At 39.7% G+C, this 71,738-nt stretch overlaps 4 protein-coding genes across 5 annotated transcripts; 2 read left to right on the forward strand and 2 right to left on the reverse strand.

The window, feature by feature from the left end:
* Window positions 1-18,005: 18,005 nt before the first annotated feature.
* On the forward strand, window positions 18,006-21,453 carry mrps18a (mitochondrial ribosomal protein S18A). Its single transcript, XM_040124707.1, has 6 exons — window positions 18,006-18,212; window positions 19,204-19,235; window positions 19,693-19,797; window positions 19,899-20,022; window positions 20,661-20,733; window positions 20,857-21,453. The coding sequence occupies exons 1-6, from the start codon at window positions 18,065-18,067 to the stop codon at window positions 20,999-21,001; spliced, it is 627 nt and encodes a 208-aa protein (XP_039980641.1). The 5' UTR covers window positions 18,006-18,064; the 3' UTR covers window positions 21,002-21,453.
* A 78-nt stretch (window positions 21,454-21,531) lies between these two features.
* On the reverse strand, window positions 21,532-25,354 carry rsph9 (radial spoke head component 9). The gene is made up of 5 exons (XM_040124706.1): window positions 25,028-25,354; window positions 24,758-24,926; window positions 24,093-24,222; window positions 23,703-23,849; window positions 21,532-21,780 (listed from the first exon to the last, which is right to left on the reverse strand). Exons 1-5 carry the CDS (start codon window positions 25,252-25,254, stop codon window positions 21,620-21,622), a joined length of 834 nt encoding a protein of 277 aa, XP_039980640.1. The 5' UTR covers window positions 25,255-25,354; the 3' UTR covers window positions 21,532-21,619.
* A 5,524-nt stretch (window positions 25,355-30,878) lies between these two features.
* On the reverse strand, window positions 30,879-44,480 carry tmem63a (transmembrane protein 63A). Of its 2 annotated transcripts, none has more exons than XM_040124703.1 (23): window positions 44,298-44,480; window positions 41,891-42,071; window positions 41,613-41,692; window positions 41,352-41,430; window positions 40,979-41,016; window positions 40,637-40,779; window positions 40,184-40,235; window positions 39,946-40,054; window positions 39,586-39,656; window positions 39,368-39,448; window positions 38,802-38,919; window positions 38,399-38,532; window positions 37,755-37,898; window positions 36,892-37,045; window positions 36,699-36,805; window positions 36,507-36,593; window positions 36,120-36,185; window positions 35,510-35,672; window positions 34,889-34,994; window positions 34,512-34,679; window positions 33,874-33,989; window positions 33,736-33,786; window positions 30,879-33,203 (listed from the first exon to the last, which is right to left on the reverse strand). In XM_040124703.1, the coding sequence occupies exons 2-23, from the start codon at window positions 42,044-42,046 to the stop codon at window positions 33,063-33,065; spliced, it is 2,364 nt and encodes a 787-aa protein (XP_039980637.1). In that variant the 5' UTR covers window positions 42,047-42,071; window positions 44,298-44,480; the 3' UTR covers window positions 30,879-33,062. The 2 variants fall into 2 exon arrangements, with proteins under 2 accessions (XP_039980637.1, XP_039980638.1); XM_040124704.1 differs by lacking the exon at window positions 44,298-44,480 and adding an exon at window positions 44,072-44,280.
* LOC120789330 (G-protein coupled receptor family C group 6 member A-like) lies at window positions 44,423-54,234 on the forward strand. Its single transcript, XM_040125995.1, has 9 exons — window positions 44,423-44,526; window positions 45,768-45,812; window positions 48,062-48,184; window positions 48,279-48,445; window positions 48,891-48,988; window positions 49,650-50,510; window positions 50,751-50,969; window positions 51,444-51,570; window positions 51,759-54,234. The coding sequence occupies exons 1-9, from the start codon at window positions 44,423-44,425 to the stop codon at window positions 52,916-52,918; spliced, it is 2,904 nt and encodes a 967-aa protein (XP_039981929.1). The 3' UTR covers window positions 52,919-54,234.
* Window positions 54,235-71,738: the final 17,504 nt, after the last annotated feature.

The raw sequence follows: 71,738 nt of genomic DNA on the forward strand, positions 1-71,738 counted from the left end.
AGAGGCCATTGTATGAGCTATATAAACATATTACAAGGGTTTTGGCTATTGTAAAACTTCATACTGATAAAGTAAGCTGTTCTGTTTCATGGTGTAGGAAGACAATGTATTTGAATATAACACAAACACGGCTAACAAACACTCCTTCCAAAAAGCAGACCCCTAGGATCTTTGGTTTGATTGGCAGACAGTATGATTGCAATCTGGCCGACATCCCGGGGAGGTGTTCAGAGACCAGTTTCATATACTGTATATGGTCAGGTTAGAGGTTGTCTGTGGCTTGTTCGACAGACTTAGCGCCTGGATAGACAGCCTTCTTTTGAATTCTCTGCAGAGTTGTGTAGAAACACATTAGGACATCGGATACAGCCTGTCAAATATTGTAGTGGGACTAGAATGTGACCAAAAACAGAGCAACCAAGGCAGATGGTTTACATCTGGGCTCATATTCATTAACACTGCTCAAACTAGGAGGAAAAGTCAGGTTATCTCAAGGGTTATTAATCTTTGGACCAACATGACAATGTGTAATTCACAGGGTTTCATAAGATAAAAGAGATTTAACATATTCTTCGGAGAGTACAAACAAAACCAATAAAAACTACAGTCAATTCAATCTATTTGAAATTATAGCCAGTCTTTTATTAAAAATTTAAAATATGAAAAAATATGACATACATGCTTGAGGAGTTACTTCTCTCCAGATCATTTCAGTTTTCTAATTATGAAATACAAGTTCAACAGGATAAAAAATATTGATGCAATGACGGCTTTTAATGTCAAAGAAAAAAGTCACATGTACTTCAAATATACTCTACTATATACTATACTTTAGCAGCTTTTCTCTTTTAATTGGGAAGTTTTGGAATAATACCCTACCAAATATACTGTAGAGCCTTCACTTACTTGTAATAGAGTTCCACATATCTTGACAGTGCATGAGGTTAATGATGTTGGACTACCTTTTTACTAGTGGAGTGCAAACTCTATACCGCCTGTCAGTGAATGCTCTGTTGCCTCGGGCTAAGCAGATATTACTTCAGGGAAAAGAATCTCCTTCAACAGGCAGGTAATACTGTCTGTGTCCTCAGAGACTGTTGTCTGCTATCTGGATTTGAACAGCGGTGCTTACAGCCCAGAGCGCATGAATTTAACATGATTTTCTGGATGATGACAAAGGTATGTCTTCCTTGTAAGTGTGGCCTATTATGTTAAAGATATAGTATATATGTTTCACATTATACTGTGCCTCCCAAGGTTTAACCTGCAACTCGTTCAACATACAGCTCCAATAATCAGAGCCACATTTCTGCTGCAGGGAGCTTTTTGGACTGGGATATATGAGGTCTAGGTAGTGATCATACCATCAAATTGCAGTGGACATTTATTCTGTGTTGGTCTCCTGGACTAAGCATATGCAATAAGAGCAAAGCAGGGTTACAATATTAAATGATCTACAGTTGTCTGTCAGTTTTAAAATGAATAGTTTGACATTTTGGGAAATGTGCTTATTTGAGTTTTTGCTAAAAAGAATTAGATAAGAAGATTAATTATAAATATATCAAATTGTTGAATCCGTACAATAACCAAAAGGTAAAAGCGACAATTTGGGATGTTAATCAATTTTACAAGGGTTTTATGTGCTGAGGTATTTTTCTTGGCTGGGACCTGTAACTTTATATAATGTCTTAATTAGTATACTTTAGAGGTGCTGGTAGGTGGATTTTTAGAAAACCTTTTCTAGTCTTTCTGCTAAGAAAAACTACTTGGCTGAAGGCTGGAGCTTCATATTTAGTGAGCAGACATGAGAGTGGTATCAATATTCTCATCGAACTCTCAAGAATGCAAGAAAGTGAACAAGTGTAATTCCCAAACTATTCCTTTAAGTTTCACACATTCTCTTTTTGTCATTTCAAAGATTAGATTGGTAAATCAATTTGAATCGTTTAACTAACTTATTCTGATATTTTTGAGAAGAAATCAATGCATTTATGTACATACAAAAGTACATGCAAGTGCCTAGTTACTGTCTCTAGTAGCTATTAGTGGCATGGATTTTGTCCAGCTTTCATTTAATTTTAGGCTCTGCATGGAGCAGAGACACAACTGCTTTTTGAACTTACAAAGAGATCTTCCTCAGATCAAATATCTGCAGATTTCCTGGGGATCAGTTGTAGATGAGCTCCAGAAGTGATTGAATCACACAGAATACTTACACAAACAACAGATAGATCTCCTTAACATCTAACAGGTGGAGTGGTCAATGCAAAAAGACTTCCTCAATCAGTATCATGGAAAATGTACTGTACATACATGTGCACTAAGGCACATAAACCAATGGCATGTGCTCCAGGAGGATGGAAACAAGCTGTACAGGAATGGTAAATCATTATTCACTGCTAAAAAGTATCTATGATTAAACATTTTTTTCAAATAATACACTTTCGGTTGAGATATATGAAATATGTCAAAATAAAATTCTTTCTGAAGATGAGTATGAGATGCTTCAAAGAGCTATGTCTATTTAAAAATGGAAACACTTCTCACTGTTCCTGTGGGGAGTGAAGTACTGACATGATCCAGACAGAACCAAAGAGCAATTTTTAAGAGAAGCCTTCCTAAACACAGAACATGAAGTCAGACTCAGATTAAACACAGACACAATGATTCAGTGCAAAATCTGCATTTATATTTGTTTATTTATTTATATTTATTTAGTCATCTCTTTTTACTCTGAGGTGTTGTTCCACCACTTCGGTTAAGACTCAAATAACAATTATTGGATGGATTTCCATTTCATTTTGTAAATACATTCATGGCTCCCAGAGGATGAATCCTGCTGACTTTGTTGATCCTCTGACTCTTTCTCTAGTGCCACCATGAGGTTGACTCTTTGTGGTTTTGAGTGAAATGTCTTGACAATGAATTGATGGATTGAAATTTGGTGTACACATTTATGTTCCCCATAGGTTAAACTGACTTTTCATCCGGCACGATCCTCAAGTCAGAATTTCCATTTGTCTGATACGTTGTACCTAACTAATGACATTCCCATCAGCCTCAGCCATACTTTGTGTTTAGTGCTAAGTACCAAATGCTAAACCAAGGTGGTAAACATTACACCAGGGGCCTCTGCCACAGAGTGAGATTAGTGGATTATCCAGCTCTCTTTGGTATTAACTCAGGTTTTCCAGTATCACCAAGCTGGCTCACTTTTAACTGAGGTAGATCACCATTGTAACCTATGCTACACAGCTAACCTGCTTCGGAGAAGTCCTTTTAACTTCAGAGGATCAGATCAAAACCTGTCATTAGCCTGACTACTGACCAATCAGATCACTAGAAAAACTGAGCCTTCACTCCTACAGGATCGTGAGTGGAAAAAAGAGTATACAATAATATGACAAATAATGACAATCAATAGATATTGTATTTTTACAGATCAGTCGAATCGTAAAACAGTACTTCTAACAAGAAAACCGAGGGAGACTTTACCACACTAATTAACTACTTAATAACGATTACATCTAAATTTTAATTGTCAGCTCAGAATAACATGAGGTGACTTTGTGATAATAATTACAAATAAGAATTATACCCAGGGGTGTCTTTTATTAGAAAAATAATCAACACATCATTAATATTACCCGTGTGTTCGTTTGTGTGTGTCATCATCAGAAGCAGTTTTGAGTACTTCAGCAAGTGTTTTTATGTCTCTCTGTCTGTCTGTCTGACTGTGGACAGATTTTGTCACCACAACCGATAGCATCACAACCGTGCAAGATCCAGTCACAACACTTTAAAGGTGTGTAGTTGAGATCAAAATGAAGGCCGAGTTCAAAGATGGGTGTGCTCCAAGCAAGGGCGTCGGAAGTAGGGGGGTTAGAAGTGGGGAAGGGGCCATTGCCCCCCCCAACTTTACGCCTCTGGCCAACATTCGTTTTAAGGCATGAAACCCTGTATTCCATCTTCAATCATTCCCGTTCACTCTGAGACATTAGGTAAAACTACAGACCATCTTGTGATGGGATCATATCAGCTGTGATGCCTGTCAATAATGTAGTAATGACTACTGAGTACTCATCGGTCTTAACGTCAACATGTTGACATGGGTCTCGGCTGTTGTAAACCGATCGCAAGATGGTCTCTACTTATAAATGGTAACATTTCAGTAAGATAGACCTTCAGGCATTAACTGCTTTACTCCTCCTTTTTAAGATCTCCTTTGGCAACAGAAACAATCTGACATTACTTTTAACTTTAATAGCTTGTTCATCAACAGAAAAAAACCCCACTCTATACCATATATGTATATAATTCCAACACTTATTTATAACCTTAGCGTTTAGTGTTTGGAAATTATTTCTATTGTTTCTAAAGCTTCTTAATCTGTCCTAGTTATGTGATTATATTCTTTACATTTCACCTGGTTGAATATCAGTTTCTACTGTCACTATAACCTAACCTACCTGCATGTATCACTGTTTCATTTCATATCATATTAAGTACTTCGTTCATGGTTCTGATGATGGTGTTTGTAATCAACAACTCCGCCTGTTTCACGTGAACGCGCTCATATGCGGATAGTTAAACCCAGAGTTAACAGAGCCTGCTGATAACCAGCCTCGTGATACAGGTTATCCAGGACAACCAATGATAGGCTGATACCTTTTAACACCAAAATTATTACGTATATGCAGGTTTTTTAAACGCGGGTAAACCTGCTAAAAAAGGCTATTGACTCCTTTCTCATTGCCAATAGACGAGTTTGCCTTTCTGTTTCTTTTTCTGGTGTGCCACGTTCGATGTTACAAATGCGCCGGAAAACAGGGTTCGTAAAGAGTAGAAAGCAGCATGGAGGCCAGTAATTATGTTATGACGGTTACTCGCTTACGTTACCTCGTTTCCTTGCCAGTGTTGCATCTTGCAGTGTTGCATACAAAGAACAAAATTGCTGTAGTCACAGCATTGCACCAGAAAAAGGGCAAAAATTAGCATGTCCACAGGGGTGTCATGTTTCCATCACTGTTGATTGGAGCTGGAGCTGATAAATACCTGTGACTGCTGCAGAGACATTTGAATGAATGCCGATTGTACCCTTTCCTATTGAAGACAAAAGCCAGACGTTAGTGGGATTTTTTGTCCAGTGTGAAAGGGGCTTAATTGAAGCCAGGTAAGAGCCAGACTAGGTAATCTCCCTTTGTGATAAAGGCCCCTGCTTTTCAGCAAGATAGCATCACAGGTGGGAATGTGTTAGCATTCTGATGTTAGCATTTAGCTCAAAGCACTGCTGTGCCTAAGTACAGCCTCAAAGAGCCACTAGCATGGCTGTAGACTTTTAGTCTTCCAGTAGTTTCCTGTATGTGTGATAAAGTCCAAGTTTTCCTGAGGTAACATTACTCATGCTTTCCCAAGAATCTAATTTTACTATCCACGACTCTATGTGGATATTCTTAGAAATAGTGAAAACCCTGATCCCCAAGAAATACAGGTCAGAAACATGAAAGAGCAGTGATCAAATGTATTAGGCATAAGGGACCAGAGTCTTTGATGCTTTTGTGGTTATTTTTTTTCCCAGTATGAGCATATGGGGAAACTCTTACAAAAAGGGTATTTATCAGACATAAATAGACTTAACTCAGCTGAGAGGACTTTGTGTTTGTTCTTCGCAGTACTTAACTGTGTTTCTGTGTTTCCTTGCTGTTCACTCCCCTCTTTAATCCTTTTCTTTCTTTCCACCATCACATCCCATGAAGGCCCCCTTGTGAGCTCCTGGTGCTTGGGATCACTGTGCTTACCACAACAAAGAGAAACATCCCACATTTGTAAATGGGCTCTTGCCAGTTGGCCAGTGTTTTTTTAAACAAGCATTTTAGTGGGGCAAAGGAAGTCTGCTTCTCTGAATCTCAGCAGCCAACAGTGTAGGTTGAGGGCAAAATGTGTGATCTAATCAGATTTAATTAGATTTCAAAATGTTTTACACTGTTGCCTCTTTCCTCTAAGCTCTCTGATACAAGTCCTCTGTGCCTATTTACAGATCTTGAGCACGAGTGAGATCCCGAAGATTTAGTATATCATCACTGCGATTCTTGTGAGCATTAGGGGATTTTTTCATAATAACAGTGACTTGTTTCTTTTCCCTTGGATTGTATATCTTGCTCGTCTTTCTTTAATGAGAATTAATCTATTATTTCTACGTAAGCCAGTAAGCCACTGAGTTTTTTTCTAAGGCCATATAAAACCAACCACCACAAAAAATTAAAAGGTGAGAAAGAAGGAAATGTGTTGATCTCCTTGAGTTTGACTTTTGCTTCTTCATTGCCAGCAAGAGGATATAGCAGTTTATCAATTAAAAGATACTATATGAAAAAGTTCTGAAATAACTCGAAACTATAGCAGAACCATCTTTGACATCTTTGGTATGTCTCAAATTGATTTGCGTTGGATTAAACTTGTAACAGAAAAACCAAAGTGAAAATAGTGGCAATACGCCAAAGTATCAAGGACAATTTGGTCTGCAGAACTGGCTGCAGTAGAAAAACACAGAGAATAATGCAACACTAATAAGAAATATACAGCAAACGTTAAAATAGCCAGATTTGGAACAATTCGGAAACTTCTGATTTAAAAACGGCTCCACCGAAAGCCATAATGCTCATCACTTCAAGACTGTCCAAGGTATGCAAACTTTGTCTCAGATTGTGGTCTGAATATGGTCCAATATCAGTTTCTTGCATACAGAGCAGATAACAAATATGGTGACACACGCAGACTTTGTCTAGACAGTGTAAATGTGTTCATCTGAGTGCAGCAATATTTAATCAAAGCAGGCAATTGTACAACTTTCACAAATGAAAAGAGTAATTCATAGGTTACATAACAACCCCTTGCTCAATTCAATACACTCAGGGGTTTTGAGGCTACAGCCTTACTTGGTCTTGTATGACAAGTAGCTCATTATGGCTAATGTTGGCTTATGTTAGCAAACTTAAGCTAGATATTGCTGTGTAACTGGCCTTACTGAGTCACTTCACTGACTTTATGACTCTTTTCTACTTGTACTATTGTTACTCTGCATTTAAGCTTTGTATCAAAATAACCAGAATGACAAATTGATAATAGAAATTGGACCTAGTTATGAGTTTCTTTTGGAATTAAAGGCACCCTATGGAGTTTTTGACCACTAGTAGCGCTATGGAACAATGTTTTTACGAGTGAGGCCCTGTTTTGTTTGTACGTATCATGCCCAGGCAAGAGGATTCACATACATGATCATGAGCACACAAACAACTTGAGCTATGTGATACACATTCCTGCCAAAGGTTTCGTGTTATTCTACTGATTGACAATATGCAACAAACAAAGGTAAGGAAGTAGGAGACTGCTAGCTAATAAACATGGATGTAAAGATCAAAAATCTGCAAATGTTTTATTAGGGGGGAAATGCATTCAACATGTTTGTTCAAAGATGCACACAATGCACTTTTCATTTCTTTACAAGAAAACTCAACTCAACTGAGTCACTTCACTGACTTTATGGCTCTTTTCTACCTGTGCTATTGTTACTCTGCGTTTAAGCTTGTCACAGATAAACATTTTAATGGTTTTATCACATATTTGCAGGCCTGTTCCACTCGGGAGACTCTCAACGGATCACTAGGACCTGCGAGGTGAAGGTTATGTGACCAAAGGAGACAGCCATAGGTGCCAGTATGCTAATTTTTGCCTATTGCTTTGCTAGCTTCTCTACTTGACCTCTGGAAGAACATAAATGTTGAAGAACAAAACACAAGTGCCATTTAAAAATTAATAAAATGCTGTTCAGCAAAGGGGAAATGCAGTAAGGGTTATTTTTCAAACATTTATTTAGTTTTGATAATATGTGATTTGACTTGCTAATATTTTTCAAATGCTGAAATTATTACAAGAGAAAATTAAGACTTGTAGCAAGTAAACCTCCCTCCAGACCATGACATTGTATCTATCATGAATATCCATGCAGACTGCCTTTGAAAACAACATTTAAGGATCCCTGTTGATTATAAATTACTTGATCTTTGTCAACTCTGTTCAGAATGTCTGGGGAACATAGCTCGATTCCATTTTTAAAAAATACTAATTTTCAATAATTATTTCTAATAAAGTAGCTTTTTCAAAATAAAAAGATCCTAAAAACGACTTATCTCTCTAGATATCTCTTTTTAAAAACTGGCTAGCAGATTAGGTCACTAGTGGTATTGCTATCTTAGAAACATGACAAGATGTAGCGAGATGTAGCCAGACGTAGCGAGACGTAGCGAGACGTAGCGGTCCCTCAAGAGTCTCCCTGTTCCAGCTGTTTTCAGTCAGGGTGCTTGATGATGATGATGTCTTTAAAGCAACTGATTTAAGAGAATTTTGGGAAATGTGGGAAAATTCAATGTGCAGTGCAGTTACCCCTTTAACTGCCACTTGTCGCCCCAATGGCCTCAAAAGTTACATAGTTCCACTTAAAAGCAAGTCTCAATCTTCACGTCCTGAATTCTGAAACATGGTACCTGTTAACTTGTAACACTGGACCAAAAAATACAGTTGGTGACAACAAATAGTTTTTATCACTTGGTGTAAATGGAAAGAATTAAAAATGTGAGTCAGTCCCACTCTATGAAGAAGCAGGTTCCTTGGAAAAAGTAGCTCTTCTTTTATCGCTTTTCTTAGTCCTGTGTTTTCCAGTGATGGAATTTTACTGGAGAGTTTGCCTTGTGTTTGACTGCCCAGTCCTTATACATACCAGTGAATGGGAGATGGAAGGACTTCAGGTTTGCTTCTTTTCAGCGTCCACTCTTTTGTTGCATCATGTCTCTTTGTGCAACTGAATGTCTCCTAATTAAGCCTGATGCATAAAGACTGGAGAAACTCTTGACCAATTGCCGTTGACTGTATGACTTCTTCTCACCAGGGCAAAGCAGACACACACACACACACACACACACAAACACAGAAAGAAGAGGTTTTACATTCTCATTCAGGGTATAAGATGTATTGGAAATGGCGTTAAATGTACAACAAAAAAGACGGTAGTAAAAATAAGAAAAAAACACGGTCTCAAGTTGTTTTCTTGAATGACCCCCAACTGGGAAATGGAGAGAACACGGGACAAATGTTATGTTCCCCATCAGGTAGCCCACATAACTTATTCCTGGTAGAGGAAAAGAGGTTTCTTAGGCATGAAAACACATCAAAGGAAAAGTTATTAAATGTAGAAGTGTTTTTACTTCAATTGTAAACAGTACACTGTTTATTCTATCATCCTACCAATTTAACATTCTTTTTACATTTGTAAAACAGTTTATCAAAAGGTTTATATGCTAGATATGACTAGTGCCTGAGATGTTGCAATAATGGAAACCTACTCGGCCTTGAAAATTGCGAAATCTGTTTAGTATCCTTGATCAAGTCCAGTTGAATGTGTCTTATTATTTAATCATCAAGGTCTTATAGACTGACTGGCTACTGCAGAGTGACAGTCTATTGAAGGTGGGAGGCAGTCAAACAGCTTCACCTGACAATCACCACTGCCCCCTGCTGGGCTCCACCTGTCTGTAATCCTCTCTATTCTATACTATCCAATACATTCACCCAGTTTCAGTCACTGTTAGAGACAGAGGAAAGAAAGCGGACAAATAAGGGTAAAAAAAAATGCTGTACTGACCTGGTGTGACATCAGGTTTCCCAGAAGCAGGTGTGGTTCCCATAAAGGGGGGAACCAAACCTGGTTCTGTAGACCAAATTGTCCTTGACACTTCAGCGTATTGCCACTATTGCTACTTTGGTTCTTCTGTGCCGGACACCAGGAGGGCTATAGAGCAGCCAGATATCTGCTATTCCAATGCTCTGTAAAAAATACTACTAACCCCATTGTGTATTGTAGTTTATAAAGACTGTAGGCAGTACAGGTAAATCAGTTCACATTATGCTGAATAAGTAGCATTGAAATGAGTGACATACTGTAGATAAGCAAAGCAACATTAAAGTGACAGATTTCACAACGAAAACTGATGTGAATTTCTCATATACAAAGAGTGAAAAATGGCACGTTTTAAGGCTACCTCAAGATAAGCATTATTGTGACAAAAAATGTGCAGTGGTGAAATTAGTGTGAGACCCAGGACCTTAGTGACGTGTGATTGAACAATCAACAACTAATTTTCCACGAAGGTAAATGAACAAAAATATGAAGAAGTAGCATTACATCAACATTAGCCAAGGATTGTTTTTTTTAAGCTACAAATAGTTCACTCAAAAGCCCGATGGCAATGCATCTCACAAATAAAAATGGTTTAAAGGAAGAACAAAGCAGTTGAATTAGATCATCATATGTTCTGATCAAACAGTCATGTCAGAACAGAACAATTTGTTTAAGATATTACTGTCTTAAAGCTGCTCTAATCAATAATCAATTAAATCGATTAATTATACACGTCATCAAAAGACTAAGTGTGATGTTAAAGAGTTACTGTTAGTGATGAACCAACAGATTATTGTCACCCGATTTTGCAGTTTCCCTCAGCTCAACAGAGTATTTTAGCATCTTTAAGCCCATTGTTTTGGTTTTTTTGACCAACAACGTTAATGTTTTGATCCCCTCTCACAGCACTTATCAGTACAGTTTTCATTCACACAAGGCACCTTTTTTTCAGAAAAAAAAAAAAAACTGCAATACACCTGCTGTGCCTTTCCCACCCAGCAGCATACAACAGATAGACAAAGTTAGAATTTAGCTGGTAAACATAACTGAGCATTTCACTGCTAAAGAGTCAGATATTTCCTGCAGGAGTTGGTAGAGACCAAAACGGAGAAAAAAGGGGAGTGAACATTTGACTTAAAATGATCAGTTGGACACAAACACAACTGCAAATGAATGCTAATGTTGCTCAATGTCTGCGTGATAAAGCCAACAACTTTAGGCCACATCGACCGTATAAGGTGATAAAATGTCAATGTTGTGTTTACAGCTTGTTGTGCTGCCCCAAAGTGGCCATAAAAACAATCAATACAACCTGAGGAGTAAAACTCATGCATACATTGTCAGCCAGATACTAAGCAGGATGAACAGTTAATAATTCCAGCTCCTTTATTTTTTTTCCCCTTTTTTTCACCAATGGTGTTTATTGTTATTTTGTTTTATGTACAGCTCTTTGAGACATATTTTGTGATATTGGGCTGTAATAAACTTTGACTTGACCTAATATAAATGGTCATCTCATAAGTCACATGACCACCTGTAGAGAGCCTTTTAGTAATGAGGATGGCAGCTGACTGGAAACCATCTGGTCTAGGTGAGAATGCTGCTGCAGGCGTCATGGCAACATACACAAGGAGGAAGTTAAGAGCAGGGGCAGCCATGGTGGGAAACTAATCTGGGCAGTGTTGCACAAATCAGCACAGCATGAGACATCCCTGTATCACATTAAAGCATCCTTCTGAGTTTATATTAATCACTTGGGTACATTTTTTTTTGTTGGTCCTACAGGTGAAACAAGATTCTTTAATTTAAAACAGATGAAGAGGAGAATTCCTGGTCAGATGCACTGATCATGATGAAAACAAGTTAGCTGTCTCTTTATACTCTTCAGATGTTATTCCTTCTCTTCTTTAATTGACTTCCTTTTAGCTAGCCATTGGGGGTGAACCTTTAAAAGGTCAGACAAACACAACTCCGCCGAAGGAGACAGGACCTCAGGAGGTGCAGCACCAGTTCCAAACTAAAACAAAAACTACAATCTCAGCAGGAAGAAAAATGCAAAGGGAGAGTACAAAATGTTTTCAAACATCTGAAGAGGTTTGTGTTTGATTGTGTGTGTATGTGTACTTACAGGCAGGCTGAGTGCGTATGTGTGTGAGAAAGAGGATAGAAGCTGGGGCCAAGCGGAGGAAAAATGGGGATAAGAGCCTCTTCAAAGAGCAGTGAATTTGTTGGAGAAGCCAGTGCCATTTAGCACGTACACCCAAGTAAGTAGGGTAAGGGTAGAGAGTGAGAGGGTTGAGAAACAGAAGGAGGGGGGGGCTCGCTGACACTTGGATGGATAAAGATTCATGTCACTTGCACGAAAGCTTTACCCAACTTCAAAAAAAAAAAAAGGAAAAAAAAAGAAGAGGAATAATGAACATACATTGAATGTCACTCTGGACCACTCCCTGGTCGATGAAAGCTGCATCTTGATTTCCAGTTGTCTGGTTCAGCGAGCCACTTTCTTCACAACTCATCTTAGAAGCTGTGGGGGACTTTAAACTAAACTCATTCCCTCGAAATAGGCTAATTGTGTTCAGTTGACTTCCTTGGATGCAACAGCCCTTACAAGTTAATCACCCAGGAAAGCCTCTTAGTGACAGCTATGCCTTAATTGCATACCAGACTGTGCCCATCAATTTGATGGCAGCAAATCCACACATTCCATCTGCATGGGAATGAGATATTCTGTCGAAAACCTTTGGTTCTCACTGAGAGAAATCTTAGTCTGAAGAAACATACAGCAGAAAGATGTATTAGAAAGCTATGCCATAACAGTCAGATTGTGTAATTCAGTGATTTTTATTAAAGGTACCACCCAAAATTCAATTACAGTTTTTGCTATTATGACCCTCTTGCAGGTCTTTTTGTGTTTAGACTCTTCAGCAACAGCTATCACCAGGGGCCCTTCAGTCTACACTAAAACATTAAAGGCTAAACAAACTGACCAGTGTGACAATAAAAGAGGAATGCAGAAAGGTGGGTTGGATTTGTTTTTGTGCCCACTCATCTTCACTCCAGTCTCAGCTCATCTACTTGTTCCCTGCTGCGTTTTAGCAGTTTATCCAGGGAGGCAGGGGTGAAAACGCTAACCTTTTCCACATAGCAATAAGTTCCCACCATGACATCGAACCAACATTGCTTCAGTGTCCCTCAGTGCTCGCTGTGAAACTGTCAGACGAGCTCTTTTCATCTGAGGGAAATCCTATCTGATTTACTCTCCTCCTGCTTCCTCAGCTGAGGCGCCTGTTTGCACAGGGCCATGTTTCATTTGAATATCAAAGCCTGTGAGGAGGTGTCCAGACACTTTAAATGCCATTTTTTGGGCTTCTCTCGAGGAATGTGACTGCTTAAGTGTCCTTGACGAAGGAACCTAATCACTGAGACAATGCCTCCTTTGTGGTTGCAGGGTGATGGTAATCTCTATCTACTCTCTGCTCTGTAGACAAGACGGTCACAGGAGAAGTCCATTTGCATCTCAGTGTGCAGCTCTTTTAGGCTCCACAGTTTAGGTGGCATCTGAGAAATTGTTCAAATTTTTGGCCATAAACCCTAGGAACCGTGACGGTGAACATCTTGACGTGTCCTACTTGTATTTACCATGCTGCATTTACAATTACCTATGCTGAACCAACAGTTGAAGACACATTGAAGACGGTCCCGGAAGTTGCCATGTGGAGTTCTCTCCACAAAGAAAGGTTAAGTTGAAATTCAGAGTAACTCATCAACACACTTTATGTGTATCCTAGGGGTCCAACAAATAAATTGAAAAGAACTGCCTCCTCATAAAACATTTGCAAAGTTGAGTTTTGGATGTTTTGAAACCTGCATTGTTTACATCTAAGTTTACTTGGTTGCAGTCTTCTTCTTCACTGCCTTTGTTGGTTTATTGCTCCATTTCTTGGTGCATTCTTGCACAATTGTACCTGTTAACAATTTGCGAAAAGAAAAGGAGGTGAATTTAAAATTTATTGTACATAGTCATTGTTATATCGTGTGCGCCATTAAAGTTGTTCTGTACAATAGCCCAATTGTTGTTGGAATTCCTACTTTATCCGGGCATCAATGATAGATCTGAGAAATTGTAACTTATTAATCCATAAATGACTGAAATGTCCAGTATCTGCAACGTGTAGACAAAAATACCAGATTCCAAAAACTTAAAAGATAAACCTTACTGCATTTCCCCTTTGCTGAACAGTGTTTTATTAATTTTTCAATGGCACTTGTGTTTGGTCTTCAACATTTATGTTCCTCTAGAGTTCAAGTAGAGAAGCTAGCAAAGCAGTAGGCAAAAATTAGCATACTGGCACCTACAGCTGTCTCCTTTGCTTGCATAACCTTCACCTTGCAGGTCCTAGTGATCCGTTGAGAGTCTCCCGAGTGGAACAGGCCTGCAAATATGTGATAAAACCATTAAAATGTTTATCTGTGACAAGCTTAAACGCAGAGTAACAACGGCACAGGTAGAAAAGAGTCATAAAGTCAGTGAAGTGACTCAGTTGAGTTGAGTTTTCTTGTAAAGAAATGAAAAGTGCATTGTGTGCATCTTTGAACAAACATGTTGAATGCATTTCCCCCCTCATAAAACATTTGCAGATTTTTGATCTTTACATCCATGTTTATTAGCTAGCAGTCTCCTATTTCCTTACCTTTGTTTGCATGTTCCCGCCAGTAACTGTCTATCAGTAGAATAACATGAAAAACATTGGCAGGAATGTGTATCGCATGGCTCAAGTTGCCTGTATGCTCATGATCCTGTATGTGAATCCTCTTGCCTGGGCATGATACGTACAAACAAAACAGGGCCTCACTCGTAAAAATATTGTTCCATAGCGCTACTAATGGTCAAAAACTCCACAGGGTGCCTTTCATTCCAAAAGAACCTCATAACTAGGTCCAATTTCTATCATCAATTTGTCATTCTGGTTATTTTGTTACCTCTAATAGGAGGAACCCATCATTGAGGAAAAACTATATATTAATAGAGAGAATCTTGCATGCACATTGAAGCTCAAGGCCAAGTGAAAGTTTCTAATTGCTATTATTATTATTTTGTTTGGAAAATTGACACTAAATGGACTAAAAGGAATCTTGTTTTCACAAAGATTATCATTTAAGGTACGAAACCAAACAAGGGGGAATAATGTCCACCATAAATTTGTACAATTGTAGGAGACTGTAAAAGCAGGTTATGTTTAGTTATGGCTGTGTTTCAGTTTGTCATACAGCTCTAATTTTCATAAGAATAAGTTCTATAAATGTATTTTCCTGCATCTACAAAAGGACTTCTGTAAGCAGATCTATTGTTGCAGCCTGCATTGGTTTTCTTAGTGCTTTCTTTATGCAAACAGATGAAGCCATGAGATAAATCCTGAAAAACAGCAAACAAATACATGACAGCTGGACAATGACGTAGTGTTCTCACACTATCAAACATCAGGCTCTTTATCTTCTCTGAGCCTCCTTATCTGCACATAAAGAATCTACCTGTATCTTTTGCTTTCTGCAACAAAAGTTTGGCATGTTCCTACACTGCTCCTCTAGGTGCCTCTCATACTTTCATCTGATGAGCTTGGTATGAATAGAGGTATGAACAGTGACCCTATCTTTGTTTGCAACTAAAAAAAAGCAGCATGAGGAAAAAAGCTTCTCCTATTATCTCTAGGATCCAAAGATACTGTACACCCTGCAGTTTATTGTATAGAGTGCAGCATTTATTTTCATCTGCACTGGCACGTTATGTTTAAATCTTATTTGAAGACAAATATATGTAAAAGTCTTCCTCATCTTTTTTCTGGGCTCCTCTAGCTTTATCTGTCTGTCACTTTCACAAAGTATTCCCTTTGTCTTAAATAGGTTAGATAGTTTTAATGTCTTTTCAACATCTCTTGTTGAAAAGACATTCTTGTACATTATTCTTCCTCGTGTTTAATTTTGTTTGATACCGTGATACAGTGTGTTTTGTGGTTAACTGAAGATTAAATGCATTTAGATCTTGGCTCATAATATGTTGTCCTTTGAGGCAAAGCTTTTGATAGATTGTAATAAAGCCTGGCCATGAATATATTTATCTGGACTTTGAAAGAAATTTGATCTTGACCATGCATCTTTTCATTAAGCCAGCTCATAAAGGACAAACAAATTTCATACACGGACATGGTTGCAACTTAAATTGAATTGTGTGTTTGTATAACCTACCTAACATAACCTTACACCATGGATGTAAGCAAAAACACATACAAGATAAACTGCAAAGTTTAGAGTCAACCATAAAAGACTATCAAAAACTGTGAGACTACCCAATTACACCAAAAGACCTACAGAACAAACTAAAATAACTTGAAACCAACATGGTCCTTAGCTCTGGGACCTTCCCCAATATATGGAAGCAAGGTCTCATAACGCCGCTCCACAAAAGTGGAGACGAAATTTGACCCAAATAACTACCATGGTATCCAGCAGCCTTCGGAAAATCCTCTGTATGATCACCACAGAATCCTCCAACTCTTTACTGAAAGTAATGTCCTGAGCAAATCCAAAATTGTTTTTTTTTACCAATTTATTGCACAACATAACATATCTTCACCTTCGGCACCCTTATCGACAACCAAATAAACAAAAACAAAAGAAAATTATTCTCCTGCCTTGTTGACTTCACAAAAAACTTCCATTCAATTTGGCACAAGGCTCTGCTGTATAAACAGCTAGAAAGTGGTGTTGGGGGAAAAACCTTTGACATCATTAACTCAGTGCACACAAACAAAAAGTGCGCTTTCAAGATTGGCAAAAAACACACAGGCGTCTTTCTCATAAGCTCGAGGGGTCAGACAAGGAAACAGCTTGAGTTTGACCCTCAACATGATATACATCAAAGAACTGGGGAGGGCATTAGAACGGTCTGCAGCACCTAGTGTCAGCCTAGCAGACACACAAGTCAAATGCCTACTGTTTGCAGATGATCTGGTGCTTCTGTCTCCAACCAAAGAAGGGCTACAACAGCAACTTGATCTTCTGCACCATTCATTCTCCCTGACCTGGGCCTTGAAAGTGAATATAACTAAGACAAAAATTATGATATTCCGAAAAAGACTCAATGCCACAGGTTCCTTCCCCCAGGCTTTGAATGACCGGCGAGACAACGCAATAAAGGCTTTTTAGGCCATCAAAAGGAACATGAAGTTGGACATCCCAGTTCAAATCTGGCTCAAAATATTGGACTCTGTTATAGAACCTATTTTCTTTTATGGTTGCGAGGTTTGAGTTCAACCCGCCAACCAAGATTTTACAAAATTGGACAAATACCAAATTGAGACTCTGCATATAGAATTCTGCAAATCCATTCTCCACAGTTTTGGAAAACTCCAAATAAAGCATGCAGAGCAGAATTAGGGTGATACCCAATAATTATAAATTAAAAAAAAGAAAGGATTTAAATGTTATAATCACCTAAAAGACAGGGTCCATGATATGCTCTACAACAAAGCCCTCGCCTTCAGAGAGAGCCTGGAGAGAAGCCCCCTCAGCCAGCTGGTTCAGGTACTCTGCTCACAAAAACAGGCAAAATCCCCAAATAGAAAACCCATTAGACTAAACCAAATTCTAAGAAAACAAAAAGAAAACTATTTCACACATTGGAACGAATAAACCAAAAACCAGAGCCAAGTGGAATGCTATTTGGCCCTAAACAGACTCAGTGGCCGATTACCTCACCACATTGACCGATCCAAAACTAAGGAAGTCCTTGACCATGTACAGACTCAGTGAGCAAAGCCTCGCCAACTGTACCAAGATATCAGACACAAATACTACTACATTACAACCGCCCAAAAGGACTCTGAAAACATGTTTAATAACAACAAATCTCCTGGGCGAAATGCAGCAATGTGCACAGGCGCAAGATTTGTGAGCTCTTGTGACCAGAAAAAGGCATCCAGTTGCCCTGTGTTGATCTCTGTACATAGACAGAGTTTCTGTACATAGACATAGTTACTGTACACACACACACAAGCACACACACACACACACACACACACACACATATATATATATATATATATATATATATATATATATATATTTTTTTTTTTTTTTTTTTTTTTTCTTTCCTAACTGAGTATTAGTAGTTGTTTTTAAGTCACACTTGCTCCGGCAATGTAAACGTCTGTTTCCCATGCTAATAAAGCCACTTTGAATTGAATTGAATTGAATGAGAATTCTTCGCCGGTGTCACTGTTTTCATTCTCGCGAGACTATCAAGCAGGAAGAGACGAAGGCGAAGGTCAAGAATTAAACATGGCGGCCCGCAGTGTGTTAGGGTCTGTTTGGACCTCATTTGCAGGCTTAAAATTAGGGGCTACAAGCACCAACGTGACCGCCCTTCAAAGGATTAATGTTCCTCAGCTGTCTGCTTTAAGCATCCAGAGCAGAGGGATCCGCCAAGGTGGGACTTTTTTTGCAAACGTTACGGTTTTAGCCTGTCAGTGTTCTAGCTAGCATGTTAATGTAAATGTAATACCAGGCACCTCACCTCAGCTTTTTCATCGCAAAAAGACTCCCGAGAAAACTTTACCCATGCAACACAATAATTACCAGATTTATTGACATATATATGAAATTCACCTTTTGTGACTTTGAGTCAGTCATACGTTTATTTTGTCCCTGCACCTCCTCATCTTTGGTTTGGAGAGACATGGAGAAGTTCCTTTCTTCCCGGACACTCTATTATTAGAGTATAAAGATATTATTACACAATTTGAATGTAATAATACACCTTTGAGTTACATGACAAATCTTATAATTGTAGATACACAACCCTTATGACAAAAAAAAATTGAACGCACACTGTTACATTTTAAATAATTATTTTCACTGGTCCCGTATTAAGGTATATTGACTTATGTTGAAGTTATTGATCATTTATATGTAGATACTACATTCTTTACTACTACTACTTTTCTTTTAAATTTACACATTCACACATTTGATTGTGCAAATATATAAGAATGATCATTTCATATTATAATTTATATTATATATAATAATCCGCTTAATGTCTGTAAGATCTTCCTCGTCTCAGCCTTATTGCAAGTGCAACAGAATAGCTCAAAAAAGTGTTTTGTATACGTAAACATAATACATATACTGCATTTGAAATTTGCACTAGATTGAACTTAAGCATTTATTAACATTTGCACTACATTTATATATACACATGACTTTTAAGAAGATATTAACTGTATGTAAATGTCAAGTTTGAGTTGAAGAAGTTAAAGTACATATACTTGCTGTCAAACTAATTAATGGTTTTATCACCCTGCACCATAATTGCTAAAAATGTCTTTCAGAGTTTAGGAAGGCAGTATATAAATATAGTAATTGCAATATTTGTTTCTATGATTAATGACTAATGTTATACAATGAATTTTTTACAGTGGTGGAGAAACAAGATGGTAAAACAACAACGGTGGGTACAAGCATGCTGTGATATGAAACTGACAGTAACACTGTACATGCGTTCTATCTTCCGTAGTGCTATGGTTGCCTTTTCTTCAGCTTTATTTTTATGATATGCACCCAGTGTTTTGATGTGTTTTGTTGCATCATGACAACAGCAATAAAAGAACATCAATAGGTATTCATTGTAATGAGAGCAATACAGAGCTTAGATACGTAAGCTTCACCTTGTTTTCCAAAGGAGAGGCTCCCTTTGACCTGCAGTGGCACGCCTCTGTAAACAACAGTTAGCTTTTATAATAGGGGTGAGGGAGTCTGGATTTGAAAAGAAATGCTTTCAGTCACTGCACTCGTAATTTTTTATATTAGCAGTGAATCACAGTACTCTGACTAAAAAGATGAATCTGACAAAGAAGCTACCATGGCTTATTATTAGAATAACTGTAGTAATGTTCATCTTTTGTCAGATTGAGGGACAAATCGTGGACATTCCTGCAGGACCACAACCTCCAAACCCCACAGCCAAGTGTCCTATCTACAAATGGAACCTGCAGCACAAATACAACTACACGGTAAATGCGTTCACAGGCATGCAGTACCCAAATAATTACAGATAGTACTCCAAGTGTATCAGCTCTTTAAAGTGCCTGATATTCTTGCCCCCCCCCCCCAGGATGTCTTGTTGCTCAGTCAGTTTATCAGGTCAGATGGAGGGATGTTGCCCAGGAGAATCACTGGTCTCTGTCCAGAGGAACATCGCAAGATTGCCATCTGTGTTCAGATGGCTCACAGAGCAGGTCTGTGTTACTGCCGGTCCCTTGTTGGTGTAGTTGCACTGAAATCTTTGTCCACTCCAATCTCAAGATATCCTCACTTTGTTTCTCTATTTTGACACTGGGTATGTCAGTGTACTGTAGAAGGCTTGAGGCAAAAATTTAAAATACGGTTTATTAGTGGAGACAAATAATCATATGAAGGTATTGATTTTGACACTGCCGAATGGCAAGAAGTTATGCAAACTGGGCCAAGACATGATACCGGGATAGATTTAGGGCTAACCCTAACCCCTAATATATTAATATCCTAATATATTAAGATTGTATTCTTACTGTTTGCTTGTAAATTGCCTCTAAGCTGTTCATTCATTACAGAACCAACCACTGAAGCTGAATTTTGTCTGCTTGTCACGATGCTGGTTCACATTGATTTTAAACTGTCACCTGTCGGGCTGCGCGAAGTCTGGTGACAGGGATAATGAAGTAATTGTTCGGTGTTAATTGGGTGGAAAGTGTGAATCTAAATATGTGGCCTGAGTAGAACCCACCTGAAATGTATCATTATTTTGTATCTTTTTACCCCATACATACTGATGTGTAGTCGTTTTCTCTGGCACGTTTAAGTTAAACTTGTCTGAATTTTCTCCTCTGTGTCCAAGGTCTACTCCCCGACCACACACCCAAACTTCCAGAGGGCCATGTACCAAAGAGGCCCAAGCCACAACTTAACAGGTTAAGTGTGCATATGTGTCTGCACATGTGTTTCTCGGCATTATCTACCAATTCCCAACATGGATGTACAGGGCAGTTAAAATGATTAATAATTATATATTTTCAACTCTTTTTTTTGTACAGATACCTGACTCGTTGGTCCATTAACTCAGTGAAACCCATTTATAAAAAAGGACTGAAGTGGTGTAAGAAGCGCATGCCTGTTGGCCACCCAGCACTCAAGGACAATGTGTGCTACAGTGTCAAGCCTGTTTACATAAAACACTGAAGGACAGAAAGCCTGACAGATCAATACAGCAGCTCTAGGAGAGTAGGAGGGCCTATTATGCAAGGATGCAGTGGATTTCCAAGTCTTTCAACTACATCTGTAGTTTACCCAGACTTTCGTCATACTTCCCTGGGAAAAGGCTTAAAAGCTTCATCCATCTGTATTTATTCTACCTTTTGTTTATTAAGCTGCATCATGCTTTTAATGAATCATGCTGAGCCCCTCCCAGAACCATCAATTTTGTTTCTGTGGGTTTTCAAAAAGCCCTTGAAGTGAACTCAGTGACAACTCAATGTGAGCAACAACTAGGTCAGTGTTACATTTTCAAAGTAGGTGGTATGTTGACTGTGTATACTCAATGCAACACAGATGTGCAAATAAAATCTGCCTGTTTATTCTGCCTCTCAACGTGCGTACTGTGCAGGAATACCTTTTATGCATAAGAACTAAATGGAACAAAAAGCTTGCAGACACAAACTGCATGACTGAACCCCTTTATTTGTTTTAAGAAGAAACAAAGAGTCCTGTAATAAGTTGTATAAAATACATTTTTGTTTTGAGGATTGATATGAACAACAGAGAAACAAGAGAAATTTGTATAAGTATTAAGAAGTCTCTTTATAGCATGAAAGGAAGGTCCAAGTTCTTGGTCCCATCGCCAATGTAGAGGTATCCGTGCTGTGGCGTCATTGGCACATGGTAGAAGGTTAGGCCAAGCCACATCAGGCTGCGAAGCAAGCACACTTTGCTGGCACATTCAAACTGGTGACTCCATGACCCTGCACACGAACACGGGAGACTGGTAAACAGTTGATGTTAAGTGCAAGAGACTACATCATGTTGTTCTCTGACCGCAAAGTAGATGGGTAGAGTAATCTTTGGAAATTATTCCAAGACGATAATAATATTCACATGCTAGGGGTAGTCAAGGGATACACCCTTTGTGCTGTGGATATCTACAGTCAAACTTATTTCTCAATATGTTTGGGTGTGACCATGAACAAAGACCCAGGGAACGGAGAATTAGAACTGAATCATCTGTTATGTAAACATAAAAACCATTGAATGGATTCCTTTATAGAAAAGAGATGATTCCGAATGAGAAAGTTGCTTCACTACTTCTCTATTTGAAATATGAAATATTTATGATTCAGTTAATAGTATAAAAGAAAGCAAATGTCCAGGTTATAACTGGGCTGCTGCTGCAGGAGGGGAAACTTAAAGCTGTAAATCTGGAGCTGGAAACAGCGGTTGTGGAAAAGGGGGAGTCAGGCCTGGGGTCTCAGAGGAAAGCACCTGTATTTTGGTGGAGATACATCAAACCACATTTTCCCCAGAGTCCCATTTGAAAAATGTTAACTCTTCCTCCTTTTGAGTGAACACGTGATCTGTTAAGATGGCTGCAGCGAGGGTGTGCCATCAAGACAGCTGTGTAGCGTCTGCTGCAGTGATGGTACTGCTGACGTCCGTATCAACACAAAGAACACACACAAACATGTGGAAGCTCTCAAATCAGACATCTGTTTAATTTTTTCTGTCTTTTTTCTGTCTTTTTCTGTCTTTCACACTCATATACTTTATCTGCATCTGCATCCAGCCAAGCAACCAACCTCACAAATTTGCTAGCACCAAACTAATCTTGACTAAATGCACACTATTCTTTTTAAAGTATTCATTTTGTTTGCCTCGAGAGTTAGAATTTTCAAACATAGAGTACTGCTCAACAGCTCCAATGTCTGAGTTTCCCACCACTATTTGAGCACACAAACCTGAAAGACTCAACATCATCATGTCATGCTTTCAACAACATTCCCAAACAATGCTCAGAAGAACATTCAAGAGTCTACAAAACTTGTATGCACTGGATAGTAACTGGCGGTAGTAATTTGTCAGAAATGAGCTAAAACTTGCTAAAATACTATATTAATCATTGAATTGTATTAGTCAGATCTACAGATGTGTGCAGTGCCATTTATCTAATCTATCTATTTAAAATCTGTTTGGTTTCTGGCGGTCGTCTTCACATGTACTGTTACCATAGTACACGGGCCCTGAATCCAGGACTAAGAGCCAAAATATTTCTATTCAGACTAAACAGTAGTAGTCAGGTTATCAGACCCCTACAACACAAACTTCATGAGAAAAGTTACAAGTTTCCAACATTCCCGGTTAAGCTTTTCCATCTGGCAGGTGGGTTGACATCAGAAAGTTTAATGAGTGTAGCCTTGCTTAATCTATCATTTTACGGTTAAAACAATTCAGTTTTTCTACTTTGAAGAAACCTCTCCTTACTTTCAGTCAGCTGAATCATTATAATGATTAGAGTTAAGATCACACCTCATTAGTTGTAATGTAGCATGGCAGTTGGAACACACAGAAAGAGGGTAACCTCAAGCTTTATCACTGGCATTGTAAAGGCCTCATTAACATGTTACTTGAGGATTTCTTATGCATAGCTGTGGTAATTGTTCCAGGTTATATGATGAGCATTTTCTTGACTGGTTTGATATACTGTAGTTTTCTTTACAAGAACTCCTGGAGCTCACTAATCTTTAAATAAAAAAGTGGTAGCTGAGAGAGGTGTCCAAGTACTGGAATACTTGCAACAAGTCCTGTAAGATGTGATGTTTTTTTAGTTGTACATGACGAAACAGCAAGTGACACGTGTTAGTGTAGGGTAGACCGAGCTCTGTGGCTTCACCTTTAGGAATGTCTTCACTAAGTACATCCAGGAAGTCAATAGCTGGGTTCAATTCACCCATTTCCAGGATGGATTTCTTCTTCAGAATCTTTGGTTTGCTGAAGTGAAGGAAATTGTCAAGCTTCCCTGCCTCTGAGAGAGACAGACCTGAGGAACAATGCACACAGACAAGAAGTTCAAACTTTCACACTGATTTCCCAAAATGCTGTTTCACATTTGGTATTTATTTTAATTGGAGCAATATGTAACATTTTGGTCCAATTAAAATAAATACCACATTTTGAACAAACTTTATCAAACATGTCATGATCACATGCAGCTACAAATGTCAGCGCTTCACAATGAGACACAGGGGCACACACATCATGTGAAACAGTAGTATGTATTTACCCCCAAAGCTGCGGTTGATCTGGACAAGGCCATTTGGACTCTTGATGAAGGCGCCACGTGGTACTACAGACACTTCCTCATCAATCTGATGGATTGTTACTGCCAGCCTGCTCTCCTCATTGACTTTGGCCTGAAACCAAGAACAGTCTATCACACAGCTGGAATTTCATGACTGTACAGACACTGTCGATATCAGCTAGAAAAACAAATCACTGAAATACCTCAGCTTTGAGACTAATCTGAAATTATCTTTTGAACTAATTCTTCCTGAATAAAAACATTTCTTTCTAGCAGATAGCTGACCTGAGACACTGAGCCTAAATATATTTGTTGGCAAAAATAGGACACTGTCTTCTCCTGCAGTTTCCTCTTCTTTTTTTATCGTATGTTTAATTTTGGTCCCACATTCATCTTTGTTTTGGCTTTATTTATAGTTCTACTGCATAATGCTGTGCTAAAATATTTTTCTTTGGATAAAAGTAGATGGATATCCATTTATAATCTACCTAGAGGAGAATTTAACACTTGGTATGTCTTGCTATGGTGTGTTACTCCTCTACACTTTAATAATGCTTGTCTATGTGACTTGGAAGTACTTGGTCTTGAGTTTTATCTGACAGCCTTCTATGTTCAGTCTAAAACTACTTAGTATTGATCATACTTACCGCTACCACCTCCTCTTCAGCCTCATCTCCTTCTCCTCGCCTGCGGATCTCAAGCCGCTCATACACATATGAGGGGTCTCCTATGAAGCGACTCTTGGCAGCCCTGGACACTTTATCGATCATAGAGTCTGTGGCATCGGGCAGCAGGAACCAGTCCATGCAGTTGAAGCTGGAGATAACGGCCAAAAGATATGCAGACAGGTTATTTGATTAGTCAAGGCCAGACATACAGTAGGATATGAAATGAAAACACAGTTGGGGCTATCCTACCTATACAGATTCTTTTTATCCTTCATCTCATCTTCTCCTCTCCCCTGAGCAATAAAATAATCCTCCTTTAATCCCAATATTTTGCCCCAAAACAAGACTCGATGGAATTTGTAGTTTTTCTTCAGAATCGTCAAGGAGGTCTGCAGGGCGGTTCTTTGCTCAACGCTTAGAGTATGCCCGCTACCGGCAACGAGTTCCAAGGAATAGTATAACGAGTTTGAGTCCATTCTTTATCTAATAACCGCCTTTAAAGTCTAAATATTACTTACCGTAATGTTATACGGTGTTATTAACTACTTGCTAGCCAACATAACAGCTAACAAAAGCTCTCGGCTCCGAATTTGGTTTCTACTGACAACAAACCTTGTTGATGTGGTTGCCATAGCAGCGCTCAAGGTTGTTTTTTTTTCTTTTTTTTTTCTTTTTTCTTCCTTGCTTTTTTATTTTCTTTTTCAAGTAACTTTTTTGAGTGTGTCGTGCTGCCACTAAGTATCAGAGAAACACAACTAAATCGTTAACATATAATCTGGTGTGTGTTTCATTGACGTCATGGCACAACATACTTTCCTGAGCTGTCCTTGCACACACTGTACGTGGTTATTAAAATATCTGATGTAGTGGTGGAATAACTGTGATTTTCCTAATTCTAACAGTAAAATCTCTCATATTTGAGCTTTTGCTAACCTCTCCCGAGTGCTGATAATGGGCTCTGTGTGTTGGCTTCAAGCTTTCTCCCTCTTTCACCCATGACCCTCATGGCAGACAGCAAGCAGAGGAAGGGAAACACCAAAGACTGGGAGTTTTGTCTCTGGTAGTGTTAAGCCCTTTGCACAGCTGGCAGGATACATGCTCAGATCCATCAAACATTACTTCATGGCGCATGGGAGTAGGAGTGAATAGCTCTATGAATTAATCTCTGGATGCATTTCCTATGTACACACAATCACTGGGACTGTTTGTCTGCATATTAGGGAATAGAAAAACATAAGGGAACTGTTGGAGTGTACTTTAAATTAGCAATGAGGTATTGCGTAGGTAAATTTGTTATGTCCATGGCCGTAATTCAAGGGAATTTACCGGCTTATGACATAAACTGATAACACATGGCAGGTTGTCTTCTTCTGGACTTACTGCAATTTTCAGATTTAGGGCCAGAAAATGAGACAGTTTGTGTGTACGTTATAGGGCTGAGGCTATGGAAGTGCTTTGGCCACAATTGAAAACATGATCTAGCATGGGAAAAGAGGATGTATGAAATAGGTGTCAGTGTGTGATTTTGTTATTGAATTGAATATTTGCAATTGGCTGCTTTGTATTTCACCGTCAGATCTGTTTGCTTTTCAAGGGTGATGTAGCAAAGGGTTTTATTTTGATATTTTGATTGTAAGCCTCAATATGTTAAGACCTGCTCAGCTGGTAAGCTTTTGCAAAGGAAAAGTTTTATTGGGCAAAAAGGAAAATCTTTTCCTTCTCTCTCTTCTTAGGTCTTTCTGCTCAAATTTTCTTCCATAAATTTCCAGCATTTCATTCATTTTCTCTTTGCCGTTGCTGTCAGCTGTCTACCAATCTTTAAATATTTTCTGGGTTTTGGGCAAACGTCCACCATTCTGTCGCCATCGTGATCATCTGACTATCTTGCAACATTTAACCAAAGATTTGTCATCTTCCACCCGCTCTAGTGTCTTGAATCCAAAGGTGAAGACTGAGTAGTGCTGAGATGCTGCTCTGAGCAGCATATGATACAAATCCTCTTTAAAAGGCATTAAAAGGACATTGGTTTTTTTTGTTTTGTTTTATCCTGGCTCAGACCCAGCACACTTAGTCAATGTAAGCAGTGTGAAGTTGGCTTAAGTTACACTCAGAAAAACATGATCCGCTACTGTCCAAAAAAGATTTTGGACTGTTTGCCAGTGTTCTTTTTTGCCAAAGGAAATACAGTATATGACCCTGAAATCCAAGGATGTGAGGGTTTCTGAATTGGGAACTTAATTTACGCGCAAGAAAACAGAACAAACAATACATCCAAAAAACAGTTCTCATTCAGGCTGGAAGACTGTTGTATTACCCCTGTCTTCATTCTTACCATCTTGTCCTCACCATTTAAAGTTATAACCGCTAAGATTTTTATGAATTGAAACCCAATTTTGAATACTATTTATAGCTGCCATTGTTTCTGTAATAGCCATACAGTGTATATATATTTTGTAATTTCTTCTCGGTATAGTCGTCTTCAGTGATGGCGGCGGGGTCCGCCATTCCCACACTGGATTCAGATTGTCTTCACATGCACAGGAGATTCATATGAAACGAGGAATTTGTGTTTTGTACCGTTACCGTTAACTTTATCTCACTGATGTCATTCTCTCTGATTACTGTCACAACTGTATCCGAGCTGTGTTAAGTTACTGCTAATGCTAACTGAGCATTTCCTGCTGCTGCTGCTTTCAGCTAATTCAATGTGAAACAGCAGCATGTAGGACATGCGGATTTCCTGCATGCATCACTTCCTGTGAATCCCTTGTGTGTGTGAAAGCAATCTGAATTCAGTGGTGAAAAGGCAGACCCCGACACTAACAGTGAAAACAACTATATAGAGGGGAGAATGTAAATACACTGAATGGCTACTGCAAAAAAAAGGTCGACCATAAATTGTATCATAAATGATTTTCATGAAAATCTGAGGGTTATAACTTAAAAAAATTAATTACAGGCAATTTCTCTTAAGAACAGCAATCTGAAAAACTCACAAGCAGGTTTTAATAATTCCTAATGTCGATTCATTCCCATGCCTATTCATATGCTGCACTGCATTTCCAGGGCTCTGTTTGCTGGCTGTAATTGTCCGAACAAAAGGGCTTGGTCTGGAGTCACATGCTCGATCGGCAGCGGTGATTTCAGCTGCCTGGCCTGTTGCCCTTCTGGCTAATGTAGTCCACCAACAGAAAAGGGATGGAGAGTGGGGTGACTTCTCTGCAGAGTACCCCACACAGAAGAGAATACCCAAGGACAGCCCCTCACCAACCCTCCCACTCGCTCACACAGACAAACACACTTTGAGCTTGTTGCTCAGGGTGGCACCTCATTAGAGCTGGCAGTCTAGGTGGAAGTTTTGGAGTTGCAAGCCACAGAGTGACACACATACACACCACTTCATTTGTCCTGCCCAATTGGCTGGGAAGGAAGTAATACTTGGAATGAGGCGGTCTGTTTCTGTCCTGGTCCCGCTGCTCTGGGAAACTCACCTCCCAGGCAACCAGCGTTGCCACGGCACTAATCCTGACGGACAAAAGATGGGAGTGCCACAGAGCACGATGCTGCCAGACACTCTTATTGGTTGGCACGATCCCACGCGATGCCCTGATTGGCCAGTGCCGTGTTTATATACAAATTGGAGCAGTCAGAGGTCACATCCATCGATCTTGGTGGTGACATGAAGGAAACCTGACCCCAAAACCTCAGGACTCTAAATGGGTTTAATTCCTGTTTGATACGCACACATACAAGCACACACACACACAAACGCAGCGGCTCTTTCTTAAGTCCAGTGGCCTGGGAGTGCAGAATTAAGTGAATACTGAGAGAGAGGGAGTGAAGTGACTAAATAATAGTGTCTGTGGTGTACAAAAGCACAGACCACAACAATACCAAGAATGCACTGAGAGCACTGAGTTCAGCGGGTTGTACACCTAAAGAAAAACACCAAACAGGTTTTGGATTAATACTGGATAAATATTTTGATCCGGAGGAGGGTGTGTCGTGTAAACTAGTCATACTTTACAGGATAAATCACTGCTGTTTCATTTGACCTGGGGTGCTAACAACCTGCTCAAAAACAGTAATTATCATAATCAATAGGTTTTATGGTTTCAGATTTCAAAGCTTATTATTTTACTCGCCTCATTTACTTCTCTTGATTACCTAAATCTATTAGTATCAACACTTTCTCCCTTTCAGTTTAGATTTCATTAGAAATAGACTGATGAATTGACTAGGCTAATATTAGCTTATTGCTGATATATCCATATATCAGTGTATATATATATATATATATATATATATATAATATATATATATATATATATATATATATATATAAATGTATATATATATATGTAATCCAACAAGAAATTCTAGTACCGAAATACAAAAGATATATTTGAGATCATTTATAAACAGTGTCTCATTACATATTTTGTCCACCAGAGAGCACTGACACTTTATTTATACTGTAAAATTTCCTCCTTACATACAGTATCACGACTCTTTAAAGGAATAACTCTACATTATGGGAACTACTCTTATTCGCTTTCTTGCCAAAAATTAGATTGATGCCACTCTCACGTCTGTGCTATAAACATTAATCTACAGCCAGCTTCTTTTTTTTTTTTTTTTTTAGCTTAGTTTAGCACAAAGACTTAAATTAGGGGGAAACAGCTAGCCTGGCTTTGTCTGAAGGTAGTAAAATCTGCCTACCAGCACCTCTAAAGCTCACTGATGAACATATTATGTCTTGCTTGTTCAATCTGTACTAAAAAGTGTAAAAATGACAGGTTGTGATTTTGGTTCATTTGCTAGACTAAGCTAAAATAACCAATTTTTCTCATCTAACTCTTGGCAAAAAAAAGCAAATAATATTACCTTAAAGAAACAAATGGGAACGCTTATCTAACAGGTCTCTAAGTCCTGAATGTTATCCTTATAATTACCTTGACATTTTACTCAAAGGAACTCAGTCATTTGGATTATAGAGAATTACAGGCAAAATACAGACATTGTTCAGTTGTTTCAGATTAATTAATTCAAATTAGGTGCTAGCGTAACCCTGAGAGCCATGTAGTTGTTGCAGAGCAGCTCTGCTAAACACACAGGAATGGGAACTTTGTCCACAGGCAAGCATACACCAAGCATTCAACATACAGTGGGACCCAGAAGTCTGAGACCACTTTCCCATTCACTTGGGGAAGAGGTCTCAGACCTTTGGACCCCACTCTATATGGAGAACAAGTTTTAGAAAATAAAGTAATGATGATGGAGCTTTTCTCTTAAGGACTTAATGACTACTTTCCCTATAATTTTCACCGAATCACATAATCCATCTCCAGGCCACTTCTTGGAAATTGTTAGGAAATGATTAGGAAATTTTAGACCGATTACATAAAGCATTACTAAACAACTTGAAGGGATCCATGTTTTGTAGTGAGAATGAGAGAGGTAGTTTGCATGTCAAGTGTGGAGCACTGCACCTTTGTGTAAAACCAGACATAAACAATGGCACAAACTGCTCCCAGTTTGCATGTAAATTGGATCAAACTTCAGATCAGGCTCTGACACGCCCATTTCCAGAGGCCAAGAACCATGTGTGCTGAAACTGAGCCAGTGATTTTGTGGGGTGTTTAACATCAGGTCAAAGTTCGATGTGTGGTTTTGGAAAGTTGCAGCTTCTTCTGATGTTGAGACTGAGCTGCTTCCCAGGCTCCCGCAGCCGTAACATCCACATTACTCCTGCGCCACTGAGCTAGCAGAAGGCAATCTCCTTCAAACGCACATTAAATAGACTCAACTCACGGGCTGTATATCAGGTGTCTAATATCAAACTCCCAACTCTTTCCCAGCTCATCCTCAGAGCCATGACAATATCTGCAAGTTATTAGTGGCCCCATATCCTGACCCTGCACAGCCTTCTCATGTGAATTTGTTGAGGTATCTTTTCAAATCTGTCTCCCAAGTCTTGGAGTCCAGCAGTGTATGTTTATGTGATTTTCATCAAGAAAGCATGCTATATTGTGAGTTTAACTATCACTTCCAGCATACTGGAGATCATTTAACACTGAGAAGTGTTTTTATTGCTTAATCACACACATACACACAAACCCAAAATGACATACTTGAGTAAGATTAAACATGTGAAATTTATTTTTTAATTTATTTTTTCTTATCTTTATTCAACAGTAGCAGTAAAGCACAGTCTGTAACCTTTGTGAAACCAGATCTTAAAAAATGTATATGGCTCTAAAAAAAAAAAGCTAAAATAAGTGCTTTTTCTTTGCAAACAATCTTTAAACTTTGTGTGTGACTACTGTCTAAATTATTAGCAGTGAAGGGAGAGACTGGGTTTCAAGATTTCTTTACTATGTTGTCACTTTTATGTGTGTAGGTAGTCTGTGTGTAAACCCTGTGAGTGAATGGGTGCACATTAATTCGGCAAATAATGAAACCTAAGAGAAAAGTGTGTCAGATGCTTGAGCCAGGAAGTACTCATTTGTTGTTAAGCTATTAGGAACCACTCCAGTAGCTGCTGCTCCTGATTTTTGTTGTTCAGTTAAAGAACTATTGTGAGGCTCCATTTGAGTACACTGATCCTCGTCCAACAGCCAAAACCCCTCTTTTCACCACAGCTAATAACCTAGATATGTTTGTTAGCTTGGCACTCCATTAGCCATATTTAACAACTTTGTTAATCAGCATGCTGAAAGCCCTTAAATAACAACAGAGGTCTTTCTCAGCTGAGGCAGGTACCGTGGTGAGAAAGGGGAAAAGGGCAGGAAAAGAGGAAGCAAAAGGGAACAGAAAGGGAGACAATATTAAAAGATCAGGTGAGGAGGTGGAGCTACTGGAATTGTTGCCCAGTAAACTGGCTCATACCAATGTCAGAATAAGTTAGAAATCCTCAGTGCAACACTTTGCATTTGTCCTTTTTTCACTGCTTTATGAATATTTCAGAGGTTAGGCTAACTCACTGCAGCTCAACAGTGCCCCCCAATGACAAGACACGCGCATAACTGTACAGTTGTGCCTGTTTTTAAGAAGCATGGAAGATAGTTTAATATTGACATTTATGTCACCATATACAAAGCTAAGGCTAAGTTTCTCTTAACATATGTAGTCTGAAGACATTTTGTCTGTTAAACCTTAAAAAAAAATCAACACTATTAATACTATTAATACTATTAAAACGATTGCAGGTTTTCTTTTAGGATTTAGTTCCTTGTTAAAATGCACATTTAAAAAAAGATGCACAAACATAACTTTAAAGTACATTAAATACAAATAATGCTAGCATGTTCAAAACATTCATCCATTAAATGGCACAGCATCATTTTCTTACCTTAAATAATAATGAAAACAATGGCTAAAACCTTTGCAATATGTGAACTAAAAAGTTTTTGGTTGCAAAACTCCTGCAACACAGATACAAATATTTGTTGTCTTGCCTCATTACAAAAGTAAAAATATTAAACTCTTGTTAGTACACAAAAACACAGAACAGGTCTCTTGATATAAAAAGTGCATTATTAATATTAGGCGATAATTTATTCTCTTAAGAGGGGCTATTCTTTGGCATCCAGAAAGGCACTGTGGAGAAATCTGGAGAAAAACAGAAAGCTCTGCTTGTCAACCTTTTTGATATCAGTGGTGCTGGCTTGATTATCTTGTTCTGGAGATATCTGCATAATTACCTTCACTGCATAATTAGCTTCTTATAACTCATGTCCAAGAAATGGATTTCAGTATTTTTTGACAAACACTTTGGTTAGATTGAAATGGGAGGTTTTGGTTAAACATTTTTTGGTGAATTGGCCTTAACTAGAAAGGTCTAATACAGAAACAAACAACATGAAACAACAGAGAGACAACATGGCAGGTTTCACATGGAAGATGGCAATATGCTGATCAAGTTCAAATAACCATACAAATATCAAATATGTACCTTATTTCCTGTAGAAAGCAATTAAAAATGATCAAACTGTCCCCACCAGTACTTTTAACTCATCTTTCCAAAAGCTGAAGAGAGGGAAGTTGGACTAGTGTGGGACGGCACAGTGTTGGTCTTTAGAACCCATTGCACTCTCTTCTTTCGTGCCATCCGGAGAATTTCTCTCAATGGGACAGGCTGCGTCTGACCTGAGCAATAGGGTGGAGGTGAATTCATATACTGACCTCACTACTGAAATCGTTGTGAAGGAAGCAGATTTTAACGCAGGAACTGAGGTAATCCTGACTCCAAAGCTTTGACTCGGTGTTAAAGTACGCTGATTCAGCTATCTGACATGCTTCCTTCCACTGGGTTGGCGCTGTAGGCCGGGCTGTCCTCTGTAGAGCCATAAGACTGCTGAGATTTAGACTCCTGTGTGGTGCTGGCAGGTGATTTTGGATTAAGCACTCTGGGAAGGTAAACCTGTAATTATACAACACAAAAGAGAGAGATGAGTGCTGAAAACAAACAAGAGGGCTCTTAAGGGTGTCTCTCAATATTAATTTTTGTGTATTCATTTATTCCGCCTGATGTGTTTGATGCAATATTGCATGTCATGGCAAAGTATGACTTTTACACAAAAGAATACTTAAGGTTAGGGAAGGTAAAGCGCCTGAAAATTCGTAAGGCAAACTAGGATACATCAGAAATGAACTTCGCTATTGTGGTCAATCAGGACTAAAGCATATTGTTCAGAAAACAAGGATTAAAACACTGACCTGGTACTCTTCTATTTCAATTCTCTCAATTTTATAATCACCTAATTTGTACTGTTATTTCACTGTTGTTGCCATTTCTGTGGCAAAAGTAATTAATCGTTATATTGTTAATGAGTAAAATAACAAGAGGATGACAAGATATGTAAATTAATATACAGCAAATTTAAGGTAAGTTACCCCAAGATCTTCTGATCGCTGTTCATGCTGTGGAATCTGTTAAAGAACAAGTACAGTACCTTGGTGTTTTCTGCCACTCCGTTTTCTGTATCCTCGTCCTCCTCTTTCACCTTCAAAAGAACACGAACAATATGAGGGCTCAGTGCGAGGGGCGGCAAAGATGTGTGCGACATATGCGCGTCAATGCAAATGCTCACCGCATAGTTGTGTGGACTGAGGTATTTGAAATGGCCGAAGCAGGTGTAGCTGATGCAGATGAAGACAGTGATACACAGGACCACCAGGGTGAAAAGAGATGTGGAGGTCAGGAAACCTGAAACACCACACAGCCCCCCACACAGATAGTTTAAATAGCGGCATGGAGATTTGTCTTATTATGCAGCTGCATGCAAGCAAACACCTACACATAATTACATAGTAATTATATACCGTATATGTGGTCCACAATTTACTTGAGGAATCATGGTTGGAAACTTTGAATGTTGGGAGAAACATCTTTTTGGAAGTTTACTTTGAGATATTAAACACTTCAGCAACATTTTATGCCTTTGCTTAGTTTAGAAACTGGACCATCTGACAGATGTATGTGTTACACTTGATAAAAATATCTTGAGGAAAAAAAAAAACCAAGAACAGCTGTTTTTAGTAACAGGCTGTAGACTGTAAAATTCTGTAAATTGATATAGTATATAGTAAGATTCTGTCTTAAGGCCAACTTTTTTTTTTTACAGATACTAGATATGGCTGAACATTAGTGGTTAATTGATGTTAGTGAATGTCAGGCAACTTTGCTGATGATAACTTTTTTCAGGTTAAGCCCACACCTGTTTCTTACCTGTTCTGAGGACAGAAAAGAAGTAGAGCCATATTAAGCAGATGATGGGTGCGGCCAGAGCTTGATTGACAGCTCCCAGGTGGACCTGGCGTTCTAGGCGGGCAGGCAGGTAGGCAAAGTACAGGTTGTGTTTGTCCACCAGGTGCTTCAGCAGCATATAAAGGAGACCTGATTGAGTCAGACACACACAACAAAGCCATTAAAAGAGAACCATGGCAGTGGTGACATATGTTGTATGTACAAAAGTGTAAAGGGACATTGAGGTCTCTGGCAAAGTCTGACAGAGTGAAGTAATCAAGAGAATGGCAAATAGATCTACTGATAATAAACCTTACAATGTGTTGATTGTGTGTGAGCGCATGTTTGTAACTACTTACCAAAAGGTACAATCATAGGACAAATGATGCTGTAAGCCATAATGACAGTGAACACACAGAGGGTCCAGCCATACATGGCTCCATATTCAAATTCATAGGCCTGGTTCTGTAAGCACAAGTGAAGTGACTTAAAGATGTTAAAATGAGGCTGAGAACAAAGAAATCTACAAACAAGGTATTCCATTCTTCTTGTTTAACTTTCAATTGACTTGAGTTTACAGGAAAAGACAACACAGCATAAATCTGTCTAGTTAGAAAGTAAACAGATCATTCTTTGGCCAGAGCACTTGATATGCTATTACACATTGTCCAGCTGTGTACAGGCCTATCTTAAGTACTTGTTTACATATCACGCATAGCCTGGAACACCTGATCAAAGATTTAACCTATATATTAATGGAGAAAGCATATTCTGAAAATGGTATCCATGTATTATACAATTAAGTTATGGTTACAAAGTCATATATTGATACGGTTAAAGTAAACAGTATCAAAAATCACAATTTTTTACAATTGATTATGTCCAAAACATATATTTTCTCTATTTTCACTAAGACAGCGGGACCCTGGGCCCTGGTGCCCAGGTATAGCATTCCTTTAATGGACAAAGCCATTACAAACCTGTTTGACATATTTCCTTTCAGCAGCGGAGCGCGCAAATACCATACGAATGGTGTAAAGCAGTAACCCTGGCAACCGCAGCAACTCCATCCCAGAGCCCACCAGGCCCGCCGTGATCACATAGTTGACAAAGAACGCCGCTTGGTCAGGAAAAAACACACACCTGGTGTAAGGAAGGAAAGGAAAACAAAAAAAATACAAGAAGACAATAAAGTCCAACCAATGAGGAAAAGACATTAAAGAAAAGGAGAATTTTTGGAAAGTCCACAGAATTCTGTCCACAAATCATAAAAGCCGTTTGGCCACATGCAAGAACATTTTCTTTCCTTGCATTTCCAACACATTTTTCTGATCATGTCAGGTTCAACAAAAACTGGCAACTTTAGAAAAACAGTCGTAAATTAAATTACAACCAAACTTAAGAGGACAATGTGAAATATGAAACTAGATTCAAAACCTGACTTCAACAGGAGATCTTGCTGCATGATTAGTTATTTGTAACACTGACATAAATGTATCTCTCTCTATAATGTAGTCATTCTTAAAATTAATTCGTACATATTTGATTTGAATTTTAAAAATCAAGAAGCAGGAAAGAGGGATTACTTACTCAAACCTCAGTTTCCCATCTGAGAGAAACTTTTTATCAAACACCCAGCGGAAAAACACAGCGAGACTGAAAAAACAAAAGAGATTACAAAACGTTTGGCGAGGTTCTTCCTCAAACCAACTGTACAAAAATGCAACAATTAGCCCTAAGAGGAATCTTCTACAGCCAACTGACATTCATTTTATATCTGCCATTTTACTGTAGATACATACTATCCAGTCAACTGCAATTCCCTCTTCCTCTTTTTTTTTAAAGTGTGTAAGCGCCCTATTTATTACTGTTTTTAACATACACTGTTTGCTAAACTATGAATTATTACTGCAAATACAAAATTAACTTGGATGCTGGGAACTGTTGCTTATTCACACTGATTGTAACACAAATTACCTGGTCAGCCCTAGTGAGGGGAGGATAAGCACCATGAAGAGCAGGAAGAAGTAGAGCTTACGCATCATGCTCAGCTGCTCACTGGACCTGAGACACAAAGGGCACAGGATCAAAACATTTTCCTCAGCTAACAGGAACCAATCACTGCACTGCCTCTCTGTGTGTGTGTGTGTGTGTGTGTGTGTGTAATACCTGCTCCAGTGTGATTCTCCTAGTGTAGAATAGTAGACTATGGTAGGTAGCAACGCGGAGAAGGACCACAGCAGGAGAGTGGGGAAGAACTGACTGATAATGGGGCTCTGAGGTGAAAAACAAAACAAACTGTAGATTCCCAGCTTTAAAAGCAAACTTGTGACAAACGGGTATCTACACGTGTAAGTCTCACGTTGAGATAGTAGATGGGCTTCGTCACATTGAACTTGTCTATGGTGTTGATAATGATGGCGGGAGTCGTGAGGAAGGTGAGCAGGAAGAAGAGGAGGAAGTTGAGCGTCACATAGCGCATGAACCAGGGAAAACCCCGCACTGACAGATTGTCCCTGTAGGACAGGGAAAATAAGAAAAACAGAAGCAACAGGACAGTTACATACAAAGAGGCAGCATAGATAAAACATAACAGTGAGGCACACTCTTATTCCTCCTTCAATTCCTCTTCATCAGGCAAGTAAATCAAAATGTTTTTATATGCACAGTAGGTGTTTTGCTAAAGATTAAACATTTCACAGATGACATTATCCACAGTAACTTGCAGTGAGTAAGCAGGTTAGAAGGAATTCTAAAGGACACTAAGCGGGATTTACACTGGAATGATTCAAATAATTGATTTCACCAAATACTGAGGAATGTTCTTTGCAATACCTCACTGCTCTGGTTGATACGGTTGAAAAAAATATCACAGTATTAACAGGAATATTTTCATGGTACCAATATAGCCACAATATGACAAGTGTGAGTAAGATCACATATGAAATAATCCAGCTAGTGTGTAACATAGTGTAATGTGTTCCACTTTTAGGCATTACATCAGACAAAAAAAAACTTGTTTTGCTTATTTACAATTTAATTTGAATCAATAATTTGGTCATCAGAATTTTGTAAAACAATAACACCATATGATTCCACTAAAAATCACTGAATGATAATATTGAATTTATTGCCCATCCCTACTGGCACCAGAATTAGAAATACCAAGTCATATGATCTGCATGGAGCACATACTGTGTGAAGGGTTGGTATCTCAGACCTTACCAGTACACATTTTTGGGATGGGGTGCAAAGCTAACCCTCCACTTGTTCACTTTCAGAGTTCCACTCTTGGATGAAGGTTGGGGCTGCCTCCCACAGCAGCAGCATGTTCTACCACACTCGAGTGCGTTGAAGTCTTTCAGAATGCTGAGGTGAATAAATGACAGCTGTTGGTAATACACATCCACCAGCTTTTGACATAAAGGTGGCCAAAAGGCCAGTAAAAAGTCAAGTGGTGACAATAAAATTGAGAGATAACTGTCGTGATCAGGCCAGAGGACAAGCATAGTCAGCCAACATAGTATTGCTGCATCCAGGCTGGGAAACAACTTATAATGGCAGAAAACACTGGCACATACTGTTTGACAAACAATCACCTCTTGTCAGGGTAGCCATGCTACAGCACATTGCTCCATTTTCAAAAAAGAAACATAATTTGAAAAATGGGAACAACTACTGCGGTTGGATCAATGCCTCTCTGATACAGTAACAACTAAAACTATTTCATACTACTTCAGTATTGGTTGCATTGCTGTTGGACTGGAACGTATTATCGTGTCTCAGGTGTTTCATTTAATATTACAGATGTTACTGTTGTTTCCTCCACCTGTAAATACAGACACAAGCACTGACAAAAAGCTACTCACTACTTGGCCATAGCCTCAGTCTGTAGGGTCACAAATGCAATCCCCAGGGGGCGCTGTGGCACCAGTTCTACCTGCTTCCTAACCTCTGCCAGCAGTTCTTTTTCTTTAGTACTGTAGTACTCTATGGCATCGACCTGAAGAAACACACAGACAAACACAGATTAAATCCCTTACACCTCTGTTTCAATCATGGTGTAAAATACTTCACATGCTTGCTTCATTTACTGCACCTGTAAATGAATAACACTGAAAAAACCTTTTCATTTCATCACAACTTTACAGCTATAAAAAAAAACGGTATTCGGTCTTATCTACTTTTACCATAAATCATAACATGAAAGACAAAAACTAAAAGCATCCAGGAACCCTGCACAAAGCTGTTTTATCATCTGGTCCATCTCACCTTCTCAGAGTTGGTGCAGCAACAGAGGTTCCCGCACAAACATGGGTTAATCAACTCATGTTTTCCTGTTTTCTCAAGGACACACTCGTAGTATCGAAGGTTTTTTCCAGCTCGAATCCTGGGGTTAGAAAGCGCACACATAAAGCTTGGTTAAACTTAGTAAAAAAAGGAGCCTCAACATTTTTAACACACTTCTAATACTGGAATATGATTCACGCTGGTGCTTGCAGCCATTTCCTCTGCAGACACACAAACACTATATAAAACCATTTAAATATTGAACAGTAAGAGAGAAATTGAAACATACCATAAATTTTTGGGCTGCAAAACTAAAATAATGAGCTTAAAGAAACTACAAGTTCAAGGAATTGACCGGGTTATGGGAAATTTTTCTCTGTGGGTTTGTAGCTGCACAGACATTAGATTCATTGTCAAAAATTAACAGTTTTTATTTGTGAAATTTTAAGGCAATAAGCCAATATGACTTTATGGCCTGATCACTTGCATATATTGGCATGCACTCACTTGCACAGAGGGCAAGAATCACATGATTTTTATTTACTTACCTTTCTTTTTCAAGGTTCATGAGTTTGGCCACATCATAACCCAGGGTCACAGCACACACTTGATGACAAGGGTACGCCTCTCTATACAAAAACAGTACTGTCATTGAGGAATGCAGGAGGTGGCTATTATTAATGGTAACGTGAGTACAATGTATCGAAACTAAAAGTCAGCTTTATACAAGATGAAAACAGTGGGTGTAACAGTTCCGTCCACTCACGTGAAATGGGCGTTTATATCTTCTTCTGTTGCTGTTTTAGGAATTGAACACACAAACAAGGTGTTTCTGGTCTACAAAGTGAAAGACAGGATGACAGATCAGACAGGTACCATCACAGGTCAGTGACTTCTAGTTAATATAATTCATCCAGAGTTTACTCTGGTATGGCTTTCATTATGCATTTAGCTCCTCATAGACAGGTGCAATCCAATGTAAAATAAACTCAGAAAGTCAAACAAGTAATAAGAACTCAGTTTTAATTTGTGCACCCGTGACATGCAGACCAAGTGTGGATGATCAGAACTCTCTTAAAAATAACATCAAATCTTGTAGCCTGGTCCTGAGTAGTCAGAGACTCACTGTCTCTCTGCCTATGTCTTTCATTTGTGATGTGTGATGTCGCAGCAGAACAACCGTCAGGGTCAGGTAGAGAACTGCAAACACTGTGTGCAGCCATAGCAGGTTGTTTCTAGAGGCAAAAATGACAGACACCAAGAAACATTTTGGTATGACCAAACCACAAAGCTCCTCTGCAATACAAACGTGAACTCATTTATCCCTATACATTTTTTATTTAATATGCTTATAGAGTAGTTACCCTTTTTGAAGATTACCAATAGTTGTCCTTCCAAAAGTTGTGGGATCATTACCTGAAAGAAATAAACAGCATTATTCAGCATTTCTTTTTTAAAAAGAAAATGTACGCAAGTAGAGGCAAGAACATGAACAGAAAAAGATTAAAAATACACGCAACCTAAGCCAGAGTTTGGTCAAAATGACCTATGAAAAAAAAAGACATAAATTAGATACAGGTCCCTGATTATGAAGTGGACAGTGCAGCTTCCCAGTTTTGATTGCTTGATTCACATTTGAAGCCACCATAAAATACACACTAAATACACACCTGACCCATAATCAGTACATAAAATAGCCTTGCAAATATGTAAGGGAACTGTAATTTAAGCCATTAACAGACACTGGTTGTTATTATCAATTTACACTTGTGTTGTGTTGAACTGTAATCAGAGACAGAGTGTAATGTCAAACCCACCCAGCAGGTCTCCACTCAGGTTGACAGGCAGTATGACTGACAGGGAGGCGACAGTTATGACCAACAGCAGGACGATCAGATGACGCTGAAAAGATAGGTAGTGAACAGCGTCCATGCCACATCTGGCTTTTATTTTTTCCTCACTGGAAAACGCGCACACACACACACACACACACACACACACACACACACACACACACACACACACACACACACACACACACACACACACACACACACACACACACACACACACACACTGATAAGAGGAAACCAACACATGGCCTGTATACAGAGAAACAATGACAATCAAAGGAGAAAACAAACCACAAGGTCACTCACTCCATTCTGAGGATATAAGGAAGCCAAGAGCAGAAGCCCTAAAGAGAGAGAGGTATTTTGATTATACTAACATACAATAAAGATTATATTGATAAAGATTATTTGACATGTTCTTCATGGTCTCCCAAAAGCATATTGACTCTAAAACCAGATTTATACAGTAGCATGTCATGTCAGTGATATTACAGGCTAGCTAAGTGTGAGTAAAAATGATTACCAATATTCAACTGAAACAATCTTAATACAACAGTGTTGATTTGTCATGATGTGATATAAAGGGACTACTCATCTCGATCGGTGCAACTCATCTTTTATGCTAGTTGAATACCGATTTTGGTGCTGAAACGGACAACCAAGACTTTCTTTTACATACCCATTCATACTCTAAGTCATCCACGCTGGACACAAAGGATGACGTGTATCCATAGCGACGATGTGTTGACTCAGTGAACCTGAAACACAGAGTCGAGGGTCAAAGACTACATCAAACTGAAAGAAAGATCACATAGATGATTCATTTACCATTACAATTGGTTTACAGTACTTATTTTGGTCAGTATGTCTACCACAGCTAGCCCGAGCCTCAGATCATGCCACTATGGCTGAAAAAGAGTTTGTCAGGTTGTGAACTCACCCTTCGTTGTCTGCGACCAGTGCCAGACGCCCATAGTCCCAAAACCTCCTCCTGATAATAGAGAAGAGGATCAGCAACACCTGTAGGTGGCAAGAAAAGTCATTATAGCTAATTATCGCCTAGCAGAAAGAGCTTTCTTGGGCTTTCTTTGTACCTGAAGAGATATTTATTTGGAAGAATAAAGAAAATATTAAGTATTCTCTGCCTCTGAAAACAAGACAGAAAGAACTACAGATAACTGGGGTTATGAGATTTTAACTCTACATTAATCTACACACCAGAAAGACAGAGAAATCGAGCAGTAGCACAACTGGCACTCCTCCAAAATGGACCCCACTAAGTACGGTTTTCTGTGTGGAGCTGAAGCAGGTACTGTTGTCCACGAAGCCAGAGGGAGAGGTACCATTTGTGATCAGCCACCACAGGGAAGTCATCACTGGAGTGGAACCAGCAGCTCGTCTGCAGAGAATGACAGTAGTATATGTTGAGAAATGACCTCCCAGAGCCAAAGCTGTTCCCACAGTGATAAGAAAAATACTAGGGCTGGTAACAGTTATTTTCTTTATCAGTTAATCTGTTGATTATTTTTTCTTCCATTAATTGTTTACTTGAGAAACTGTCAGAAAGTTTCAGAAAATGTGGGTCAAAGTTTCCCAGAGTCCAAGGTGACATCTTCAAATTGCTTGATTTGTCCAAACACTGGTAAAAAAAAAGTAAAACCTTTAATTTGAAATGAATATTAGAGAAAGAAAGAAAATATTTACACTTGAGAGGCTGGAATTATCAAATATATTTACATTGTTGCTCAACAAATGAGCTGATTGTTTTTTTGCCCTAAAAATAATATAATATTGGGAACCTATACCCATTTTTAAACTGGTTGCAACACTGAAAAGGGGAGTAAACGTCAAGGGGTACTGTCTTTGCAGGAGAAAGGTAATATAAGGGAATCCCTACATCAGGGGTCTTAGACTATGAGTTGTGCAGCATGTAGGCAGATTTTTTTCACTGATTAACACACCTTGCAATGATATTCTGCAACGCTCAGACCTTAACAGAACACCGTAGTACGGCTGCAACTACCAATCACTGTCATCATCAAATTAATCAATCAATTATTTTTGTTAACTCTGGAAAAACTCAAATAGTGAAAAGTGCCTGAAACAATTTTCCAGAGCTCAGGATGACATCTTCAAATGTCTGGTTTTGTCCAACCAACAGTCAAAAACCTAAAGACGTTCAATTTACAATGACATAAAACAGAGAAAAGCAGCAAATTCTCACATTTGAGAACATGTAACCAGCAAATATTTGTGATTTTCACTTGAGAAATTACATAAGTGATTCCATTATCAAAATATTAAATATTGGATTAATCAGCTAATCATTTCAGCTCTCCACAGTGGGCTCCTTGGCCCATCAGGAGTGCGCTACAACGTGCAGCTTTTAGCAGCTTCAAGCTTTTTAGGTGCTAACGTCTTTCCTGAAGACATTAAATCAGAGGATGTTACCAATAATTGCATAATTGAAACCAGAAAGAAAGAAGTGAGAAACTAAGATGGTGTTGCCTGTGGTTGCAGTGACAGCATATGTGCTCTCAGTGTGTGTGGTGGGAGAAGTACTCAGATGTACTTCTCTGCAGTACTGTATATTACTGGACTATTTATTGCATTACAATAGAATATTGTTATTAGTATATTTTATAAACTGTCCACTTGTTTTGTATATAGAATCCGAGTCTGCAAGGTAACTACTAAATGTAGAGGAGTTAAAGTAAACAAAGTACTCAAGTAAAGTACAGTTACCTAGAAGAAGTACTTCATTACAGTACTTGAGTAAATGCACTTCGTTACATTCCACCACTGCTGGGCTCATAGTTTGAGACCCCTTGTGTACAGTAATGTATTCTGAAAGACATCTGCAGCAGCGGCGCAATGGCGCCTGTGGTTTTTCATTTTTTCTAAGACCGAACGCATAATCAGGGGATTCTGTCGTGCTTGGAGCATGACTGGGACTGAAGCAAAGATAAAACAACAGTCGGTGACTGCGGTTTCACCACCGGAGTCCGTGGCAAATCCCACTCGTCACGAGTCGTTAACAGAGCCCCTCGCGCCCCACCTCTCCTGAAATAGATGGTCCGCGCTCACGGAGTCACGAGTGCGCAGTTAAAAAAAAATTTACAATGCATGATACGACCGCTGACTTTTTTCCGTTAAACCTGACATTTAAATTTACGAGGAACAAAAATTACAACAGAGTATGCCATCTTTCTGCTTCAGTTTGAATGCAGGCGTCTCTCTCTGAGTGACGCCTCCTCGCTCTCTAACAGCTGTTCGCTGTCTTCACACTTGAACACACCGCGACAAGCGAGCAGTTACTGATACTTTAACTCGCCAGGCTGAAAGTTAAACCGACGCGTATTTAGTTGAACTGAGCAGGATAGTTAAAGCAACACTTACGTGACAGCTACAGCCCACAAAAAAAGTTGCGAGAAAATTTGCTAATGCTAATGAGGCTTCTTTAACCCCGCCAACTACCACAAGTGACAACGGATATGTCAACATCCGCTAACATAACTTGATTAACTTGTCTGGAAATGGTACGACTCCCGTTCCCAGGATGCCTGCGTAGGTGTGTGACATTTGGACGTTCATACCTGTCTGTCTGTCCTTTATTCATACATACCTGTATGTCGGTCCGTTTCCCTTTATTCTGCCTAGAGGGAAACTTCTTCCTTTTTCTTTTTCTTTTTCTTTTTTTTTCTCTTTAACTGTAATAACTCTGACCCCCCCCCCTTTTCTGTTCCGTGTATGCGCAGACGCTGTCGTGTTCAGGGTTCCAGTCAGCCCTCGGAGCCTCCACGGACAAATGGAGCAGGAGCCTCACTCCGTACGCCGCTTTTACGGGAGGCTAAGTAGAAATACTACAATTTGACCTTGAATAAATATAACATTACCACACTCTAAGAACGGCCCATTACAAATAAAACTCTTAGATGCGCATATATATAAAGTTACTCATGCGGCCTTGTGATGATGTTAGATCATATTATTGGATTATTATTACTGTTGCATTAACGTGTAAGCGGCATTCTAATGTTTTAGCTCGAGCTGGAGCTCATTTAACAACTTAATAAATTGTTAGGTAAAAAAAAATCTATAACTGTGCATCATAGTTTAATAACAATAATTCATTTTATTTAAATAGTGCATTATTTTTTAAGATACTTAAAGACACTGGCATTTTAGAGTTCCGTTATATATTTTGCATGTAAAACCTTAATCTCCAAAGTTACTTTTAACTACAGCTATCAAATAAACTTAAAAGTATAATGTTCTCCCCCTGAAATATCACGGAGTATTATGTAGCATAATTTGGAAATACTCAGATAAAGGAAAATTATCTCAAAGTTTTACTTGCTGCACTATTTTGTAATAGAATACCCTTTTTGGGGCAAGAAAGTCATAGAAACAAGGAGACAAATAAATAGAAGAGACAAAAAAATAGATCATGGCGGCATCTTGCATATTCAACAAAAATGTACACATTCCTGAGTTGAAAATGGGTGCCATAAAAAGCTTCTTTATTTTACTGCCTTTCGCTTTTCAAAGATTTATTTTTAAATCTTTACGGAAAAAGCCTTGCTTTATCTTCTTGTTAAGTTTCAGTTGGATGAGCTGGTGATGAGCTGGGGTGATTCTGACGTGGTAAGTATTTATATTTTGAAGGTTTCAAATTTCATAGAATTGAAAACTCCTTCAATGGACAACATTGACATCAGTTGATATTCCATTTAAATTCCAGTGGTTAAGTGTTAGCTAATTTGTGAGGCAAAAATGCTTCCAGAGCAAATTAGGACATCAGGTCCATTTTAAAGGAGAACGGAAGTGTAAGTAACAGCTAATCATAGTTAATAATACCCAAATCTGTAATCAAATCAAATGTATCTTCTTTGAAATTAGCTGGAGAAATATTCACTATTCAATGCCCCCCTGCCCCTTTCTATGAGTGGATCAAGAGCAGAGTTGTTACTGCATATTGGTCATTAAGACATGGACATCATTTATAGAGCGAATTTGTCACAGCTTGTCCAAATTATTTGCTTGTTAGGCATTGTCGGGCATAATTTTATTCTGAAAATCCTGTCAGCAGCAGCCTGCTCAACACAGACACAAAGACGGCTGAGCTGCAGGCTCTCAGGTGAGCTCCGATGTCATGGTGAAAGATCTTGCTGCAACTTCAGGAGCTGAATGAAATATAATACAAGAAGGCGTTTTTTGATATCATTTAAAAATGAAATTGAGCAGCTCTATCATGAAACCCTTCAGGTGCACCACACAAATCAACAAAATGATATGAATGAGAAAAGAGAGATAGAGAAGGAGCATGTCTATTATTTTGGCGAGCTTTCAAAAAATGTCCCTGTCAAAGATGAAACCAAACCTATGCATTTGGTTGAGAAAGGCACACACCTGTGTATATAAGGTCAGTCTATTCATGTCAGGACAAAATCTAAGCAATGAAATCCAAGGAACTCTCTGCAAACCTCCACAACAAAATTCTGTGGCAAGGCGTAGATCAGGGAAAGGCTATAAAGCCTTTTCTAAAGTTCCGAGTGTTCCCAGGAGCACAGTGGCTTCAATAATTGTGAAATGGGAGAAGCTTCCTAGAGTTGGCCACCCAGCCAAATAGAGTAAATGGGCAAGAAGGGCCATGGTCAGGGAGGTGACCAAGAACCCAACAGTCAATGTAACAGAGCTTCAGAAGTTCTCTGAAGAGATGGGAGAACCTGCTGGAAGGTTGGCCATTTCAGCAGCTCTCCATCGATCAGGTCTTTATAGTAGAGTAAGTAGAGCCTGCCTGGAGTTTGCCAAACAGCATTTAAAGGACCATGAGAGCATGAGGAAAAAGATTCTCTGGTCCGATGAAAAAAAAATTGAACCCTTTGGGTAGATCTCCAAACACAGTGTCTGGCAAACACCAGGCACTGCTCATCACCTGGCTAATACCATCCCTATGGCGAAGCATGATGGTGTCAGCATCTTGCTGTGGGGGTGCGTCTCAGCGGCAGGAACAAGGAGACTGGTCAGAATTGAAGGAAGGATGAATGCAGCCAAATACAGAGAGGCCCTTGAAGAAAACTTGCTCCAGAGTGCGGGCGAGCTGAGACTGGGGCAATGGTTCACGCAGAACAACAATGACCTGAAGCATACGGCCAAGAGAATGCTGGAGTGGCTTTGGGACAAGTCTCTGACTGGCATTTTGAGGAAGATGATCCTATGCATTACCAAAAGAACAAATAGGTGTAAATATGTAATTTCTGAAAATACGTATTTATTGAGATGAAGGACGTTTTGACACTGCCTACAAATGTAGTCACAAAAAAATCATATGATGTGTGGAAGTTGGTAGCCTTTTGGGACTCATTCAAATAAAAATGTCCCAACATTGAAAACAAAAGCATAGCGGTTTAATAAACTAAAGGCTATAGTAAACTGTAAAAACACGAGCCTATTCAGCATCTACATGGAAATTCCATGAATAACATACTTTCCTTTTTAGCTCTGTTCTCCTCTTTGAGGATTTAATTAATGGTTAAATTAATGACAGTCGTGCTGGTGACTCATGTTCATCGTTACAACAAGCATAATTGGCATGAAAGACATCACGTGAGAGAGATGTGTAAACACAGGATCCATATTTTATCCTGATCGTGTTGGGAAATTGAAATGCTGAAGCTCCCTACACACACACACACACACACACACACACTGGGGTCAAAAAGTCTGAGACCACTTTCATATTTATGCGAATGGGAAAGTGGTATATATGTATATATATATGTGTGTGTGTGTGTGTGTGTGTGTGTGTGTGTGTGTGTGTGTGTGTGTGTGTGTGTGTGTGTGAGTGTGTTTGCGTGTGTTTGTGGGTGTGTGTGTTTTAAGTTTTGCTTCCTTATTTTTTAACAGAATACAGAAAACAGAATCCAACAGAGACATGGAAATGGAAATACATTTTGGCTGCATGAAGTCTAATCAATAAATTAATTTTTTACCCGGTTTAATTGTAGAATACATGTGTTTTTTTAATGTGTTAGCTTCTGTTAAATTATAGTTTTGTAGCCAGAGGCATAGCCTAATCATAGTACCAGGAAGAAAGCTGACATTTTCTACATTCCATGTGCATTGCGCCAAGTGACACCTCATGACAGAGACAGGAAAAATGATTAGTTGTATTTCAAGTTCAAGGAGTTTACTGACAGTTCTATCTTTTGTAGACACACCGGAGAGACAAATACTCGATATACACAGCGGATATTTGAGAAGAGATTTTGGAAATCAGAGAAACGTTAAAGGAGATTTGAGCCAACTTAAAGAGCAAAGGAAGGAGATGAAACATTTCCTTGGTTTCTACATCTTTACCTTAGTTTTACTAAACTGTTTTTTTAGTACTACAGGTTTCGATGATGCCACAGCTCCAGGTGACATTATTATTGGGGGAATTTTCCCAATACATGAAAGTGTTAATGTTACCATGAGAGAAGATGGCAGTGACAGCAGGATCTGTAACAGGTAAGTTTTTTTACCCTGATGTGTGCTGTAATGTGGTTATTATATATAAATGTAGAGTACATTTATATATAATATCTGTGATGGGATCCCACAGGTTCAGCATAACTCGGCTGGTCCAGTCTCTGATTATGGTGCAGGCGGTGGAGGAGGTAAATAAGAGGCATGTGTTGGGGAACCTCACCCTAGGATATTCTATACTAGACTCCTGTTCTGATGTTACCACGGCACTCATTAGCACCCAGGCCTTCATGAGGAGGAACGGTGAGTAGTTGTATGTGACACATTGGTATAGGAATATTTCACGATAGACATCCATCAGTAACTGAACAATATTTTTTTGGGATTACAGGGATAAACAGTACATAAATTGTGAAAGAGATTTTATGACTACAAAAGGTGAACGTTTATATATATAAAGAAAAATCAAATTTTAAACTGTGTGGATAATGGAGAAAGATGAAATATGAAATTTTGGGCTTATATCCTGCTGAGAATGCAAAGTTTGGCTCTCAAACTGTTTTAACTGTTGCCATTTATATATATTACATTATCTTACCCTCTGCTACTCAGATGATGATCCTAGTAATTAAAGAGTCATAACCCATTATTGTAGATTCTGTCCTGTCACTTTTTAGTTTACAATTGTATATACAGATATATATATATATATACATATATGTATGTATAATATACCTGGATGGTGCAGAGCGGTCCTCCCCACCTGTGTTGGCTGTTGTCGGTGATTACTACTCAGAGATATCCATATCGGTCTCCAGGCAACTCAACCTGGAGTATATCCCTCAGGTATGACAGAGCCGCTAAGGAAGGCTGCTAAAGTGTGACTGATAGAATTTGCATGCATTTACGTCAGCGCTAAGATCTAAACTGCAGAAAATTCTCGCCAGAAAATATAAAATTGGTTCAGCTCAGTGATGTTAAATGAATAGTTCGACATTTGGGCAAATGAACTTATTCACTTTGTTGACAGAGCTAGATGAGAACATCGATGCCACCCTCATGTCTGTATGATAAATATTGGGCTCCTACTATCAGCTGGTTAGCTTAGCTTAACAGATAGACTGGAAAGAGCCATCCGAAAACCCAAGTGTAACATGTTTTTGTACTTCCGTTTTTGAGCAGATAAAACAAACGAGATATAAAGTGTTAATTAGTGAACTTTAGAGGTGCTGGTGAGTGGATTTGGCAAGCTTTGGACACAGCCAGGCTAGTTCTTTGTATTTGCTTGCTGTAGCTTCAGAATTACCATACAGACATGAGTGGCATCAATTATCTCATCTTACTTTCAGCAAGAAAGTAAATAGGCGTATTTTTCCGAAAGTGTCAAATTATTCCTTCTTTTTAGATGTCAAGCACATGAATGCAGACAAAATTTGTCCTATCACTACTGTATATTTATGTAGTGTAACTATACTTGTGTAACTGATGTTTTGTAATATTTCCACAGATAAGTTATGGTGCAACCTCTGGTCTCTTGAGTGATAAAACACGTTTTCCCAGCTTTATGAGGACAGTACCAGAGGATGATCACCAGGCACAAGCCATCATTGAGATTCTACAGAGACACCAATGGACCTGGGTCGGTGTAGTGACAACCGATAGTGACTACGGTCACTACATAGCTGAACGCCTCCAGCATCATGCAACCGGCAAAAACATTTGCTTTGCCTTCACCTCTATTCTTCCAGACGTTCTGGGTGACGACAGACTCCAGGAACGCATTAACGCTACAGTGAAAAGCATTACTCATAATGAAAATGCCAAAGTCATTGTGTCCTTCGCCAAACCTCATCACATGATGTATCTTTTTAACAGTCTTCTCAAGGATCCTCGAGGCAGAGGGAAAGTTTGGGTGGCCAGTGATAATTGGTCAGAATCAGCTGATATTCTACTGAAACACTGGACTTTGAGTGACATAGGAACAATTTTTGGGACAACTCTTAAATCTGGAAACTCAGCCAGGTTTAAGCAGTACCTCAGTAATCTTGACGTAAACCCTGATCGCCACAAGAACAACACATTCTTGTATAACTTTCTAAAGGAACATCAACAACAAGAAAATGAGAGGTGGGAGGCTGCACAAAATGCCAGTTCCACACAGGAAGATTTGGGTATGAAACTCGACCGTGCTGTCAGACTGGTGAAAAGAGAGAATCCCAATGACACAGTCACTGACGTATTAATGAAGAAGTTACATCCATATGCTGTGTTCAGTGTTGAGTTGGCAGTTAGAGCTATCGCTCAGGCTGTTGTAGACCTCTGCGTCAATAGGGACTGTAAGACTAGCCAGAGATTACAGCCAGTCGAGGTAAATACATTCTCTCCCCCCTCTCTCTCTCTTTTTCTCCCTCTCACACACACACACACACACACACACACACACACACACACACACACACACACACACACACATACACAGACAAGCACAAATAAATACGCATGATGAATGCTAAGACCAAATGTGAAATAAAATTCACACGGTTGTGAAAAGGAAATTCTCTTTTAGCATGATCACAAATTCACCGTTTTCAACACTTTGCACTTTCAGTTACGAGGAGCCTTAAGGAAAGCAACGTTCCACCTGGATGGGAAAAACTATACATTCGACAGCAGGGGGGACCTCAACTCAGGATATGATGTCATCCTTTGGAGGCAGACTTCACCAACCTTTATGGACATGTACTACATTGTAGCTCGTTACAGTATAGAAACCCATAGCTTGACTTTCATTTCGCAGCAAACATATCGAGATGTCATCAGTGTCACAGTAAGGATTTGCCTTTTATTTATCACTCTTTATTAATATTCTATGTATCCTCATTCTCTACAGCATACATTAGCAGTGTGACTTTATGGACAGCAGGGTCGGTCGGTTGGTCCACCACTTTGGCCCAGACTTACATATCTCGACAACTGTTGGATGGATTGCTGTGACATTTTGTATAGACATTAATAGTCCCCCGAGGAATCCTACCACCTTTGGTGATCCCCTGACATTTCCTTTAGTGCCACTATGAGGTTGACATTTTTGTTTTTTAGTGAAATGTGTTGACATCTGTTTGATTGATTAAGTACTGCTTAAGAACAGTCTCACAGAGCCTGGCTGCAGATCCTTGTTTTGTCTTGTTTCGTGTTTCACCATAGCTTTCCTTGTCGTGTTCTTCCTATTTTGACGACTGTATGCATATTCATGAGCTCTACCAAAAAAAAGTGCATGATGAGGGATACTTTCTCTTCTCAGGGTGATGTGATTTCCAGGTGTTCAAACAGCTGTGCTCCAGGCTACAGGAAGCAGTCAGCCCAGGGCCAGCCTGTTTGCTGCTATCTATGCCACCCCTGTCCTGTGGACCACTTTTCCAATATCAGCGGTGTGTATCAGACTAAAGTAAACGATATCATTAATGACTTTTATGGTTGTTCACAAAACAAAACAATGATAACTCTGCAAGACAAATTTTGCTGATACTATGAGGCCTATCACCTTGTTAACTATGAGGAATAGCACACAGTATATCCAACTTGAAGATCATAATGAGCGTTTTTCCTCTGTTTGCAGATTCCACAGAATGTCATCTTTGCAACACTGAGACTGATTACTCCTCCATGGGAAGTGACAGGTGTTTCCGCAAGAAACCTGTCTTCCTGAGTTGGGATGATAAATATCATAAGGTGCTGCTGGCATTTACTGCTCTAGGGGCACTGCTTACCATTGTTGTTGGGATCATCTTCCTTGCACGCTGGAATACGCCTGTTGTGCGTGCATCTGTGGGCCCCATCTGCATCCTCCTCCTCGCCTCTCTCTTGAGCACGTTTGTGAGTGTGATATTGTTTGGTGGAAAACCCAACCCCTGGCAGTGCCAAGCACGGCAGGTACTGTTTGGCTTGAGCTTCACCCTGTGTGTCTCCTGCATCATGGTCAAGTCCTTTAAGATCATCTTGGCCTTTGAGTTTGACCCCAGCATTAAGAGTGTCCTGGAAAAGCTCTACAAGCCTTACATCATTATTACAGCGTGCATGGCAGGTCAAGTGCTGATCTGTGCCCTGTGGCTTTCATTCAAGTCTCCAATGCCCAAATGGGAGTTACTGAAAAACAAAGAGGAGCGCCTGCTTTTTTGCAATGAAACATCCTTTACTGCATTTGGAGCCATGCTAAGCTATACTGGCGTGTTAGCTCTCATCTGCTTTGGTGTTGCTTTCAAGGGCAGAAAGCTGCCGCAAAGTTACAATGATGCAAAGTTCATCACCTTTGCTATGTTGATTTACTTCATCTGCTGGATCATCTTTGGCCCAGTTTATGTCACTGTCACAGGCCGCTACCTTCCAACAGTGGAGATGGTCGTCATCCTCATCTCAGCCTACGGCATCCTGTTCTGTCAGTTCTTCACCAAGTGTTACATTATTCTGTTCAAGCCAGAAGCAAACACAGTAAACGCCTTCCGCCAGGATGTAAGGAATTACTCCTCGGGTCACATCCGATATGAGGATAACTGGATCTCATCTTCCTTTAGCTCTGGAGAGATTCAAAACACTGCTGTAGATGTGGAGTCAACAACGTCAAATTCATTGTCATTCGATCGACTGAATGACCAGCACCTATCCATGAGCTCTGGTCTGTCATCACGCTCTCTGTTACCAGTTTCGAACCCACAGCTCGTAAGACGGCAGAGCAACAACAATAAGAGGCAATTAAGGAGATATTTAAGTTTGCCAGTGTAAATAACAAAGTAATACACAAAAGTAAAAAAAATCCATTAAAATATTTAAAAACTGTAGCACAAAATGTAATGGTTCAAGGATTATTATGGCTGCCACTAGCCATTATTTTCATTATTGATTAACATACTAATTATTTTCTATATCAATCGAGTATTTGTTTTGTCTATAAAAGGCCAGAAACTAGTAAAAAAAAAAAGCGATATAATTTCCACAAGCCTAATGTGAATTATTCTAATTGCTTATTTCACCAACAGCATAAACACCAAAATTGCTTTTAAGTTTACTATGATATCAAGCAAAGCACCGACTCCTTATACTTTTGAACCTTTTGTACAGAGACGATGAATCCTAAAGACTTTGGTGATACACCGACTTTTCATGTACTGCCACTAGCAGCTGAAGATGATTTGTGGTTTTGACTAAAAATTACTGCTGTATGGATTGCCATGAAAGTTGATACAGTCATTCGTGTTTCCCTCAGGAAAAACAGTTATCATTTGGGTGATCCCTTAACTTTTCATTTAGCACCACCATCACGGATCAGAAACTAAGGCTTAACTAAGCTGGTGAAAATGGCTACTGAAGAGCACGCTAGCATTAAGTCATTGTGAGCATGTTGGCACACTGATATTAGCATTTTGCTCAAAGCACCACTGTGCCCTAATAAATCCTCACAGAGCTGCTAGCATGACTATAGACTCCTAATCTTGTTACTTGAAAAATGAGTGAAACGATTGATTATCAGAATTGTTGCTGATTAATCTTCTGTCAATTGGCTTATCAATTAACTGACTAACTGTCTCAGCTCTAAATGTCATATCGGAAGTATTGACAAAAACACTCAAAAATGAACAATTGCAGCTCTCACTTCTTTAGGGGTTTACATTATAAATGGCACAAAATATTAAATAATATTTGTCACATTAAAGATTTGATAATAGTCATTGTTATAATTATGTAATAATTGCCATATCTGATAAACCTATAATTCAATAAATGAATGGAACAAAACACTGTAGTGGGCTGTACTAGATCCTGAAATTTTCCTGATGTACAAAAACACCTCCTGGGAAAAGCCATTGTGGCAACAATCAGTACTCTACTCTGTAATGACTGCATTGCCATTCTGGATTATGGTCTGTGTTCTCTGTTTCATGTTTAATATCTATTTAAATATATGTGATAGTTGGGCGTAAGGAATATCTTTCTAGGTGTTGAGATCATTTCACACAATCGTTAGACAGGAAAGGCAATCATTAGTTTGGAAAATAAACTTTTCTTTAATTCTAGCAATCTCATCTTCAAATCTCATAAACTATAAAATGATTAAAAATGAGGGTCTCTTGATTGTATTTTTCATTCCTGTAAAAATGAAACTAAAGATGAGTCACAGCACTGAGAGTTAAACCAGTTTAAAGAAAATCTTTCTCTCCCTTGTGTATTTCTGAATAATGAAGGAAGCATACGTTGTATTTGTTTGTGTTCCTTGAAGGAAGAACAGAAAATAAAGAGTAGCTGTGGCATGTTGAAGAAGACAGTGCCAGTAAAAAGGGTCAAATATAAAAAATGGGTGGCACTCTTCCAATGGAACTGATCAAAACAGACCTAAATCCTGCTCCTGTAACTGTGCAGACCTGCCTCCTAATGATCCCACCCAAGGAGTTAGTAACACTGTATAAATAGAAACCACAGCAGATCAGTGTGTCTTTGCCACTTTCAACCCACCGAGGAGGAGCTATATGATATGCTCTTTGTGACTTCTCATCTCATCTGATCAGTGATTGGACGATGCTGTGCTCTACTGAGATTTTTTTTTAACAGAATAAGCATAACATGAGACATAGCGGAGATAATCTGGATTGTTCCACGTTTGAGACATCACAGGAGATGTGTTGTTGTGGTTAGTAGGACAGCGCATTCATAACTGGAGTCACAGGCCCCTATCAGATGTGCCAGTGGTCAAATTAACGAATCCAATGCAATTAGTCATTCAATTTAGCATGAGATTCTGTGGTTGCCCTGAGTATGTCTCTCTCCCTCCCCCCTCTCTCTCTTTTCTGTGGTTTTCCATTATGGGATTTTCTGTTTATCTGTTGTGGTCTTGACTGTTCATTTCTGCTTCCCATGTCTTGCTGTGTGTGTGTGTGTGTGTGTGTGTGTGTGTGTGTGTGTGTGTGTGTGTGTGTGTGTGTGTGTGTGTGTGTGTGTGTGTGTGTGTGTGTGTGTGTGTGTGTGTGTCTCTGTCTGTGTGTCTGTGTGAATGTGTACACACAGTAAAGTCCACGTTGTCAGTGTGTATACACCAACATCAATCTACTTGTGTGTGTCTGTGTGTGACTGTGTGTGTGTGTGTGTGTGTGTGTGTGTGTGTGTGTGTGTGTGTGTGTGTGTGTGTGTGTGTGTGTGTTTGTCTGTGTGCATGTGAGTGTAGTGACTGTTCATGCCTCACTGTGGGACGCGTTGATTAGCGCTCACTGCGGCTCAGCTCCCAGCTGTCCTTGCGGCTGGCCACTGATTGAAACCAATCAGGCTTGCGATGGCCCCATCGCAGTGACCCCTCACCCCTCCCACCCCCGGCCTAATCACCTGCTGATTGGCCCACGCAGGGCCCCCTCCCGTTGGCACGGAAGGTTAATTCGACCGGCGGATGAAGGCTCCAGGAGGGAATAGGAACGTGCGCTAGGTGATATTACATGGATATAGCCGACCTGTCAATCACAGCCACTTAAAGGGGAGTAGCTAGGGAAACACTGACAACCAGGGAGGGAGACAGTGAGAAAGGTGGAAAGGAGTACTGATGTTGGTTAACAACATCCAGTTTACCTTTGGAAACAGCTTTATTTTTCAACATTTAAAAAAAATCCTCACTCACGGTTCACCTGCGATCTTTTCCCCGAGCATCTTGCAGTCTCCCTCAGCAAATGGAGTTTGCTTGGCAAACTCACTAAACAACAAATATACAGTAGAGACATCGTAGGAGTCTGAAATAAGTAAGAACTGACAAAACACCATCCACTAAAGATGACCGCAAGATGCTGCTGAAAGCTCCTGAAAAGGTATGAAATTGATTGAAGATTTTGTTTCTTTTGGTCAAACTACTGTTTCCAAGGTCTAGAAGGAACTTTCATGCTCAGGATTGTTTTTGTTTATTTCCTTTTCTTACTTTACTCCTCCATCCCTTTCACATAAAGAATTACTTCTGTGTTATACATTTCTATTGAAATCCTACAGTGCATTTTAAAAGGATACAAGTATCACAACAAAACTGTAATCTTATGGAAAACAGTTCACTCAAAAGTACATGGTCACAAAAATCTGAGTGTTACATTCAATAAACACCAAGTCCCCTGAACAATAAATGGGTATAAGGCTATAGTGATTTTTCATTAGAGAGTGGACTATTGCAGAATATGTGTTTTTTAATAGACAACCCAAAGTCATACGTCTGGATAAAAAATCTCAAGAACTGCAATCCTGGGTAACACTTTCATTTCACTTTCTTATAACCAAGTTAAAATTATTCCTCCTTTTTTGAAGGTATAATTGTATATAGTGTACTTTACAAATATTGCAGTATAGAGGATTATCCAGAGGGTGGCAGTGTTGTATTCAATGTAAAAAGTTTCAGCCTGTGTAATAAAAGGTCTATTAATAGTCCAGTGCTTTATGGTCTACTCTATTTTAATGCTTTAGGTCTGTTTTTAGGTTTATTCAGACTTCTCCAATGTATTTACTCTCTATCTATCTATATAGGTACAGCTTGGTAAAACTAATGTAGTCTAGTAAAATAGTCCAGCAACTAATTCTACCTTCATGAAGGTTTTAATATGTTCATTCAACTTTATGGTCATTTTGGAGGCTGCAGCTTGTGGTGCTGTTGAATTTTATTATGTTGTACTGACAGGCATTTATGTTATTTAGCCTAGCCACACTGATGTCATTGGGTTGGATATAGTATTAGAAACACCTCTCGGAATGATGCAACATCATTTATCAGCACCACAAGCTACAGCCTCCAAGATAGAGTTGAATCAACAGCTCTCTCAAACGGGACCCAACGAAAACTGAATATTACGACCTTCACGATGGTTGGATTTATTGTGGGATTGTTGTATTAGACTGCATTAGTTTTAGCTAATAAAGTGGCAACTGAGAGTACATATACAGTGGATATTTTTGAGCTTAAAGGTTAATTCTTGACCTAGGAAATAGCAGTTTGACAAGATATTCTTAACTCAGAGTCCACTTACTATTTTTCTTCTAGAGCTTATCTTGGGGCGATTTATCAGCAGGAGTTGTTATCACAGGTGATAAGACTCAATAGCTCCGGAGGAAATCTTGTAAGTAGAACTTTCTTTTTTTTTCTTTTTTTTTTTTTTTTGCCAAACTCCATGTATAAACATTTACTTTTGCGGCACAGCACGGGTTTTCATTTATACATTTTGAAAAGTGGTGCACTTTGCAGTATATTACGAATAACGTCTAAAAATGTGTTTGTGTAATCAGTCAAAGATACTTCCTCTCTCCATTACCGTTTTGACAATGACAAAACCCCTTCCCCCACACTGGTGTAACTCTTCTTAGCCATGTCAGTCCATAGTTTTCACCTTATCCCAGTGCACTGGTCTGTGTTTGTGTGTGTGAGTGTGTGTATGTGTGTGTGTGTGTGTGTGTGTGTGTGTGTGTGTGTGTGTGTGTGTGTGTGAGGTTTGTGGCAGGTTCTTCTCCCTCCTAGTCTCTGGTGGTGAGAATAATGTTGCCAGATTACCATATCATTACCATATCATTTCCATGTCATTATCGTACTGCAGCCTGCGATATGTGTCTGTCTGTGTGCGTGCATGAGTGTGTGCGTGTGACTGAACTTTGCATCAGATCTTCAACTGTGTCTCTCACAAACACACACGTGCACACACACACCTACACACACACACACACACAATCCCCCATAGGAATACACACATCCCTCTGACATGCTCCCTCTGTTTTTCACTGTCATCGACTCTATCTCTCTATGTCTGTCCCACATCCATGTAAGCGCATCATAATTCTCAGTAATCTTCCATTCATAATCCTTGTTTTCTTATTTGTTTGTGTTAATCTAAATGCCAATTAAAATGAACCTGTTAATGGAAAGGCCATGATAGCTTTATCTTAGATAAAGAGGTGGACCTGTTTTGTTGACCTGTATTCACAGCAAGAATCTGTTTTTTAAACAAAATTTTGCTCGCTTAGTGATATAACTGTACATCACTACAATAACTTATGTATCTGTTAGAGCTGAAACTAATAGTTGAATAATCAATTAGTCAATCAAAAGAATATTAATCAACTATTTTAATACTCATTTAGTCATTTAAGTCATTTTTTAAACAAAAGCGCCAAAAATTAATTGGTTCTGGCTTTCAAATGTGAATATCTGCTGGTTGTCTTAGTCTTCTATGAATGTTAATTAAATATCATTGGATTGTAAATTGCTGGTCGGACAAAACATGCAATCTGAAGACTTCGACCTGGGCTTTGAAATTGTGATGGCCATTTTTTGAAAATTTTTTTTTTGACATTTTAGGGACCCGAGAAAATCGTGAAAATCATCAGCATTAATCAAAATTTAAAAAAAAAAAAAAAAAAAAAAAAAAAGGTTAGTTGCTGCCTGAATTGTTATAACTGTCTAAAAGGAAAGAGTTTGACCACCTCTTGGGTCCAGACTGCGTAAACATCTAAGACTAGTTTCCATTTTGTTGTTTATGTTTCATGTTAACTTAATGTTCATGATCATTAGGTCCACACAAATTGGTTTTACATTAATTAGAAAAGTGACTTTCTGTTGAGCCAGCACATCTGTCCTTATCTTGTCTATCTGTCTACAGACCGGAACAAATGTAAAATTCAATTGAACCAGACACCATGTATCCCCTTTTCCTCTAAGTCATCAGTTCTGGGGTTGTTGGAGCACTGAACTCACTGCTACTAACACACTTTGGGTAAAGGACAATGTAACATCTTTTGTAGACAGTCAGAAATGCTGCAGTAATAAAGAACAGAACGCCTTCCCCTGTAATACAGTCAGTCAGCCATTCTGGCTCCCATTCTTGCCCCACAAAGTCAGCCATTTTGGGGTCTGCAGCTGCCAGAAAAAGCCCATTTACTGAGGGGAGCATGTTTGGGGTCGCGCCCTTGTTTACATGAGGAGCCAGAACTGATGGTTTTAAAATGGCGTCCAGATGGTGACAGAGGCTTGATTGCAGCAGAGGGGGCTTCTGTGTTCCGCCCACTCCTGCTGTCCAGCTACTGTAGCTATAAAGCTGCGGCTCTCTCTATCTGCTCCCTCTACCTATCATCAAGCTACCACTCCTGTTTTATCACTCCCTGCTCTGTCAAACAATGCTCAAAGCCATTATTGTGTTTCCTCTGTGGATGTGACTCTACACTTGTCTTTACATCACACTCTATGTTATCTCTGCCATCGTTTCGTTCCCTTCCTCTCTGTGAACCCCCCCCCCCCTTCGCTCCCTTTGCCCCCTTTGCTTCTCACTGATTTATTCTTTTACTCTCTCTTACTCAAACACACCACAGCCACAAATGCACACACTCGCCTGCAGGTGATGCATGGCAGCAATGTGTGTACATTGTCTGTGTGATGGATTGGACTACCCGTTGTTAAATTACAGTGTCGCCGCCATCCCTCTCAAAGCACAAACTTAAATAAGAGCGCGCTGTATTAAGATGGAAAGGAGGGAAAGCGAGATAGAAGAAAAGAGATACATAGTTTGATGAAGGGAGACAGGGAGAGTAAGTTGAGAGGGTTGTCAGCCTCAAGCTTTCTATCTCTGTGTATTCAGTGTCTGCTTGATGACTCGAGAAAGGAAAGAAGAGAGATGAGAAGGGAAAAGGATGGGAGAAAAAGGAGTGATAGAAAGCTGGAAAGGGAGAAATATGATGGAAACGATGGAGGGGAAGCAGGGGATTGAGGGGAAGGAGGAGAGGGGGAAGGGGGAAGGAAGCTACTGTGCATTGCAGGAAAAAGGAGAGAGGAATGAGAGGGCGGGCCACAGTAGATACAGATGTTGTGATTGTGTTTGTGTCAGTGTGAAATATGATTAGTGTTCTCTCTCATTAGGGAGCTGATCACCCTCGTTCCTGCCACACACACACACAGTTACAGAGTGAAAGCAAAGCCGCTAACTGGGTAAGCACAAGTGAGTCAGGATGTCTCGAGTGTGACCTGTGTGTGTGTTTGTGAGTCTGCATTTTGCACATTTTGACATGTGAACGAGTTCGCCTGCATCTATGCATGCACACATTTGTGCCAATGTGTCTGCGTGCATGTAATTCCGCGCATTTTGTGTGTGTGTGTGTGTGTACGCGTGTGTGGACGCCGACAAGTGTATATTCTCTCCCCCGTCGTGGAAGCTGGTAAGTGATTCCACAGGCTGTTGGCGGAGCTCCAGCTCAGCTCAGAGGGGGAGAGAAGTGGAGGAAGAGGAAGGGAGAGAAACAAGCAAACAGAAGAGAGAAAGAGAGAGAGGCAGCGGCTGTGTAATTAGTAGCAGGTTTTCGCAGCCCTCTGCTTCTGTTTAATTAAAAACTGAAAGAGGGAAAGAGGAAACAAGGAAGGAGAGGGAGCCTGGAAAAGTGAAGGAGAGTTTTGCATAGTTATTCTGTTTTTGCCAGGGGCAGGTGCGAGGCTGGCACTGGGAAAGATGCCCAATAGCTCCAGGCGTCTCCCACTAGGCTTTGGGAAGAATAGTTAAGAGGGATGAACTCCACCAACAGTTTGATTCATTTAGAAAATGAATTAAATGTTAACATTTTTGCATTCTTTCTTATTAAATGACACACATGATGCCTTTTATCTTGTGTAGGGATAATGATACGGCTGATGAGTGATAATGAAGGTGGTGATGTTGGAGGCCTTTTTTTTTTTTATCCTGCAGCTGTGTATCAGGGCGATGATGACTCAGCGATATCGGCAGCAGTCGACGTGCTGATGAAGAGTTCTCTCTGTCTTCACTAACCCAGGGCTATGGATCCACTTTGCTGAGCACGCTGTTTCTCCTCCGCCACAAACTCCTCGCTCTGTCTCTTTACTCCACCTCAACCTTATCGCCAAATTTGTTGCTGTCATTCGTCTCGGCTTGTTGGGGATCACACCTCTGTTTTTCTGTTTCTGTTTGTCCTTTGCTTTCCTGCTCTGTCCCACTGCGTCTTTCCTTATCTTCCTTCCTCTGGTCCACTACGTATAGAAGCTTCCTCTATCCTGATTTTTTTGTTCCACACTGTTTTCTCACTGTCACGCTATCTTCACCTTAATGAAACACAGTGGCAGAAGCTGCTGTAGTGTCGGTTTCCCAGCCACATGCTGACGAGGAAAATCCGTACTTCAGATTTTTCAGTAGCACCTTTTTTACTCCCTTAAACCTACATTAATTGATTTGTTTGGCCAATTGGGGGCAGTACAATGAGCTGTAAACACAGCATTGACATGTTCATTTAAGATTTTATAGCGAACGTGTTAGCAAACAGTTGCATATTTACACATCTACCTGACACAGAGCAACATTGGTATTCATTTGGAGTCATATTTGTGGCCAAAATGTAAGTCCAGTATTCACTCTGCTTTTAGGTCTGTTTTGGTCTCCACCAACTCCTGAGGGAAATATCTGGCGCTTTAGCAGGTGAGTGCGCCGCTATGTGCACCAGCTAGTTGCTAACTTTGTCTGCTGTTTGGTGCTGTGTACAGTGGAGTTATCAGAGCTTTTTCAATGAAAACATCTGCCTGCTACAGCTTAAAAAAATGCTCTGAGAGTGGTGAGAGAGAACCATAACAGTAAAGCTGCAGGACAAAAAAACCGAAACAATGAGCTGAAAGATGCTAAAAAGCTCTGTAGTACTAAGGCAAACTGCAGATTTGGGTAATAATTATCTGTGGGTTCATCACTATGAGTGATGACATTACACATAGTAATTTAGTCCATTGTTAATATAAGATATTGATTGGTCCAGCTTGGACATAGCCTACAAATAAGCACACAATTATAAAGGATGGGTTCACTCACCTTACAAATAAATGAATAAATCACTTGCCTCTAATGTTTATCCGGTAATGCAGATAGCTGTGGATTTATTTGTCCAGGTTCAAGAAAGCGATGCTGCTGTTGAATTTTTCATTTAATTTTTCAAACAAAATTTTACACACAAACTTTTATTCAACGTTATTGTACTTTGGCAGAGGGGGAAAAATAAGTGGTAGATATCTCAAAACATGGACAAATAAAACCAGGCCTCCCTGCATGACTAATTGGAATTAAGGGAGAAAATATTTTTTAAATATTTTTGGTGAACCTATCCTTTCATTATCTGTGTAGTTAGTTTAGAGTAATTTGGAATATGCATGAGGTTGCTGTAGAAATTCAAACACTGGTAGCTGCACAGCACAGACAGTCTTGAGCTGCTGGTCATAAAGTATTACTGTATGTTAGCTGCATCCCAGTGATACAAATGAGACACACATAAAAACAGTGCAGGTATGAGCTCTGCTTTTTGTCTGCTCTTCCTCGCTGCCTTCACCTACCCTCCTCTTCCCTGTTTTTCTCTTTCACTGTATTCAGTACATTTCCCTGACAAACCATGTTTTTCTCTCTTCCATATAGTACGTTTTTTTGCAAAATGCCTTTTCAGACTGTCTCCATGACCTGCTCTGCCTCTCTTTCATTCTCTTTGCTTTTTCTCTCTCATCTTTTGCTAAGTCTTCCTGTCTCGAGAGGTAAATGAGAGGGAGATGAACTGACATTCGGTCAGGTAGGAAAATAAAGACAAGAGGAAACAGAGATGGGGCACAGAGAGAGAGAGAGAGAGAGAGAGAGAGAGAGAGAGAGGGTGGGGGTAACGGAGTGGGGTGGTGTTGGGTTGGGGAGTGAAGAACAGCTGCCAAAGCCAGTCAGTTGGAGGAGAGTGAGGAGTAGGGAGATAAGGAGACATCCAGAGAGCAGGAGCTAGCAGGCACCCGAAAGAAAGACACTGATACCCCCCCCCCCCACACCCCCACCCCCACCCCACCACCACTACCCCCTCCGCGCCTTCTCACCACCACCACCTCTTACTTCCCCTCCTCTCTTCCACCCTCCACTCCCAGCGTCCTCTCCTCCTTTGTGCAGTGTCTCAACAGAGCTGCGTTTGAGTGGCAGGCCGTCACAGATCAGCTACCAGCTAAAGCAGAGGGCTCTGTGTGTGTGTATGTGTGTGTGTGTGTGTGTGTGTGTGTGTGTGTGTGTGTGTGTGTGTGTGTGTGTGTGTGTGTGTGTGTGTGAGTGTGTGTCAGTGTGTGAGCCAAGGCAGGGGGCTGCCAGCCCAGAGCGAACAGATCAGGGGAGAGTCTAAGTGGGTTTATCATTTCTGCCGAGAGCTAACACACACACACACACACACACACACACACACACACACACACACACACACACACACACACACACACACACACACACACTCACATGGTATAAACATGAACGCAGAACTGTCACACACAACGAGAAAGTAAAGAAACAAAGAAGTGGGGAGTTAGCTACACATAGTGTCAGATTTAGGCATGTGCTCACGTGCACACACCACACACAAACACACACACATACACATGCAGAGAGAGAAAGGGGTATTAGACCCAACCAAAGCAAACCTGTGAGCGTGAAAGCGCCTTACTGCCTGCCTGCTAGCAAGAGATGTGACTGGATTCTTAAGCAGCTAGAGAGTGAGGGCTGCTAAATACACTCACACACTCACACACACCGCTCATATCTCAAGGTTCAGACGAAGGCCCGGGCCTCATTCCTCTTGTAGTTCACTGCATTGGAGCCCCTGCATGCTTGTTGAGGTAACAATTAGGCGTGTTTGTGCGCTTCTGTCTGTTATTCCCCAGGTTGTCATATCTTTATTGTGATCGCATTTATTTACTTTTTGGGTTATTATTTAAGGAAGTTTCTATTAGAAAGTATAGTTTAGACAGAGGGAATGGAGGATGAACAGAATGTTCACAGAGTGTTGCAGAATGTTTCTTTATTACATTTAAAAATGGTAATTTGTGTAACTGCGATTCCTAATTTGCTCGTGTTATATTTATTTGCAGAATCTTCTTCTAATGTGACATATATTTTGTCAAAGTAGTGAAGACATTTTTCTTTGTGTTTCTTTATTTGCATGTATATTATGTAGTAATATACATCAGTATGAGCTCTCTCGTCGGTTGTAAGAAGTCAACCTACAGTACATAAATCCATTTAACGGTCCATTATATTTGTTCCCAAGTTGTTTTCCATATATGTTAAGTTTGCACGATTAATGTGCAAATTAAAATGCGTTTGCTTGCCTATGTGTGAACCTTCTATCCGCAGAGTACCTCGGTGTACTGTGTGATATCGGTTTGTGTAACAGTGGAACAGACAGGCCTAATTACGTCTTTAAGTGTGTAATTAGGAGCAAGTGTAATTGGTGGTTTGCACACACAACACACTCCTGGTTGGAAAGCACAAATCATGTCTGACACAATGCCTAACACGGCAATTTACTGCAGAAACGACAGGTGGTCTAGGCAGCTTCACACAACTCGTGATTATTTTTGTTATTGATTTCAGTATTTTCATTATTGATTTAACTGTTGATAGCTGACAGTGTAGATATAGACAGGAAACCTGGGAAGAGAGAGAGGCATATGACATGCAACAACAGTCCCCATCTGGAATCGAAACATGGACATTCTGGTTACTCGGTATACATCTTAATCACTAAGCCCCCAGGACACCCCAACTGTCAGTTATTTTTTTTCAATGAAACAATTATCTTTTTGTCTATAACATGCTAGAATGTCTTACTAGATTCCATGGTGACATCTTCAAATTGCTTGTTTTGTCCAACCCAAAATCCGATCCTCAATTTGTCATGATATTAAACAAAGAAAAGCAGTGAATCTTCACATTTCATTTCTTCACTTATTTTCAGAAAAGGCAATGAAATATGATGAATAAAGTTCAGATTCATCCTCGAGTTCCGAGGCTTATCAGACAACAAATCACAACACAGTGGTTTATAATACTATGAGGGAGGAGATTTTCACCGTTACAAAGTCATCTACCGCTTGCATGTATTTAATTTGGCAATGCAGTGTGTTTCTGGATGACACTGCATTGGCAGCAAAAGTTAAGCCAAGTTGAACTTTTCTGGCAGAAAATCCAGCATGTTTTTTTTTCTGAAGGCCTCTGTGTTGGCAACCTGTTGCGTCAATGCAGTGTTCCCATTTGAATAAAAGAGAGGGCTCTACTAATTTTTATCTAACCGCAGCATTAAGCAATTAAAGTAACTTAAATTGCAGAGTTACTTAATTAAAGAGTACTCCTGCGATTTAATATTGCACTTCCAAAAAGTTGGGGAACTTTGGCGCCAGACACATTGAAAAAATAAATCAAAGCAGCAAAGGCTGAGATATCCTGTCTTTTAGTCCCTACTATGCACCAAGCTCCAAAAATGGTGGAGTGCCCTTTTAAACAATTGAAAGTCCTTATTGATGAATTTTCTGTCAATCAACAATCAATCATTAATCAACTAATCATTTCAGCATTCATTTTGGGACCAAAAAGACAATGCATGTGGACCCAAAAGTCCATACAGGACTGAAATATCAGTACTGATGCTGTACTTATGCTTTCGTAGGCATAAAATATGCACACGACTATGCACACTACACATATAGAGGAGACAGAGGAGACAGAGGAGGCGAGGAGGGAGGGAGAGTGACAGGGCAGGCCTCCAGCCTCTCCCCTGTCCACAGAAGGGCTGTTTGTTTAGAGGAAATGACACGTGCTGCCGAGGAGGAAATGATCTGCTTGGCCCCATGTAAGATCCTCCCTGGCACCAAGACCACTGCACTCAGCTCTTTTCTCTCCTCCAACACGCCCTCACACACACACACACACACACACACACACACACACACACACACACACACACACACACACTCGCACGCACTCCCCCCTCCGTCCTTTTCTTCCCTTCATCTTCTCAGCTCTCCATCCATCGCTCGTCTGTCACCGCAGGAGTGCAGCCAATCCATCACGGGTCGGAGCGAGGCAAGCTGTGAGGGTGTGTGTGTGTGTGTGTGTGTGTGTTTGAATGACTGAATATGCGAGTCTCAGTTGTGTTTGTGTATCAAAGTACCACTGTAGCACACACTGAACACTGAGCCCATTTTATGTTTGTAAGCAAGCTTTGGCACACACAATCACAGACCAACACACATACACACACACACACACACACACACACACCTTTCCTCGCTCCTTCACCTTTAATAAACAGTGTGACTGCTTTGTGTGTGTTTGTGCGTGACACCAAGGAAGTGGATTGGCCCTGCCTTCCCTGTGCGCTGCTGACAGATCGCTGGACCATGGCAGGCTGCAAAGAGCCACACCATGTATGTATGTAGCAGAGGAGTGTGTCTGTGTAAAGGGGTTGCATGCACACACACACACACACACACACACACACACACACACACACACACACACACACACACACACACACACACACACACACACACACACACACACACACACACACACACATTCATATAGAGTATGTATGACAACACACCTAATCGAACTGTTGCTGTATTCCACTAAAAGTCTCCCACTGAGTCATTATGATCTGGTGGCAAGCCAGTATTACTGATAGCGTGTTGTTTTATTTACATAATACATCTCCTTTAGGCCGCTGATGCGGTCTCTGTAAAACCACTTTGGATTTATGAAGCCATTTTCACGCTTGTTACCACAGGAGATATGAGTGTCTATCAGCATGTGTTAGAGAGGGAAAGAGTGAGAGTCCCAGCTAGGAATAACACTGACAGCTTCACACGCACTCACTTACAGTATGTGTGGAGGTACACACTTACACACACACACACACACACACACACACACACACAGATGCTGTGCTTTGTTTTCTGGTGACACTGAATTGCAACTGTGTGCTGAAAGCCAAATTCAGACTCATAAAACATACCAGAGCCGAGGGTGCGCTGGGCTCTGTAGGAAGTGTGTATATGTGTGAGTGTGTGTGTGTGTGTGTGTGTCTGTGCGTTCCAGGTTAACCACAGAGTAGATCTCCACAGCTGCAAAGCCATCCAGGGGCACATCGGGATCAAGTTAAGCCCAGCAGGGAGCTCTTGGCTGGGCATCAATATGCAACACCACAGCCTCTTCGCACCAGATTTCATCAGTCAAGTGTTTGTGAATGAGTGTGTGTGTGTGTGTGTGTGTGTTTGTGTGTCTGTGTGAGTGTTTGAGTGTGTTGGTAAGTACCTGAGCAGACAGATCACATGTGTGTGTCTGTAATTATTTTATGTAAAAGCAATGGTGTGTGGGGTTTTGTGTTTATGTGCCTGTTTTTTCTGTAAAAGGGTCATTAAGTCTGAATGCTCTGTGGTCATAACCACGATCAAGGCTGAAAGAAGCACAGTGATGTCCAGAGTCATGATAATATTAGGTGGTCAGCTGAGAGCAGGCGTAGTATCCAACGACACAAATCCAATCGAACATTTCATCGTATATGTAAGCGTCTAACAATGATCCAAGCGTGTGACAGTGTGTACAAGAGGTGACCAAATTTAACTTGAAGATAAGATAAGACTTTATTGATCCCAGAGGGGAACTTCACATGTTACAGCAGCACAGAGAAACTGGTACGCAAACAGATAAATTAAAAAAAAAAAAAAAAAAATTTAATTAGTGAGATGACATAATGAAAAATCATGAAATGTGTGTGTGAAAGAAATCCAGTAGTGCAATTCAATTCAATTTGTAATACAAGTATGAATAATAATACAATGTACATTATAATGTATTAAAGTATATGGTGTTATATATTATTTATCTGCAATATAAATAATATAAACACAAAACACAGCAATAATGCAATACTGTTAAATATTAATAATCAAAATGTAGCTTATAATATACTGTAAAAATATAATAATAAAAATGTAGTAGTAATATAGTATTAATAAACTCTATAGGGATTTAAGTAATATCATATGTTACAATGACTTACACCTCCACAACAGGTGTATTTTTGTTACCATTGACAATAATGACAAATTGTGGGTGGTTTAGAACCAAACAAGCAATTTATTTTCACAGTGTAATGGCATGCTAAATATTAATATAAAAAACAAAAATTAATTAACAAAATAAATCACTGGATGATGTTTTGAATTGGTCACGAGAAGATATATTTAAGTATCAAATTCAGAAAAAGCTTCATTTACTGTTGGACTTTTGTTTCACAGTCTATTGTCACAACTTTTGCCTGGTTTTGAGGACAAAAACATCTTACCTCAAAATCCATTTCGTGGCAATTATAGAGATTTTAATTATATTACATGATCTTCATCAGCAGATGGAATTAGTTTGATACTAGCTGTTCAAATTTCTGACAACTTACTTTCCTCAAAGTGCTCTGGAAATAATGGAAATTGGAAAATCTACAAATCAATGACACTGAGCAAATTCCATCCGCTTTAGAAGATCATTTGATATGATTGAAAGCTCCAGAATAGCTACTAAATGGACCTTGAGGCAACATTGTTTTATCACCTACTGTTTTTTGATATATTTAATATAAAGGAATGAATTAATCTGTTATCCGAAATTCATATTTACATAGTTACACATGGCCCTTACATAATATCCTTATTAACTCAGTTGATGAAAGTCAAATTCCGTTCCAGCTATTCTTTCAGCATAATAGTGTTATCACCATAACCCAAGCCAATTTTATTTTGTAAATATCTGATATTAATTTGTATAAACTGAAATGATTTCTAAAATGTAATTTATGAGGTATGGGATTTAGTTGCAAATAAGTGCGCTACAACTCAAATTGTGACAGGAAGATGATGGAAATGACAATCAGATCCAGAAGCAGCAAACACGCGGAAGCAGACACACCGCAAATCAAAAGCAATTTCAGTATCGATGGCTCAAGTTTCAATAAAAATCAATGGTGCTTGCCTTGTGTCAGGTAGGGTCAACTCTCCAATTCAATTTCCTCCTGAGGTAGAGCTACACAGACAAGGGCTGGAGGGAGGAGGGTGTGTGTGTGTGTGTGTGTGTGTGTGTGTGTGTGTGTGTGTGTGTGTGCGTGCGTGCGTGCGTGCGTGCGTGTGTGTGTGTGTGTGTGTGTGTGTGTGTGCGTGTGTGTTGTGTATGAGTATCTGTGATTTCCTGAGATCAAAAAGACACACTCATGCACACAGTGGAATCGCCATAATAGCTTTAGTAGAGCTCCTCCAATCAGGAATAAGCTACAGTAGCAACAGTGGTTTTACATATGCACAGATACGTTTTCATCTTCCTTAAAAAGTACACATTTTAAAATTCCTCGGAAATGTAGTATAGGTTATAGCTTTTTTTAAAAGGGGTTTACCATTTGAGATCATTGCACAGCGCGGACAGTGCTTCACCATATTTATTCATTTTCATCAGGTATCAGTAATAAGTCATGTTTATGATTAGCCTGGCAGCATTTAACCTTAAGCCTTTGCTGAATTGCTTATAACACTGTGACATTCACTCCCACTTCATGGCGTAATTGACCAGCTGTGCAGAGGTGAGAAAATTGTGTGAACTAACTCTTGGCCCTTAGAGTTTTAACAATCACTTCATAAATTTTCAAACCCAGTATCTCCATCCTCTTAGCATTTTTCTTCTGAACATGAGATTTTTTTTTTTTTTTTTTTTTTACAGAAGTCCATGTAAGAACTGGCACCATCGTACATTCACTACCTGTCGATGCTGGAGTGGCATCGTGCAGCGTATTTGGAGGTCAAAGTTCAATTCGAAACTTGAAAAGATATTGCACTGTGTGCAGCTATGGCAGATGCCCAGTAGAGCCCCACTCACCTGTGAAAATAAGGGTCTTATCCTGCATAATGTTGCACTTGAAGGTCTTGTGTGAAAGCCAGGAACGTTTCCTGTTTTTCTTTCACACTGCAGCTTTAATTACATGCAGAATCTGGGAATGATTTTTCACACAACTTGGGGAATTGGAATGTTTTTAAACTGCCCCTGGACTCTTTTATACATACACACATAAACGCATACACCATTACATTGTTATACATTTGGGATGAGGTGTACAATTCTCATGGGTTGTATATATATACATATAGAATACATCACAGATGAAATACAGCCCTCCAGAGAAAGGCAGAAGTCCACCTCCCACCTCCACTCATATGTCCTTCTCTCTCTTTCATACGCACACACACACACACACACACACACACACACACACACACACAGATACACTGGCTACGTGCTGATCGGATGCGGGCAGGGGTTTGCAAACAGAACTGCTAGTGCCTGGAAATACACTGAGAGGGAGAGAGAGATGAGAGGAGCCCCTGCAGCGCTGGGGATTGGGCCACAGTCCTTCATACTCTCAGCGATGAAAACATCAAAAAGCAAGAGAAGACACACACAGGCGAGGATACAGACAGCAAACATCTTGATACACACATAAAGAAATACTGTCAATGGCCTTGAGGCTGGCAGGGTTTTATGTCTACCTTATAAACCAGAAGCACATCTCTCTGGTCATGTGAGTGTTGGGTTTATCAGTGTTCAGGTGCTTTACAGCAAAAAAAAAAGGAGGGGGGGCATGGATCACTGACCCCCCCCCCCCCGAACTATCCCATTCCATTCACATTGTGTTGCTGTTTCCCGACTGATCTGTGCCATCTGGCTGAGTATCTAAATTTTGGCACCCCATCCATGTGGAATGCCCCGACACACGGCTCAGTTCGCAGTGAAATGAAGGGAAAATGAAAATGAAATGAGCTGAGCTGCTCTCCTGATCCTGGTCTCAGCTCTGTCCTCTGCTCTATCTCACCACCCTCTCCCTCCCCTCCCTCCTTCCCCCTCTGTATCATCATCCTCTTCCTCCATCCTCTCATCCCTCCCACCTCCCTCCCCTCCTCCTCCTCCTCCTCCTCCTCCCCTTCCTCCCGCCACCCCTGGGTAATCAGTGTGCTCTCTCATTCCATGGCACACGGAGACACATTGATCTGGCAGCACATGCTCGCGCTCAGGGATGCGCACCCACACACACACACACACACACCAGGGTTGTCTCTCACACACATAAACACTCACACATACATTGATCTGGCCCGCAGGTCAAGTTCAATAGGAACAGCCAAGCGGCTCTTTTTTTTTTTCTTTACAGACTAGCTCTGCAGTATACTACAAGGAGCTCTCACTCCTTGTCTCTCTTTCTCTCTCTCACACACACTCACACACATACAATACGTGCACACTCTCTTTCTCTTTCTCTCTCTATTCTTTTACACATACTGACACTGGCACCTGAATCTGACAGTAAAATTACGTAAAATAAATGAACTCACATGTAGCTGCATGATGGAATGACATTCTCAAGCCTCCCTCACCTCTAGGTATAACACCTTCAGTACCAACTGAGTTTGAAAAAACAACTTAGCTCTTGTTTGTAAGCCCGATTCAAGGTTAAAGGGTAATATTAGAATCAAATATCGTGGTTAATGTTGTCTTGGGTGAGTCTAGATGAGGTTTCGGTCATAGTTTCACTCGTGTAAAACTACAAAACACACTCGGGTTGAGCCCACACAGTCTGCTCCATTTTGTGCACATATCAGACCCAAAACACAACATTTATTTTGGTACAAAAGTGCAAATTTTCCTGTGAGAGAGGGACACGTAAATACTGTAAATACATGCATCGTACAACCAAAGAG

This window comes from Xiphias gladius, chromosome 4 (genome assembly GCF_016859285.1).
Source record: "Xiphias gladius isolate SHS-SW01 ecotype Sanya breed wild chromosome 4, ASM1685928v1, whole genome shotgun sequence".
Classification (NCBI taxonomy): Eukaryota; Metazoa; Chordata; class Actinopteri; order Istiophoriformes; family Xiphiidae; genus Xiphias; species Xiphias gladius.

What these genes read in the sequence shown, in the direction of transcription:
- tmem63a (XM_040124703.1), bottom strand. Translation starts at nt 42,046, where the DNA reads ATGACTTCCCTGTGGTGGCTGATCACAAATGGTACCTCTCCCTCTGGC. An exon ending in AAGACATAGGCAGAGAGACA is followed by an intron (nt 39,657 to 39,945) that starts GTGAGTCTCTGA and finishes TTCACTTTGTAG; the next exon opens with ACCAGAAACACCTTGTTTGT. An exon ending in GCTGCACCAACTCTGAGAAG is followed by an intron (nt 38,533 to 38,801) that starts GTGAGATGGACC and finishes GTGTTTCTTCAG; the next exon opens with GTCGATGCCATAGAGTACTA.
- rsph9 (XM_040124706.1), bottom strand. Translation starts at nt 25,254, where the DNA reads ATGGACTCAAACTCGTTATACTATTCCTTGGAACTCGTTGCCGGTAGC. An exon ending in GATCAACCGCAGCTTTGGGG is followed by an intron (nt 23,850 to 24,092) that starts GTAAATACATAC and finishes ATTGTTCCTCAG; the next exon opens with GTCTGTCTCTCTCAGAGGCA. An exon ending in TAGTGAAGACATTCCTAAAG is followed by an intron (nt 21,781 to 23,702) that starts GTGAAGCCACAG and finishes GTTCGTGTGCAG; the next exon opens with GGTCATGGAGTCACCAGTTT.
- mrps18a (XM_040124707.1), top strand. Translation starts at nt 18,065, where the DNA reads ATGGCGGCCCGCAGTGTGTTAGGGTCTGTTTGGACCTCATTTGCAGGC. An exon ending in GAGCAGAGGGATCCGCCAAG is followed by an intron (nt 18,213 to 19,203) that starts GTGGGACTTTTT and finishes AATTTTTTACAG; the next exon opens with TGGTGGAGAAACAAGATGGT. An exon ending in AGCACAAATACAACTACACG is followed by an intron (nt 19,798 to 19,898) that starts GTAAATGCGTTC and finishes CCCCCCCCCCAG; the next exon opens with GATGTCTTGTTGCTCAGTCA.
- LOC120789330 (XM_040125995.1), top strand. Translation starts at nt 44,423, where the DNA reads ATGCGCAGACGCTGTCGTGTTCAGGGTTCCAGTCAGCCCTCGGAGCCT. An exon ending in GGCCTTCATGAGGAGGAACG is followed by an intron (nt 48,446 to 48,890) that starts GTGAGTAGTTGT and finishes TGGATGGTGCAG; the next exon opens with AGCGGTCCTCCCCACCTGTG. An exon ending in GAGATGTCATCAGTGTCACA is followed by an intron (nt 50,970 to 51,443) that starts GTAAGGATTTGC and finishes TTCTCTTCTCAG; the next exon opens with GGTGATGTGATTTCCAGGTG.